Source organism: Triticum aestivum, chromosome 3B (genome assembly GCF_018294505.1).
Source record: "Triticum aestivum cultivar Chinese Spring chromosome 3B, IWGSC CS RefSeq v2.1, whole genome shotgun sequence".
In the NCBI taxonomy this organism is placed as follows: domain Eukaryota; kingdom Viridiplantae; phylum Streptophyta; class Magnoliopsida; order Poales; family Poaceae; genus Triticum; species Triticum aestivum.
This window is the reverse complement of record NC_057801.1, coordinates 47,147,948-47,220,036: the sequence shown is the minus strand read 5'-3', so window position 1 is coordinate 47,220,036 and position 72,089 is coordinate 47,147,948.

Here is a 72,089-nt window from a genome sequence, read left to right as displayed (position 1 = left end):
GGGTTGGGGTGTCAGGGTGTCCTATCGAGGGTCGAGGGGTCGGGGTGTCCTGTCGAGGGGTCCGGGGGGTCGTGTCGAGGGTCGAGGGGTTGGGGTGTCAGGGTGTCCTATCGAGGGTCGAGGGGTCTGGGTGTCGTGTCGAGGGTCGAGGGGTCGGGGTGTCGTGTCGAGGGGTCGGGGTGTCGGGGGTGTCGTGTCGAGGGTCGAGGGGTCGGGGTGTCGTGTCGAGGGGTCGGGGTGTTGGGGGTGTCGTGTTGAGGGTCGAGGGGTCGGGGTGTCAAGGTGTCGTGTTGAGGGTCTAGGGGTCAGGGTGTCAGGGTGTCAAGGTTCAAGGGGTTGGGGTGTCGGTGTGTCGTGTTGAGCGTCGAGGGTTTGGGGTGTCGTGTCGAGGGTCAAGGGTTCGAGAGCTCGAGGATTTTCCATCCCGACCACGACACCCCGACCCCCTGACCCCGACACCCCGACCCCTCGACCCTCGACCACGATACCCTCACCCCTCAACCCTCGACACGACAACCCGACTCCTCAACCCCCGAGAAGACACCCGGATTTTTTTATGTTCATGATGATGATACACACTAATTTTTTTACTATGTTTATGTTGTACTAATTTCATTTACTCTTTCTCATTGCAGGTGTTGACATATGGTGGGCTTGGGTCAAAAGCGCTCCAAGCCTCCTACCTCGGCGCGTGGGCGGGGTGTTGTTATTCCACCCCAAAACCTTCGGAGGGCGCTGGTAGAAAGCATGCACACACCCCCAACACCTTCGGCGGGCGCTTCTTCTTCGGCTGGGAGAGGTCGTGGGGAAGAAGAGGGGTAGAGGTCGAGGGGGCGCTGGCAGAGGTAGGATTGTTGTTGTGCCTTCCTCGCCGCCACCCCCCACTGAGTCTCCGGACCACCGGAGTGCTCCGCCTCAGGTGGACCCGTCTGACCTGGACCCATGTCGGACTCTGGTCCACGAGCCTCGGGACAACGAGCCTCTGGTCGCCGAGCCTCGGGTCCAAGTGTCTTCCTCCCAGGAGACTCGGGTCCCACAGTCTTCCGCCGAGGAGACTAGGGTCCCAGAGTCTTCGTCACACGTGACTCCGGAGACTAGCGACCATGATGATGATCTCGAGGAGACCTTATCTAAGGATAGCTATAACGAGAGCGAGCGGGTTGAGGAGGGCAAGAGGGTCTACCAGTGTGGTAGTACTAAGATACCATCCGTGCCGGTGACCCGCGACCAGAGGTGGTTGATTCAGCCTAACGGGGAGAAATAAGTGCATTAATTTACTCTTTTTAACCTTTTGCCTTCATGTTTGTGCAAATTAATATCTAATGTGTTGGCCTTGTCATACTGCAGGGGTTGGGTACACGCAAATAAGGTCCGCAGGCCCAACCAGGTCCTTGGTATTCTAGTCTGGCACCACTTCCCGGGGTGGGTCACGTTGCCTGGTGAGGGTGAGATTTGATAGCTAGCACTCACCTGGGAGTTGTACCAGGCTGCCCCGGCCCCGCCGGGGAGATGGTCGATGGTGTCGTTTGCGAGACGGTGGCCAACATTGTGAGACAACGGTTTTGGGTAAGTTCTCCTTTACAGAATTAAAAATCAACAATACTTAGTGATTATACTAATGATCGGTGTTGTCTTGTTTGATTGTAGACCTTCTACAGGTGTCTCGAGGAACACGAGGTGCAGGCGGCTATGGTTCTCGAAGCCTAGTCCAAGCGCCTACTTCAGAACACATGGCACGAGGCTCGGGTCTAGGTTGTCCGAGACTATGATGCCTCGACTAACATCAGGAGGCAGAAGAAGAAGTGCCGCCTCAAGTATCTGAGTAAGGAGAAGTACATGACGCTAATTACCTATTCTTAAGGCCTTGTACCAGTTTCCTTGATTTGATTCGTAGGCGTAGTGCTGAAATTTCTCTTTGTCTAACTTAGGTGCCCCCGAGATGGTGTGCGGATAATATGGACTGTTGGGAGAGGTTGGTGGATGAGTGGTGCTCTCCTCAATGGCTAGCCACCCTCGACAAGGCCATGGACAAGCATGCCCAGATGTGAGGTCTGCCGCACCATCAAGGGAGCTCCAACCTGTTTGAGTACGGGGATTACTGGGTATGTGGTTCGATTCATGTAATTTCATTCTTCATGCTAGCTTTAATTTCTAATTTACCTCTGTTCCTCTCTTTCAGGCAAAATACAACAAGAAGGAGGTGCCGCCGCTGTACGACCTCTATGCCATGGCCCATAGTGCCCCGTACAAGAAGGCCAAGGCATTCTCGGAGGATGACCTCAATCATCCAGATAGCTTCACCAACATCTCCTCCCACAACAAGCTTGTGAGGTACAGTGACTGGGGGAAGGAGATGAAAGGGGAGGACTTCAACCCGAGCCAGAGTCCTTTTGATCCTGAGCTCGTGATGCTATCTGGTGATGGGAGGAAACATGGCCACATAGCCATTGGGGATGGGCTCATACGTTGTCCTAGAAGTCTCCCGAAGATCAAGAAGCGGCAGACGAAGTCTCTTCCCAAGATGACGCCTCAACCACGGCCAGTGGATCTCGCTATCGAGGCTAGGGCCCAGGAGCTTGTGGCGGAGGCAACCAGGAAGGCGGATGAGAAGGTGAGGGAAATGGAGGAGAGGACGGCAAATCTATTGGAGGCGGAGAGGAACCGGAACGACGCGAGTCACCAGGCCCAATACGAGATCCTCGTGGTAAGTTTCTCCCGCATACTAGCCAAATCATGAACGCACTATTCGTTTCATTACTAACTCATATGATTGACTCGTGCAAACAAAATGTGCAGTCCGTGTGCGAGAAAACTGGCCAGACCCCTCCGCCAATGCCCCAGATTGCTATAGCAGACATGGTGAGTTTCATTTGAATGGTCATTAGTTACTACTATTCACATTTTAGTTGCATCATGCTTACTAAACATTTCGAATGATCTTTCGTGCAGAACACCTCCCACAAAGGATCGACCGATCCTTCTCCGTCTCAAGGTGGCGCAACCCCGACCAGCCCTTCACCTCCCAGATCATGGTAAGTTTTCGGAAGTGCTTTGCTTAACAAATGATTTGTTAGCTAGAAAATGGCATAACAACCTAGGATAGCTCAATGATGGCCTATAGCTAGCTTAGCTAGTTCATTTATGACATAATTAGCTCACTTATGTACAAAATAGCATAACAACCTAGGATAGCTCAATAATGGCCTATAGCTAGCTTAGCTGCTTCATTTATGACATAATTAGCTCACTTAGGTACAAAATGGCATAACAACCTAGGATAGCTCAATAATGATCTAAAATTAGCTTAGCTACTTCATTTATGCCATAATTAGCTCTCTTAGGTACAAAATGGCATAACAACATAGGATAGCTCAATAATGATCTATAATTTGCTTAGCTACATCATTTATGACATAATTAGCTCACTTAGGTACAAAATGGCATAACAACCTAGTATAGCTCAATAATGATCTATAATTAGCTTAGGTACTTCATTTATGACATAATTAGCTCGCTTAGGTACAAAATGGCATAACAAGGTAAGATAGCTTAATAATTATTTATAATTATCTTAGCTACTTCAATTATGACATAATTAGCTCACTTAGGTACAAAATGGCATAACAACCTTGGATAGCTCAATAATTATCTATAATTAGCTTAGCTACTTCATTTACCTACCTTAGTTAGAAGAAGAAGAAGAAGAAGAAGAAGAAGCTCTTCTTCTTCTTCTTCTAAGAAGAAGCTCTTTTTGAGCTTCTTCTTCTTCTTCTTCTTCTTCTTCTTCTTCTTCTTTTTCTTCTAGCTAGTCTTCTTCTTCTTCTAACTTTCATCTTTCCTAATTTGCAGATTTGCGGGAGATGAGGAAGCTAGCATTGATGGAAACTTATTGTTGAAACTTTTTACTTGTGCTTGTGCTTCCTTTTTATTTATGAAACTTGTTGGATATATTGTTGGTTGGAAACTTGTTGTATATCTCTTGTTGCAAACTTATTGTATATATGGAAATGTTGGAAACTTGTATATATCTCTTGTTGGAAACTTATTGTTTCAAATTATTTTGAAATGTGTGTGTGTGTGTGTGTGTGTATGTGTGTGTGTGTAATTCTGTCAAAATTGAATGAATTTAAGAAAAAACAGGGGCTATATAGACACCTTTGCCGTCTGCTGGCAGACGGCAAAGAGCTTTGCCGTCGGCCAGCGGACGGCAAATCTGCTTTGTGGCAGCTACCTATGCAACCTGGCAATTAGGAGGCTGGCCTATTTGGCAGATTTGCCGTCAGCCAGCAGACGGCAAAGGCCTTTGCATCTTTGCCGTCCGCACGCCGTTAACCACTTAACGGACCTGGACTACCACGTGTGACGTCCAAGCTATTTGTCGTTCGCCAGCGGATGACAAAGCCTTTTTCATCTTTGCCGTCCGCCAGATGGCGGCAAAGAGTCCTTTACCATAGCTTATTCAGCCGGACCTATTGTCGTCTGCTCGCTGACGGCAAAGGTCCTTATCGTCCGCCATGTGTGCCTTTGCCGTCAACCGTGGCGGGCGGCAAAGTTCCTGATTCCTGTAGTGTCCCTTGGGCGGTGCGTCCAGCCTTGTCACGTGGTTGATGATGAATTGCCTGGTGTAGAGTCGACGCCGATGTCGGAGTAGAGGCACGGGGGTCAATGGCGGCAGCGGGCGCCGCAAACCGATTTTAGATCAGAAAACCCAAGAGTAAACACCGATGAAAGCGGCCAGCGAGAGAGAGGAAAACCTTGATCAAAGGATCGGGAACAAATACTCTAGGGCAGCAAGTCAACACGACCGGCGAACGAACCCTAGTTACGGGCTGCACGGCCCCCAGCGGCGGTCATGGAGGCCGACCGCCTCAGGGGCGGCGCGTGGAGTGGAAGCAGCGGGCGCCGGCTAGGGTTTGTATCGGTTAGGCTAATACCATGTTAGAAGGGATAGAGAGGGATTTGTGGAATCGTTTGTTGAGCCTCATGGGCATATATATAGGAGTACAATGATCAATTTGGACTATAAGACATGGCATGACAAATCGTAGTATGTATTATATTTCCTAATGAATCAATATACTAAATAGTACTACTGCTCCACCTATAGCAGCATCAACCCATACACCATGGGTTGTGCGGCCTCGATGGCTATCACCTCCTTAGTTTTCTTCACATGCAGCTCCTCCTCCTCAACCTCAACCATGGGCATGGTATCGCCCTCGTCCTCCTCCTCCGAGCTTGGAAGTCGGCCCTCCGCAACGCGGGCATGTTACTGGAGTCTATGGTACAGACCTCCGCCGTGATTTTGGCATGGTGTTCCAGTGTGCATTACTAGGAAAAAGCCTAGTAGTAGTGTGGGTTATGCAACTACTAGTAGCGCGGGTGCCTGCGCAACTATTACGACGCTTCAGCTAACTAGTTGTAGTAGCGTGGTGCATCCCGCCCTACTAGTATGTGTATTAGTAGTAGCACGGGTTCCACACGCGCTACTACTAACTATATGTAGTGTGTGTCTGTGACCCGTGCTACTACTATTAATTTCAAAAACCAAAAAAAATCTCGATCCCGTGTGTGTTGTCAATGGTTCGATCTAGTGACAACAGGGGTCGCCGAATGTGTGGACGAGTAGCAACAGACCAGATCCGGCGACGGTTGTTGAAGAGGGACTGGATCCAGGGCAGAGCAAGATGACGGTGTGAGCATTCTCTTCGGGACAAGGCAAAGAGCTCCTGGTTGGCCATGTCGACGACCTGCGCAGGCATGGGCATGGGAGGTGAGTAAAACTGGAGGGAGAGGGAGAGGGAAAAAGAAAAACAAGGGAGAGAGGAAGGAGATGGAGGGCGCATCGGGGCTGGTCACGTTGGTGAGGTGCTCCGTAGTGGTGGCATGGAGGCGAGGGAGAAGACGTGCGAGCTCCTAGATGCCAGCGTCGCGAGGAGGCGGCCTCGTTGGGTGCCATGGAGGAGGAGGTGTGCTTGGGCAGGAGCAACATGGGAGAGCCTATGGAGAGAGGGGAAGTTGAGGGAGAGATGAAGGATTCGGCCGAGGATATGGGGACTTCACCTACCTTGTACTTAGTAGTAGCGAGGGGTAAACCGCGCTACTGCTATCAACTTAGTAGTAGCGCGTGTTTATACCCCTTGCTACTACTATGGCTTGTCCCGGGAGGGGGGGGGACGGTAGAGACCATATGGTAGTAGCGAGGGGTATAAACCCGCGCTACTACTATCAACTTAGTAGTAGTGAGGGGTATAAGCCCGCGCTACTAGTAAGTAGCACTAGCGAGGGGTGTAAGCATCTACCTATAAGCTTTTCCCTAGTAGTGGTGAGTTGTTGTACCCCCTGACCAACTTGCAAACCACGGCGACGAAAGTCTGACGCGTACTATGGATCGAACGGTGGGAGGATCGACTCAGAGGTGCAATTTTGGGGGGGTGACCGACCAACTTTAAATAGTTGGGGCATGCATGGGTGATGAAGGTTGAATGCCGGAAGCTGCAGCAAGCCTCTCAGGCACCGCGGCGAAATGGATGCTGGTAGACGGACGGTTGGAAATGTCCGGTGTGAATGCACGGAGAGTTCTAGAGCCGGGTCGTCGGAGAGGGTTGTGTGGAGGGTCGGCGTGTAGGAGTATGACGCCCGGACATCCCGAAGCTCCCCCTGATTTGGAGCTGGTATGTGGGAATTCTGACGCCCGAACCAGTCCGTTCCAATTTGTTGATCCGTGTTGGATGGCTAAAAGTTTCAGGACATCCCAGTCTAGACATTTTCAGTCGGTTTGGTGATCTGTGTTGAAGATGCCCTTATATGTTGATCCAACAAACCCTCCACAACCGAGATGGTACTTTTTTTTTTGAGAAACAACACAACACAGACGGTAGGTTGTCATGCGAATGGGCCACATGGGCTTAAGGAACTTTAGGTAGGAAATAATAAGAGCTAAAAGCCCAATAATTCTAACAGTAATTAATGTCTCATTCTTTTTCCTAGAAAAAATGGAAGGATGAACCTTATGGCATCTACATCCCGAGCTGCATATCTCAGACGGTGTTTCATTGTTACCCATCTAAGATTGGCATCATTTCAGACGAACCCTAGCCAATATATGTATCGTCTGTAATTTCCCATTTTATAACAGTTAAAGTGAGCAACATATCTATATCTTTCCTACAATTGTCACCACATCTTTTTATGGAAATTGTATGCATAAATACTCGATCTTCCTTCGACAGGCAAAGAAACCTAAAAAACATTTGTCCTGCAGTACATTGAGGAAGACGATCACATGAGTACACACGTAGTTAACGATTGAGTCTAGCGAACATACCTCCCAGCCGGCCGCCGGTAGATAACCATGCACGAGCTAGGCGAGAGGAACAAGTGGAGAAAACCACGGCGACCGCCGCCGGTAGATAAACTTGTACAATGCACCATATGGTACACGTGGTCCAACGTCTTTATCGAGGCGACGATTTCATAGCACGCATAGCTCTGGCCCATTCATTTGTCGGCACCTCTGGAGCACAAGTGAGAGGCCTAAATGGAAATTAAATGCCTTTTAGTTTCTTTCCGTAGACGTCGGCTCCGCTCGTAACTTGTGCGTTCTGGCGAAAGTATGTGTCGGCTCTCTTTCTCCCTCCCTTTTATTTCCTGAAACGGCTCCGCTTGTAACTTGTGCGTTCTGGCCAAAGTACGTGTCGGCTCTCTTTCTCCCTCCCTTTTATTTCCTGAAACGGCTCCGCTTGTAACTTGTGCGCTCTGGCCAAAGTATGTGTCGGCTCTCTTTCTCCCTCCCTTTTATTTCCTGAAACACTTGCTTGGAGCATCTACAGCTGGCACCCCAAACCCCTCACACGGACGAGGTCACAAAAACTAGACCCGGATGGGTGCGTCAAAGGGGCCTCAAACGCTCGGGCTGATCGACACCCCTCATATCCAATCCAAATATAGGGTGAATATAGGGGAGCTCGGGCGCGTCCAATACGTCGGACTGACGACCGGGTCCCATATGAAAACACTCTGAAACCCGGTTGTCCGATGCTCGTCTCTTCTGTCGCCGCATGGCGCCGCTCTGGCGGGCCGCATAGTGCCCTAGGAAGGCTATTTAAGCCGACCGTCGGCACCAAAATCCTACCCATCCACATTTCCCTTCTCATGTCCGCCATCGCCGCCAGTTTTCACTCATCGCCAGCCACCAGTAGTAGCCATGACCCCACGCCGCAACGTAAGGAGCTACCTATATCTAACACCGGCGCGTTGGCTGCAACTCCTTAAGTAGATCCGGGCAATGCGCGAAGCCCGGATCGCCACGGGGTTACCTCCGGATTCTGTGGATCCGGAGGAAGACTTGGAAGAGGAAGAGCAGCAACAGCAGCAGGAGGAGGAGGACAAAGACGAAGTGGGAGGAGGACCGGAAAGACCCGGAGCAGCAGGAGGAGGAGGACGTAAGGGACATTGAGGATACAGATCTGCAGGCGAAGCAGTAGACGATCCTTGATTCTCTCCGATCAGAATCAGCGGCAGAGGCTAAACATCGTCATCTGCAGGAGGCAGAGGCGGAGGCGGAGCATGCCGCGCACGTCGACGTGATGCTCGTGTATGATGATTAGAATGAGGAGACAAAGCCCTCCTACACGCCCATCTACCAGACGCTCGACGCAAACGTCGTGGACATCTCCAACGACAAAGCTTAGTTTAAGCTAGCGTGGTGTAGACACTATGTAGGAAATCTTTTGCCTGGTTTGTACGGATATAGGAGATGCAATATGAAGTATGACCGCTAAGTGTCTACAGACGCGTTCGATCGCGTCTGCGGGCGTTTGATGGGAATCCATCTGTAGATGCTCTTAATGTGTTAGAAAATTTACATTTTTGTAGAATCAGTTATAGGTCTTGTGGCTTAGCAGAATCGCTGTACAGTGAAATCTAAAGCGACTTTAGGATTCACTTAAAACCATTTAAAAGTTTTGAGATTATATGCAGACTCTTTTGCAAAAACTGCGAGGCGAACAATCGGGTTTTCTTCAGTTAATTTGTATGTACATAGACTCGTATGCTAATGGAAATTTTCTTGATGGGAATCAACTCCGTGACATACCAATCCTAGTAAGATTAAATTGCTAGCTGGCCTTAAAAAAGCTCAATACCACGTGCTCAAACGCTCGGATAATCATGCATAATATTTCAAGTGGAGTAGTGGTCCAAATCTGGACGAAGGAACGATGACTCGTTCACTTGAATTAATTCTGTTCTTATATATATTCGCGAGGCATGGAAGATGGACGATAAGTTTCCAGCATGTACAACAATTTTATAGTATTGTACATTTAATTTATGGCCGTCTCAAGGGCTCTTTTGAATTTTTATGAGAAGCGAGAATTAAGAACTAACTGCAAGTTAAATTACTCAAGATGCATGCATCTGCATGATAAGCGCTTCACTTTCTTGGATTGACATGCATGAGTATTAGTAGTTTCTTTCGTTCCTGCCAACCATGTTGTACGTAACGCTCGTGTTGAAGTCAAGGGCGTTCACAGTCGCCAGCTTTTGTACTTATAATATTTTCGGAACTTTTTACTCCCTTCGTTTCTAAATATTTGTCTTTTAAAGATTTCAAATGGACTATCACATACGGATGTATATAGACATATTTTAGAGTGTAGATTCACTCATTTTACTTCGTATGTAGTCACTTGTTGAAATCTCTAGAAAGATAAATATTTAGGAACGAAGGGAGTATCATGCATGCATGCACCCAATCAATGGCGGCTACTCAGTGAGAACGTTTTTATCATGTACTCTCCCTCTCTCTCATAATATATAAGATGCTCTAGTGTAAAAAAACATTCTACATTATTGGACTGAGGGAGTATACTATATTCATAAATTTAGCCACAATGTGTGTTAGGGCTTCTCCAACGATATCCAAGCGTGGGCCAGTAGGGACCAGTTCACGGACACTGATGCGGGAGCCGGCCATCCAAAGATATCCCTTAAATGTCCGCTAGTACGGGGAATTTGAAATTCAAATCCGTCTGATCACATAGCGTGCGCCGGATCACATCAGACTCTGACCACAACCAAAAACAGGCAAGTATGCATAGTTTTTACATGGCCGATCGCAAAAGAATACCAGTACGATAGTCTGTGCAAAAAGTTGGATTTCCGGACCTCCCAGATCGGCAATCCAAGCTACCACGCTCAATCTGCCGTCGTTGCCGTCTCGGATGCCTCCTTCTCTACCCTCTCCAACTGATCCTTCTACCGCTTCTACATCTTGAAATGGACGGCTTGCACGATCATCGTTGCATCGTCATCTAAATGTCCGTCTTCAATGTCAACATCTTCATGTCCGTGAAGCAGTTGCGATCTCAACTTTCTTCTCTTCGGGCGTGGCCTTCCTCTTTTCAAGCTTGAGCTTCTTCTCGGTCAAACCTCTATGTCTTTTTTTCCTCCTTGACATCGGAGTGGTTGTCCTCCTTCGACAAGACGTCCTTGAACCTCTCCGTCATCTTGGCCGCCGCCCCTTCTCGCTCTGCCTTATCCTCCTCCTACTTCTTTCCTCGGAATCTTCTTCTAACCTTCTTGGGCTGTTGGATCACCGGTTTTTCCTCTATGCCATGGGCATACATTCCAATTGGGTTTTCCATTGAACTTCAACCAATAATGTGAAGCTCTTCTGTTAAAACTTCAAGAACGCATTGCACGCACGGGAAGGCTAACAAAATAAAACTGCGAAATGACTACAAAATAACCAACACAAGATTGCATATACCGCCAACATGTTACATATCCGGCCAAATGATCCGGACAACAATGCATATCTGTCCAAATGGTGAACACAATTACTTGCTCGGAGGTTTGCGCACCACTTGGCTACCATCCGATGAGTTGGCTCAAGTGGCAACAATACTACGATACAGCCTCATGTATGATGTACCATTGATGGTTGAGAGACTTTGTGCCACGGTTGCGGATGAGCCCATAGTTAACGTTGTAGGGCTCGAAATGCTTTTGTCAAGCCACTTTGCTTCATGCCATGGATCAAATCGATGTTAGTAGCCAACCATGCATCGCACCACAACTCATCCTCCCGCATGTTGAAGATCTCTCCTCTACGCTTCTTCTTTGGATCTCCGTGACATGGATCAGATCGATGCTAGTGGCCAACCAACTCGCCCCCCCCCCCTGCATTTTCAAGCTTTCTCCTCTATCCTTCTTCTTTGGATCGGCGGAAAGTTCATCCGAATCATCGTCCTCACCATCCTCCTCCTGCTACTATTATCCGGTGGCCCAATCCTGCTGTTTTGTGTTTGTGCCCAGCTGGGTGTGGCCCGGCTGCATGCCCGGTTGGTTGTTCATGCTAGTCCGAGTGTACGAGCCGGCCTGGGTGGCTCTTAGTCATCTACATTCCCATCCTCGTAGCAACCTCCTCCCCCGCCTCCGTCACGGATAATCTCAAACAACTCCATGTCCACGCCGCCGTACCTTGGTTCGCCTGCTTTAGGCATACCGACGAATAGCATGCGGACACCCCAACTTCTCCACGCTCGTGTCGGGACAAGCTACGACAATGCACAATCCGAGAATAGCAGTGTAGGACCTTTGAAATCGATGCAATAAGGCACTTGCATGGCGGTGGATGTCGTGGACTACCTACCGATTTGCGTGGCTGCATAGAAGTATGGAGCATTGTAATGCTCCGACTAGGGTGGCGTCTGCATGGTCGGCGATGGCAGTGCCCCCCTCCCACCCTGCATCCCAGACTCCGCCATGCACAACATCCGTTGCCTGCATGTCGCCCGCCACGACCACCACCTCACCTCCACCGGCCTTCTGCTTCTTGAGAGGCATCGCCTTTGCCTTCATTTGGAGATGGCGATATTTTCATGTCTCTGAGTTGATCTTCTGGCCTAGCATGATCGCTGGATCCTCCAGCATCGCCATCTTCGAAAGCTTCTACGGGTCCATGCATCGGCACCGACAAAAAAGGGTGGGAATTGGGTGGAGAGCGGCGGGGTGGAAGAGGAGAGTGGGGGGATTTCGCCACGGAAACAACGTGACCAGTTACGCAAGCGCGGGCTCCGCCTTGTCTCGGGTGGGCCTGGGGTGTCAAAGTTCTACATGGGTTGTGTCCATACTGCCACAAAGCAACCCCGGTTTGTTGGTTGCAATTTGCGTGAACTGATGGTCCGGACTGCTCCGCGGACCAATGGGGGTCCATGCTGAATGACTTGCAGGTTCCGGACAGCTGTGTCCGGACGGATACGGTGGTTTGGGGAGTCGGCATAGAGATGTCCTTAGATTCCATGGAGGCTCCATCTATCCTATCATGTAATGGTTTATCCCACTTAACCTATAGCCACCTTGCGCTAACATGAAAGCATTGGTTGTCGTCTGGGAGTTTATTTGCACATAAGATTTGGTCATCTCTAACAGATACCCTAAGACCGGTTAGAGAAGTGAAACTTTAAGTTTACTCCTCTAACTGGCACCTAGACGAACTCGTATAATGGTTAGAGAAGTAAAAAGATATTTTTACTCCTCTGCACTGCGAGCTTCTATATTTACTTGGCTGCCCGCCCATTGGATGAAAAAAAACCTCTGCCCTTGGCCGCACCCACCCCGACGCCGCGCTGCATCTACTCCGGCGCCTCCCTTCTTGCCTCTGCTGTGTGTTGCACCAGGGCCCCCCTTATCGAAGAAATTTTGCCTCTCGAATATAATTCTACAAAATTGCATAAAACTCCTTTCATCCCACCAAAAAAAAAATAGTTTGCCAAATACAAGGATATATGCATGCGTTGATGTGTTGCGTAGGTATTACTCCGGCATAACCTTTCTAGTTCGTTGTATCATGCGTGTAGGACCATACTACTACTTTTGGTATTCGGGAGAAAAACACCAACAAATATGGTTGGTGCATCATATCATAGCCTAGATAGAGGACCATACAGGCATACTACTTATAGTATTTGCAGAGGAGAATACCCATTGACATTTCAACAGTGGGCCGGGCAAAAGCATGTGCAGGTGTAACGCCAGAGGTGGTTCAGACGGAGCCATCTTTCTTCGCTCAGGTCCAGAGCATACGACAAGAAACATTTGCTGCTGCTGATAAAGGATGAATCCATTTGATCGACGGCCAGAGCGCTCGGCTCGTACAAAGCTGCAGCAAAAGCATTTACCACACTGGTCAGTGAGTGTGCTCCTCGCATGGCGACGCTGCTGAAACGTTCGGACAAAGCATGCATGCATGCATGTCTGCCCACCACCATTGCCATTGGAAGCACCAACATTAAAGCACATATTTGGGCCGGACTTAACGACGCGCCACTCGGCCAGCAGCCTATGAAATGCTATGCTCTCCCGCTCTACGATTCTTTTTGTCGTTTACTTTGGTCTTAGAGCATCTACACCAGCGGTCACCTATGTGCTCCTATACGCCCACGGACATGTCCAGAAGCGTCTGCTGAAGATGACCGGGCAGGCCTTATTTCTAGCACTTCACATCGACATCCCTAAAATGTCGTACACCAAACCAATACAAAACCATCGAAAAGATGTTCAGATCAACATACAATTATAACACTCCGGCATAGATATAAGCCTATCACGTAAGATTCGACATAGCTTATAAGATAATCCGATCTAAAAGGTCATGCCACCAGAGTTACATCACTTAAATACTTAGATACAATTATTACTAACGGATTGGGGCACCGGAATTTCACCACTTCCTCGCGCGCGCTTCCCCTTGGGTTCTCGACGGTTGTCGCCATATCTGCCCCAGATTTGGCTGAATATGAGAGGTGCCAGACAACCTTAGCATTTGGGTGGGTTTGGAGAGCTCGGGTGGGTCGTTTTTTTACCGGTAAGTGACCAGGCCATCCGCTCAGCCATATAGGACGGGTTTGGGGCGTCCGACAGTGGATGATCTTATCCTTCCTCTGGCAGATTCATACCCCTGAACTCCATGTGGCCTTCTCGTTTGTCTACCCAACAATTTCATGACGGAACCTAGTCAAGAGGGAGTGTGGAATAAGATCATGTTGGAACATAGTCAAGAGGGAGGGTGCTCTTGCAATTTCATAAAGAACAATAAAATTGACTCAGTTTAGTCCTGTTCCATTTGAGAATACGTCAATGACATTTCAAACCTACACGATATACACTCCTTTTCTTCACGTGAGGAGCCGGCTCATCGTGGCCATTGATGGCAGCGTCGTAGCGCACACATTGGTAGAGTCAACTGCACGAGCTCGAAGAGCATCAAGATGGGGAGGATGGGGAGGCAAGGTAGTCCGTCGCTCCTCCGGTGGTGTTGGCAATTTCAGTTGGAGGTGGAGTGCAGTCGGAGTGTGGCGGCGAGGTGGTTGGGCGGACTCAATTGCTAACATGTTGTAGAAATAACCTGAAGAACATACTGATCTAGCGCGGACCAAACAATCATAGGAGGCATGACACCGAGATTCACTTAATATTGATTAATCGCCGGGACATGACTACGAACGCTCCTCATTATTGATACCGTTTCTATACTGCACGCCGGATACCTGGACGTCGGCACGTGCCGCCTGTGCTATTATGGTGGGGACAATGGCCTGATGGGAGGATCTGCAATTTTTCCTGGGAAATGACTAGTTTGGGCAGACTTGGATATAAGGAGACGATTGTGTTTTATCTTCTCGACGATTTTTGAAAAGGCGGGGAGATTTGGTGGAGATGCTTTAGCCTAATGAAGCATAAAACAAAAACCATCGAGATGGTGAGGACCGATAGACATTTTGCTGTCTCTCTGCTAGCCACGTGCTAAACACGTGCACCCATTTATGCAGGCATGCAGCTCGCAGTGTTTGTCTGCGAGTGTGGATGCCGGCACCATTATTAGCATGCACCGTTAACTACCAAGCTAGGGTTTACATACAAGTAAGTCCTGATGATCAATGCTAAGCACGCTCCGGCTTCACGTACGCTCGACACGTACGAGGCAGTAGACGCCAAACTAATAAAGACCCTCTGTCAGGCCATCATGCAGGCGACTGGGAGCAACCAAAGGCGTACATACATGTGTGCCTGTGGTCCTTTGGGTGCCATAAACGACGGACGTCTGCCACTGTCACTGCCCAGTGCCCACTGCCATACGCATAGAGATTGTCCACCACCGCGCCCGTACGTATCACCAGGCCCTCTGCTGGTAACTTCGTCGTCTTGTTCTAACTGTAGGGATCAAACTATAGGTTGGCTTGCCACTGTTGGAGTGGACTGAACGATGCGCGGTGCATCATCATGGTAGGGATGGAGTAAGCATAACGGAGAAAACAGCCCGACGCTCAGAACGAAACATCGTTGGCGTTCTTTGAGTTGCTAGGGATGGAAAGCTGTCCTTTAGTCCACCTAGGTGAGCAAAAATATAGGTTAATTTTTTCTTTGGAGTATAAGAGTGGAGGGGATATATTTAGTGGTTGCCGACGTACCTATCGATACACATAGCGAGGCGTCCCGCGTCCGTGACTGCTTCGTCAATCTTTATAATATGTGAATCCAGTTTTTCGTAGTTCCCATGTGACTATGTGAGTATGTATGTACGGTCCGCTGAGTACAAAAAAAGAGAGTATGCATGGCAATGTGCATCAAATCGTAGGTCCATCCAAACCTGATTGGGAGTTTTCCACAATTTTTGCCGCTTTTTAAGTTCCGGAAAAAATATGAGAAAATAATCTTGTATGTATACAATTAATATAAATATGTACATGTAAAATTCAAACTTAAACATCACTGTATGCGATCTGTATAAAAATGGCAAAGTGAACAAGGAACAGTTGTACAGCTCTGTTTACGTTCCAAACTTTATATGCAAATGCTTATATCTATACTCCATCCTGCATGCTTTTTCTCATGTTTTAAAAAAGCTTAAATAGTGTATTGTGCCATGTGAAAACTGACAGGGAATAATCTTCCAGAAAAATACACTTTTTAACTTCCGTAAAAATACAAAAAAAATCATGAGTGTAGAGGATGAATATAAGTATGTCCGTGTAAATTTAAAACTTAAACAAGAATGTATGTGATTGTATAAAAATGACAAATTGACCAATGCTCGGTGCGAGTTAGTGTAACTTGCACTATTCCTTGTTCAATTTGTCATTTTTACAAGTCGTACACGGCCATGTTTAAGTTTCAAATTTTACATGTCCACACCTGTATCTATACCCTATGTGCATTATTGTTTTCGTGTTTTCCTAAAACTTAAAAGTTTATTTCAGTCGTGTACAGGGTTCATATGTCACTGGGTCTAGAAAATATGTTCTAAATTCACATTGTACTCACTACTACTCATAAATAAATTTTGGAATGAGCTATGTCCTGATAATTTTACAAAATTGCAAACATTCCCATTCTTATGATCAACATATAGAAGAAGTAATGGAGTTACTAAATTTGTACAAAACGTTTTGAATATATGATATATCCCTGGGCACAAAAGGCACGCACATAAGCAACTCAACACCACTGTTTTGCCTACAGAAATGGCAACGCTCTTTTAACCACTCTGGGAAGTGGAGACAAGTCACGCCATGTCCTGCTGTCGATCTAAGCACTGAACTGTTTGTCGAAAAGAAAAACACACGAACTTGGGGCGCCAGAGTATGTATGTAAGCACAGAATGCAGCTGCTGAAAAGTCACGATACCTCACCCTTGATGATACATCCTTGAATTGAGATGCATCCAATAATTGAATTGAATTTGCTGATCGGTCAGGAAGAGTCAAGATCTCAATTGTTGCTGCTGGTGGGCAGGCAGGCAGGCGCACAGGCAGCTAGCTGCCAGCATACAGGGACCTTATAATGCCTGGGCATCATGTGTGTCATCAAGAAGCTATAGCAGCTAGCAACGTACAGTGGTCCCCTACCTGCATGCCCTGATGATACAAGTCCTGAGTATTTATGTATGCACGAAGGTGACAAAAGAGATTAACAGTGAAATATTTTTGCAAAAAAAGAGGTGGTAAATACACCGAGAGTCATATAATTAACTTGCACGCGATGGTCAGTTTGGTGCGCAATCTTGCAAAATACGTGTTTCTGGTCATCAAACTTGCTCGGGCGTTCATATACGGTCACATTTCACGTACGCGGACGTATCCATGGCCTATGGGGCATGCCAGTGTGGCCAGGGGCCCGCTGTCAGCCCCTGTCGCATGATAGATTTGCAGAAAAGCCCTTGGCTTTTTTTATTTCTGTATTAAGCCCCTAAAATATATTTTATTTATGTATTAAGCCTGTAAAATAAAATGAAAAAACAAAGGATGGTCGGGTTTCGAACCAACGATGTGCCCCGAGTAGGCTCTGGTGTTCAACCACACCGATGATCACTCAAGTATGTGTAGAATGACTAATTTCTAATATATCATATAAACACAAACAGAAAAATGGAATTTTAAAAAATGGGAGCACCATGGCTCGACCATGTGAAATCGTGGTTAAGGTATACTAAGAGTACCACCAGACTACAACACCACAACATGTCCAAATGGGATAAATATATTTCATGTTGTTATTCCTTCATGTTGTATGTGAGGAAACAAATTATATTCTTGTGTTTGTGACATTCAAAACATGTTTATGTGTTACTCCCTCCGTAAACTAATATATGAGCGTTTAGATCACTACTTTAGTTATCTAAACACTCTTATATTAGTTTATAGAGTGAGTACAAAAAAAGGTATGTGACATTTTAAAAATGGCTTAAACATTATAAAATACAGTTGTGCAATTAAAAAATGATATGTTGCGTTTTAAAAATGTTCATGCATTCCAAAAACAGTTCTTGACAATTTTGAAATGTCCATACAACATAAAAATTGTTCATGTAGTTGAAAAATGTTTCTTACCATCCGAACAAGTTCAACACATATTTGAAAAAAGTTTCAAAACTTGTATTCGAGAAAACGTTAATCATATGTTTAAAAAATATTAAACATATATTTTTAAAATATATGTTTTGACATCTATTTTTTGCAGTATACATCTAAAAACATTTTTATACATGTTTAATATTTTTTAAACATATGATTAACAATTTTCAAATACAAGTTACTGAAACTTTTTTCGAATATGTGGTTAGACATATGATTAACATTTTTTCAACACAAGCTTTCGAAACTTTTTAAAATGTCATGTACCTTTTTTTGCAACACAAAAATATTTTTAAAATGTCACAAACACAAGAATATAATTATTTTTCTTACATAAAACAAGAAGGAATAACAACATGAAAAATGTTTATCCTGTCTGGACATGTTGTGTTGTCATTGCCTGGTGGTAATCATAGTTAATGTTGACCACGAGGTCACATGGTCGAGCCACGGTGCTCAATTTTTTCAGGTTGCATTTCTTTTAAAATTTGTTTTCGGTCCATATTTACATGATAATATAGATAAGTCGTGCAACCTGGACATGAATCATCATCGGCCTAGTTGTCCACCAGAGCCTCCTAGGGGGAATGCCGCGGGTTCGAATCCACACAATCATTTACATTTTCATTTTATTTTAGGGGCTTATAATATACGTAAATAAAGAGGCAAGCGCTTTTCTGCAGATCTAGAATGCAACAACAGCTGATAGCGAGCCCTGACCATGCTGGCATGACACATAGGCCATGGATACGTCTGCGTATGTGAAATGTGACCGTATATGAAAGTCAGTGCAAGTTTGATGACCGAAAACACATATTTTACAAGTTTGTGCACCAAACTGATCATCACGGGCAAGTTTCGTGACTATCAGTGTATTTACCTCAAAAAAGAGATACTAAATTTTGCTTTCAAAGACCATCTGTTGGATAGATGTTAAAAAACGTGTGAAGGATATGTAAGCCCTTAGGGATCTCCAACGCTAACCCTCAAACCGCCCGCATATGTTGGGACCTCGGAAGCCATCCAACATGGGCTTCTATCGGACCACTGAGCGGTCCGGAGCATGTTTTCCCCGTAAACTAGAAACAAACAGGGGGAGGGGGGGTCCTTGCAGAAGTCCACACAAGAGACACGTTGGACTCTTATGCCCATGGCCCACCCAAAATTATGGCGGAGCCCGCCCTTTTGTAGCATCTCCACCCGTTTTCGCGCCAAAATCCCCCACTCCACTAGTAGAAAAAGGACCTAATGTAAGACACATTAGTGCCGGTTCGATTTTGGCCCGGTACTAATGGTACCATTAGTGCCGGTTCGAACGGCTATGCATTAATGCCGGTTCGTTTAGAACCTTTAGTACCGGTTCGTGCCACGAACCGGTATTAAAGGGGTGATGGCAGGCTGGCATCATGCCGGGGCCCCGCGATCACCTTTAGTACCGGTTCGTGGCACAAACCGGTACTAAAGGGATAACCTTTAGTACCGGTTCGTGCTACGAACCGGTAGTAAAGGGGTTTGACCTATAATACCGGTTCGTGGCACAAACCGGTACTAAAGGGCAATTTTCAATCTCTACCCCCCGGTATATCGCCATTTCAGTTTTGAAAAATACAAAAGAAAATGATAAAAAATTCAAAAAATAAAATTCTTCGAGATGTAGTTATATTACTACATCTACTAGTTAGGAAAATTAAAAAACTTAAATTTGGACATGTTTTGCAAAAAGTGTAGGGAAAATGTAAAACGGCTATAACTTTTGCATACGATGTCGAAAAAAAACATATAATATATCAAAAAATTCAGCACGAAAATCCGCATTCGATTTTGACAGCCCATGGCCTGTTTGCAATTTTTTAGAATCCTCAAATTCCAAAAGGAGAAAAAGGTATGCTCAAATTTAAGTTTTTTAATTTTGGTTAAATCTGGTCAAACTATGGTCAAACTACTTATTCAAGAATTATTAATGTTACTACATACTTATTCAAGAATATTAGTGTTACTAAATAATTATTTCAATTTTTTGAATTTTGGTCAAATCTGGTCAAACTATGGTCAAACTGTGGTCAAACTATGGTCAAACTTATTCAAGAAATATTAGTGTTACCAAATAATTACTGTTTTTTAGAATAATAGTTTCAAACTCAAACGGTGAAAGGTGTGACCTAATGCTCAAGCTAAACTGCTGAGGGCTAATAGGATTTACAGCTTACATTTGTCAGGAAAACAACAAGTGCAGACTTGGAAAGTAGGGGGAATAGAACTCCAAAGTTAAGCGTGCTTAGGTTGGGGGAGTGAGAGGATGGGTGACCGGTCGGGAAGTTAGACGATTTGGAATGAGTGATCCACACTTGAGTAGTTAAGAGGGGCGATTAGAGACTAAATCATCAAATAATTCAAAAAATTGAAAATCGAAAAAAAATCAATTTTTTTTCAAAATTTTCAAAAAAAATACCTTTAGTACCGGTTGGTAACACCAACCGGTATTAAAGGTTCCCCATACCACGGCGCGAGCTCACGCCACGTGGTGGGCCTTTAGTGGCGGTTCGTGCCGAACCGGTACTAAAGGGGGGGGGGCTTTAGTCTCCACTCTTTAGTGCCGGTTGCAGAACCGGTATTAAAGGCCCTTATGAACCGGTATTAAAGCTCCGTTTTCTACTAGTGCTCTCTTCTTCCATCCCGCCTCTCTCCACCCAATTCCCGCCCTTTTCTCTCACTTCTTTGCTACCGCCGCCGATGCATGGAATCTGACGATGATCTAACAGAGATGAACCTGGTGGAGGTGCAGGGGGATCAACCTTCACCCTTGCCCGGAAGATAAACTCGCCGATGCGGGTGGATATGCATAGTTTTGTTGATCACTAGCCGGATATTCATAGTTTTGTTGATCACTAGCCAGATCTGCATAGTTTTGTTGATAATATTTTATTTGTAGTCTTCTCATGCGTGTACAGTGTCCAACAAGTTGGAGAAGAAAAACTTCACCATCATGCTTTGCTGGTTGAAGTTGAATGGGCAACCGAGGGGAAACCTATTCATAGCCAAGACCGCCACCGAAGCCACCGAGGAAGAAACTGGTGACCCAACCGAGCCGATAAAAGAACCACCCAAGAAGGTTAAAGAGGGCTTCAAGGAAAGAAGTGGGAGGAGGAAAGGGCGAAGCGAGAAGATGCGGATGTCAAGATTACGGAGAGGTTCGAGGACATCTTGTCCAAGAAGGAGGAGGCATACATCAAGCGCTCAGACACCAACGAGGAAAAAAAGATGGATAAGTTCAAACTACTGATGGAGGTGACAAAGAAAATGTTCGCACTCAAAGTGAAGAGGACCTTGATTGGAGAGAAGAAAGTCCTGCTCGAGGAAAAGAAGGTGATGCTTGAAGAAAAGAAGGTGAAGATCACAAACGATGCGAAGACGCCAAGATGTTGTCCTTGAAGTTGGAGTCTTTGGATGCTGGCGGAAGAATGATCGTGCACAATGTCTACTACAGGATATTGCAGCGGCAGAAAGATGAGCTGAAGGCGGCGAACAAGGAGGAGGACGATGAAGTGTAGAAGGAGGCAGAGGAGAAGGTTGCATATGCGGCGGCGACGATACCTTGGGCTTGGAGGAAGCTCGGATTGTGTGTCCAGCAGGGCTAAAAATCTCAAATTTTGCATGGACTGCTAGACTGATATTCTTTGGTGATCGTGCATGTAAAAACTTAAGCATACTTGCCTATTTTTGGTTGTGATCGGGCATGTGATCCAGCGCTAGCGTGATCTGGATTTATGGATCAGACTTTTGTTTGAATTTTAAACTGAGCTTTACTGGCGGGCATATATAGGATATCATTGGATGGCCGGCTCCCACATCCCTGTCTGTGGAAGATGCGGGAGCAAATCTGTTGGTCGGCGTTGGATATGCCCTTATGAAAGATCAGTAACACGTGTCGAATTGACTGTAGCTCGGATGGTTAGGTTTCTTGTCATGGAACCACTCTACACGGGTTAAGTCCTGGACTTGGTACATGTGCTTGTGTTTTTCTAAATTTATTTTAGGCTTTTTAGCGATGTCCATTCAGTGAGGGATGATGCGATGTTCCTGCCGAATATGAGGCGTCTATGATAATTTAGTCAATAACAAAATTTACAAGATCAATCTCTCTGATGCCCTCATAGGAGCAGGGTGCGCATATTTGTGTTCCTTGGGGATGGGGTGTGAGTGTTTGCCGTCACTCTTTGTTTCTAGGGAAAAAACCACTAAGGGCATCTTCAAAGGAGATTCTCAAAACTCCACTACATGACCTGATTGTGGTATCCGGATCATTTGTGTCAACTTTTGATATCCAATTAGGACCTCCATCGGACCGCAAAATGCTTCGGGCGTCATTTCTGAAATCCAAGACAAACATGGGGGTTCTTTGTGGGAGTCCCGACATGCACTAGACCAACACAAAGGCTCCATGTGGTGCTCCTCTATTTTCTCTCTCTTCACATGCATGCCCCTCCTCTGCCCCCTCCCAATCGGAGACCACACCACAATATTCTACCATATGCATGGTCCCTACCTATTTTTTCTCCGGCCAAGCCGTTTACTTAGTGAATAGCATTGGATGGTGATGACCCATAAGTATAGGGGATCGCAGCACTCTTTGAGGGTAGTATTTCAACCAAATTTATTGTTTCGACACAAAGGAAGCCAAAGAATATTAATAAACCTTAGTATTTAAGTTATCAATTCAACCATACCTGAGAAGTTACTTCGTTGAAGAAATTTATTACTAGCACATTAATATTATATAAGTGGAAATAGTAGTAGTAGTAGCAGTAATAGTAGCAGTATTGTAGCGAGTTTAATAGCAGCATTAATAATAACTTGAGCAAAGACAATATTATAAAATTCATTATGTAGGCGAGTGTAGGCATGGAGTAGCGATGGATATTTCTATGAAATTCATTATGTAATAGTCACAACCTATGGCGATCCACAATAACTCCAATTCAACAATTATGTGTATGCATGTATTTCGTATATAGTCATATGTGCTTGCGGTAAGAACCTGTATGGCATCTTTTGTCCTACCCTCCCGTGGAAAGGGGGTCCTAATGGAAACTAAGGGTAATTAATTAAGGCGCTCATTTTAACAGAGAAACGGAACAAAGCACTAGCGAATAGTGAATACATGAACTCCTCAGATTACAGTCATCCCCAGAGAGTGTACCAATTATTGCCACTTTGGGGTCTATGGATCAGAACAATAACAGGTGCATATAACTTGCAGATAGGATCAAGAACTTAAATAATGAAAACATAATAGGTTCAAATATGATATCATGGCATGCCGTCCCTAGTGACAATCATTAAGCATAGCAAACTGATAACAATATCAATCTTAGAACATAATACTGGCACTACTTGGGAAAACCCAAGCAGTAGCTACTAGTAGAAAACAGGGCTTTCGTTCGGCCAGAAAAGAACATTAATCCCGGTTACATTACGAACCGGGACTAATGTGAGCATTAGTCTCGGTTCGAGCAGCGAGGGCATAGTACATGCATTACTCCCGGTTCAAATGCGACCTTTAGTCCCGGTTGGTGCCACGAACCGGTACTAAAGGGTGACCTTTAGTACCGGTTCGTGCCACGAACCGGTACTAATGGGGTTGAGACCTTTAGTACCGGTTCGTGCCACGAACCGGTACTAATGGTCCCATTTTCAAACTCTACCCCCCCATGTATCGCCATTTCAGTTTTTGAAAAATGCAAAAGAAAATGATAAAAAATTCAAAAAATAAAATTCTTTGAGATGTAGTTATATTAGTACATCTACTAGTTAGGAAAATTTAAAAACTTAAATTTGGACATGTTTTGCAAAAAGTGCAGGGAAAATGTAAAATGGCTATAACTTTTGCATACGATGTCAAAAAAATGTATAATATATCAAAAAATTCAGCACGAAAATCCGCATCCGATTTTGACTGCCTACGGCCTGTTTCAAAAATTTTAGAATCCTCAGATTCCAAAAGGAAAAAAAGTTATGCTCAAATTTCTGTTATTTTTTGAATTTTTGTTAAATCTGGTCAAACTATGGTCAAACTACTTATTCAAGAAGTATTAGTATTCCTAATTAATTATTCAAGAATATTAGTGTTACTAAATAATTATTTTAGTTTTTTTGAATTTTGGTCAAATCTGGTCAAACTGTGGTCAAACTATGGTCAAACAATGGTCAAACTACTTATTCAAGAAATATTAGTGTTACTAAATAATTATTTTTGTTTTTTTAAATTTTGGTCAAATCTGGTCAAATTGTCATCAAACTGTGGTCAAATTGTGGTCAAACTACTTATTCAAAAAATATTAGTGTTACTAAATAATTATTGTTTTTTAGGACAATAGTTTCAAACTCAAACAGTGAAATGTGTGACTTCATGTTCCAACTAATTTCCTAAGGGTTAATAGGATTGACATCTTACAATTGTTAGGAAAACAACAAGTGCAGACTTGGAAATGAGGGAGAATAGAACCTGAAAGTTAAGCGTGCTCAGGCTGGAGTAGTGAGAGGATGGGTGACCGTCCGGGAAGTTAGATGATTTGGAATGATGAGGGGTGATTAGATATTAGAGGTTAAAATAATTCAGAAATTTGAAATTCAAAAAATAATAATTAAAAAAAAACAAAAAAAAATTCAAAATAAATAAATAAAAAGAATCGTAAAATTTCCTTTAGTACCGGTTGGTGTTACCAACCGGGACTAAAGGTGGACTAGGACTAAAGGGAGAGGCTTTATAACGAACCGGGACTATAGGCCCTTATGAACTGGGACAATAGGCCCTTTTTCTACTACTGAGCGTGGGGTTTCTGCCTAGCAGTAGCACGGGGCCCCATGCTACTGCTAGGGCGCTATAGCTAACTTTTAGCAGGGGCGTGTCTTTATACTAGCGCTACTGATAAATACTAGCATCGTGCACAATAACCCCGCGCTACTACTATTCATCCATATTTTATTTCTTTTGTTTATACTGTATTTATACATCATTATACAAGTTTTAATACACTAGCAATTTAGAGTTATCATTATGATCATGATGAGTTATTATATCAGTGGGTAGAAGAAATGTAGATTAGATTCAAGTGGATCGATCCAAAGTGACCAAGTTTGGATTAGTATAATACTAATCCAAACTCATCATCATGATCATCATAACAACTCATCATCATCACAAGTCCTATTCATCATCATCACAGGCATATAACAGCTCATCATTCTAGCACAGAACTCATCATCACCATCATAGTCATAACCAACACTAGCTAATTGTTATTAGCACATGATGAGTACTAGCAAGGATGCTACTCTCTCTAAGATAAAATAGAATAAAACATTAAAACCCCTCAATCTTCATTATGGAGAATAGAGATCCACATGTCTCCAATTTGTGGGCTACACACCATGTTGCCTCCAAGTAGTTCCTTGCGATCATTCATAACTTTTCCTCCTTTGCTTGTGAAGTCTTCATCTCTTTGAGAAATTGTGTATGCACTGCGGTGAACCGTGGGCAGACTTGTCTGTAAGATAATAATATCCATGTCACCTTTCACATGCACTAGATTAGGCACACAACCATTCGGGAGTTTCTATTGAAGAACATAATAATAACATAGTTACTAATCTAGTTTAGCTTAAGAAGAATGTATGCAAAAGATGCTAATGACATAATAGTAAGAATCTTGCCATGCTATTTCCATCGATGTTATTGTAGTTCAACACGTGATCTAGCGGCACGTATTGACCATAATCTGGAGGAATTTCATAATTGTTCTTGAAATTCTCAACATCATTAATAAATGAGACGTGATGATTTTTTTCCTGACAAGTTAGTTCAGAGCCATAACTGTAGTAGCTTTTGTATACTACCTTCTGTACATTTCTTGAAGAATGGAAATAATTGTCAATGGAAATAAGTTGTAAACTATTTTTAAATAAACAATATAAGTTAGTTAACACATTTATTTGAGAAACTCACATAGAGGTAGAACTGGAAGCATATCCACATGCACCCAAATCTCGGTATTATCTTCAATATCATCTTCAGGAAGAATATTGAAGGTTATTTGCATAGCCTCCTCAAATCCATAGGCCTTGCATAGACACCTCCAATTTGAGAACCCAAAATGTGAGTGATTAACTGCATTGTAGAACTTAACCCCAAAAGCGTAACTATGTTGAGTCCTAAGGTGAGCTATATTCATCTCCGAATTGTCACTCTCTTGGAAACCAAGCTTCTCCAAGACAAACAGTCTTGCATGGCAGGGGATGCACTAGTTGAATTAGAAAAAACGGAAATTATAGGTTGAAGCAAAGAAGCATAAGTCATGCTTAATTACACGTTCATGCAAAGAAGCACAAGTCAATACTTGTTGTCATTACATACCATAAAAACATCGAAGGTCTCGTACAGCTTGATGGTGAAGTACCAACCATTTTCAAGATGATGCATGTCGCACATACCGTGGTCATTGCCACAATAATCGCCCTCAGGGATCCTGTGATCGTCAGACCTAACTTGGTAGATGGCTACTTCTTAGGATTTAGGCCTAACAATATCAGGGTAACCCAAGCAGTACCCATTCAAAAATCGAAGCTAATCAGGGTAAAATTCATAACTATAGCTCGAATTAGCTTTGTTTGCGGCAGTTGCCTCCTGGTGAGCGGCTTCACTTCTACAAGTTCCTTCCTTCATTGTCCTATGTGTCCTGACCTCCTCTAGATGTAAATAATATCTCTATTTATCCTGAAAGTTTAATTATGAAGGGGTATGCAAAGAAATAGGGATTACATTACACATATCAAAGACTAACCTATACTAATATTCCTAAGCCCCTCGTGCAACAAATTTATGACACTGTATAGCCTCATAATCTAGAAAAATAGCAGGCAACTCAGGATCACTCTCTCTAATAGGTACGCCAAGATGAGCAGCTACACGAGTGGCATAAACCCTTCCATAAAAATCACCATCCAAAGCATTTCTACTGAAACGTCATGTAATTATTGCCCCCAACTTAAAAGTTTTATCACCTAGCATGGCACATTAAGGATGCTTAAATTAGGGGCACAAGTGGTACCAAGGTCATGTTTATCATTCAAGCACCTTCACATGAATAATGCAAAGTATTGAATAGAAGGAAAATGCATGCTTCCAACTCAACTCTGAGTTACTCCTCTAGTTTCTCCATAACAAATGCTCCTAAGAAATTCCTCACAATCAGCCTTATGGGGCCCCTCACAAGTTCCCCGAAAATGGATTTTGCATATAATGCAAAAATCACGACGAGTCATACAATAGGATCTATTATAAAGGTTGAAAACAACACGAGGTGTGGTGCGATGAGGTACAAACATGAAATGTTGCACGAAAGTATCAGTGAGATGATGGTATTGGGCAACACTTAGCTGTGCTAAAATTGGTTAACCCGGCATTCTCTATAATTATGTGAAACTCTTCCTTGATGCCCACAATGACCATGAACGTCTCACATGGCCGTTGACAAGCTTTCACGTTGGCTTCTCGCAGAGAACCTTCTTAGTAATTGTGATAGGTGTTGGGATTCCCCCGAAGAGGAAGGGTGACGTAGTATAGTAGTATATAGTATTTACCTCAATTAACAACCAAGTTTCATCGAACCAATAGGAGACTCACGCAAACAAATGTGAGCATTACCTGCACACACACACAAAACAAATACTTGCACCCAACGTGGGCAGGAGGGTTGTCAATCCCCTTGAACTCATTAATTGCAAGGATTAATTTAGGTAATGGTAGATAGATAGATTGCAAAGGAAAATAAAATGTAAATAATGTGGCAAGGTAATTTATGGTTTTAGTAAATAGAAGTTGAATGGACCCAGGGGCCATATCTTTCACTAGAGGCATCTCTCCCATGAACAAAGCAAAGGTGGATATGATTATTATTGGGAAATTGATAGAGAAGTGCATATTTATGACGTCAATCATGACATGATCATTATATAGGTATTACCTCCGTGACAAGTCGACCAAAACAATTTTGCATTTACTACTATTACTCCACCCCTCGACCACTATCCAGCATGCATCTTAAGGTACTAAGTTCATAACAAACATAGTAATGCTTGGAGCAAGATGACATAATGTAGACAAAGTAAAATCAACTAATATGTTTGAAGCCCGTCATTTTACCCTTGGTAGAAAAAATACAATATGTGCTTCACTACTCCTCTTGTCATAGAGTGAGGACACCGCAAGATTGAATCTACCAGAAAGCACCTCTCCCACTGAAGATAAATCAATCTAATTGACCAAACTATACGGATAGATCGGAGAGAAATGAAAATCTATAAAAATCACACATAATAAAGTGAAGAAAAGACCCAATTACTTTCAATGAATAATCTGATCATAAACCTACAATACATCGGATCCCAACAAACACACTTCAAAAGGATTACATCGAATCGATCTCTGAAGAGAACATTGTATTGAAGATCAGAGAGAGAGAGAGAGAGGGGGGGATATATATATATATATATAGAGAGAGAGAGAGATAGAGAGAAAGAGAGAGAGAGAGAGAGAGAGGGAGAGAGAGGGAGAGAGATACTCGTATGGACTCATAGGTCATGTGGGACATACTCATGCATAATCATGGAGGCAACAATGTTGATCTATAAGGCATTTGTGGTGGATTCTCCCTCTGCATTGTATAGGAAAATGCCTCCAACCGGGATCCTTGAAGAATAGAGGCTTGCAGCAGCGTAAGAATTTTTTTTGGGTGTTGAATAAACATCATAGAAAACAAAAAAACCGCCCTACGATCACTAGGGAAGAATATGAAGATGCATATAGGGTTTGTATTGACGGTTTTTACCAACTCTAGACTGTAGTGGAAGTAGACAAGTCGGTATAGATCGTACTTGGAGTCCCTTGAACCATTGATGATGCTCCATGAAACGCCCACGAATGATACATCAAATGGAAGCCCGAAAGCACGACCTCTCTCTTGGTTGCAAGTGTACGGTCTTCACCATCCGACAATGCTATGCCGTCCAGAGATAATCATCGCTGGACAATTAGAGGGTGCAGATTAGAATCACACTGGTCTTCTAATTCTGAGTACTAGAGGAACTAGGTATTGCTCTAATTAGTCAACTAGGACCAACTTGAACTAGATGAACTAGAGGAGGCTCCAAAACTTGCGTGTCCCAAGGTGCAAAATTTTCTAGTATATATAGGTTAGAGGGGAAAGGAGGGGCTCCCACAAAGGAGGGAAATACCTCCTTGGGGTGCTGGCCAAGGGGGAGGTGTTGGACTCCCCCCCCCAAGGAAAGGGGGTGCCACCTCTAGTTGGGCTAAGGTGGCCCAAGTTAACTTCCACCACTAGGCCTTTTAAGATCCATTGATATTAAATGAAATAAAAAGCCCTCTAACAATTACTAGAGCCAGTTATACATAATTTAACATCACCGGAAACATTTTTCCACCTATATATTGTTTATTGGTAATACCTAGTATAGCCCGATAAACTCTGAAACCCTTCCGGTGACCCTAAAACGCTTCCAGTTCGTCTCGAAACTATTCCAAATATTAATGAAATAATTCCACAAATAATTCCTTGATACTCTCGTACTACTAACACTCAGAAGATTGTGATTACCTTAACCTCATGAACCCGTAGGTTCGGTAAAGCATAGACATGAATGAAACCCCTTCGTGCAATGACCGATAGCAGAACCATGGACGTCCATTTCGATCCCTATATTACACGAATTACGTTTGAATGAACCTTTCGTACTATTTGATGTTGCCTTTGCTTCGCATTAGATTAGAAAACCCGAGGTGTGCTGGTATCCTCCCGAGTCATCCACATGCTCGCTATACCATTCTTGTTACCGGTTTTGTTCTTCTTTCTCGTTGAAGTGTTTCGGTATCCCAGTGACATAGTCACTTGTACGTCTCCAACCTATCTAAATTTTCTGTTTGTTCCATGCTATTATATTATCAATCTTGGATGTTTTATATGCATGTTTAAGCTGTTTTATTTTAATTTTTTGGGACTAACCTATTAACCTAGTGCCCAGTGCCAGTTGCTATTTTCCTTGTTTTTGGCTTTACAGAAAATGAATACCAAACATAGTCCAAATGGAATGAAACTTCTTGAATATTTTTCTTGGCCATAAGACACCCTGGAAGCTTCGAGAGGAGGCCAGAGGGGCCACGATGCAACGACAAGCTCGGGGGCACCCCCCAAGCTTATGGACCCATCATGGCACCCCTAACCCTAATTCTGCTTCTATAAATTCTCAAATATTCCCCGAATACCAGAGAGCCAGCAAAAATACTTTTTCTGCCGCCGCAAGTTTCTGACTTCGATAGATCCCATCTGGAGACCTTTTTCAGTACTCTGCCAGAGGGGGATTCGATCAGGAAGGGCTTCTACATCAACCTTGTTTCCCTTCCAATGACGTGTGAGTAGTTGACCACAGACATATGGGTCTATAGCTAGTAGCTATATGGCTTCTTCTCTCCCTTTGATCTTCAGTACAATGTTCTCCTCGATGTTCTTGGAGATCTATTCGATGTAATCTTCTTTTGCGGTGTGTTTGTTGAGATCCAATGAATTATGGGTTTATGATCAGATTATCTATGAATATTATTTGAGTCTTCTCTTAACTCTTTTATGCATGATTGTTATAGCTTTGTATTTCTCTCTGATCTATTGATTTGGTTTGGCCAACTAGATTGATTTTTCTTGTAATGGGTGAGGTGCTTTGTAATGGGTTCAATCTTGCGGTGTTCAATCCTAGTGACAGAAAGGGACTTGACACATATTTCTATTGTTTCCATTAAGGATAAAAAGATGGGGTTTATTCATATTGATTGGATCTATCCCTCTACATCATGCCATCTTGCTTAAGGTGTTACTCTGTTCTTGTTAACTTAATACAGTAGATGCATGTTGGATAGCGGTCAAGGTGTGGAGTAATAGTAGTAGATGCAGGCAAGAGTCAGTCCACTTGTCTCGGATGAAATGCCTATGTACATGATCATTGCCTTGGATATCATCATAACTATGCGCTTTTCTATTAACTGCTCAACAGTAATTTGTTTACCCAATGTATGCTTTCTTTCAAGAGAGAAGCCTCTAGTGAAAACTATGGCCCTAGGGTCTATCTTTTATCATCTTGCTTTTGATCCGTAAAATAAAAAATACAAAAATACCTTGCGACACTTTATTTACTTTTATTTTATTTTGCATTATCTTTTACATCTACCACCATCAGATCTGATCCTTGAAAGTAATCGTGAAGGGATTGACAACCCCTTTATCGCACTGGGTGCAAATATTTGTTTGTTTGTGCATGTGCAATTATTGGAGACTTGTGTGTGATGACCCACAAGTATAGGGGATCTATCATAGTCCTTTTGATAAGTAAGAGTGTCGAACCCAACGAGGAGCAAAAGGAAATGACAAGCGGTTTTCAGTAAGGCATTCTCTGCAAGCACTGAAATTATAGGTAACAGATAGTTTTGTGATAAGGTAATTCATAACGGGTAACAAGTAACAAAAGTAACTAAGGTGCAGTAAGGTGCAGTAACAAAAGTAACAAACTCTTATATAAAGCAAAGTGCTCCCGAGGACACATGGGAATTTCTGTCAGCTAGTTTTCATCATGCTCATATGATTCGCGTTCGTTACTTTGATAACTTGATATGTGGGTGGACCAGTGCTTGGGTGCCGTCCTTCCTTGGAAAAGCCTCCCACTTATGATTAACCCATCTCGCAAGCATCCGCAACTATGAAAGAAGAATTAAGGTAAACCTAACCGTAGCATGAAATATATGGATCTAGATCAGCCCCTTACGAAGCAACGCATAAACTAGGGTTTAAGCTTCTATCACTCTAGCAACCCATCATCTACTTATTACTTCCCAATGCTTTCCCCTAGGCCCAAATCATGGTGAAGTGTCATGTAGTCGACGTTCACATAACACCACTAGAGGAGAGACAACATACATCTCATCAAAATATCGAACGAATACCAAATTCACATGATTACTTATAACATGACTTCTCCCATTTCCCTCGGAACAAACACAAATACTCATAAATCATATTAATGTTCATAATCAGAGGGGTATTGAATAACATTAAGGATCTGAACATATGATCTTCCACCAAATAAACCAACTAGCATCAACTACAAGGAGTAATCAACACTACTAACAACCCATAGGTACAAATCTGAGGTTTTGAGACAAAGATTGGATACAAGAAATGAACTAGGATTTGAGAGGAGATGGTGCTGGAGAAGATGTTGATGGAGATTGACCCCCTCTCGATGAGAGGATCGATGGTGATGACGATGGCAGTGATTTCCCCCTCGCGGAGGGATGTTTCCTCGGCAGAACAGCTCCGCCGGAGCCCTAGATTGGTCCTGTCCAGGTTCCACCTCAAGACGATGGCGCTTCGTCCCGAAAGCTTCCTTATTATTTTTTCCAGAGAAAAAGACAGCATATAGCAGAAGATGGACATCGGGGACCTGTCACGGGGCCCACGAGGCAGGTGGCACGCCCAGGGGGTAGGGCACGCCCTCCACCCTCGGGGATGACTGGTGGGCCCCCTCTTGTGCTTTCTTCGCCCTATATTTTTAATATATTCCAAAACTAACTTCCATGGAGTTTTAGGACTTTTGGAGTTGTGCCGAATAGTTCTCTAATATTTGCTCCTTTTCCAGTCCAGAATTCCAGCTGCCGGCATTCTCCCTCTTCATGTAAACCTTAGAAAATAAGAGAGAAAAGGCATAAGTATTGTTATATAATGTGTAGTAACAACCCATAATGCAATAAATATTGATATAAAAGCATGGTGCAAAATGGACGTATCAACTCCCCCAAGCTTAGACCTTGCTTGTCCTCAAGCGAAAGATGATATCGAAAAATATGTCCATATTTTGTATATAGGGGTGTCGTTAAAATAAAATACGGACATGAGGGCATCATGATTATATTTAGAACAACAACTTATATTTTCATATTATTTCTTATGCTTAAGTAACAATCTATACACAACGTAAAGTATGAATCAAAAACTTCATTGAAAACTAACAAACTATGGTCTCGGTCATTGAAGCAATTGCAATTTATCATAACATCGGAAAGAGTCAATATAAGAGCTTTTCAGCAAGTCCACATACTCAACTATCATTTAGTCTTTCACAATTACTAACACTCACGCGATACTTATGGGTAGAAAGTTTCAATCGGACACAGAGAAAGATAGGGGCTTATAGTTTCGCCTCCAAACTTTTTACCTCAAAGGTAATGTCAACAACAATACTTTATGAAAACCTACATCCAAGTGGATATATGTATCGGGATCTTTCCAACAAATAGTGCTTGCCAAAGGATTAAATATAAAAAGGAAAGGTGAAGATCACCATGACTCTTGTATAAGGGTAGAAGGTAAAAATAAAAGATAGGCCTTTCGCAGAGGGAAGCAGAGGTTGTCATGCGCTTTTATGGTTTGATGCACAAAATCTTAATGCAAAACAATGTCAGTTTATATTGCCACTTGTGATAGGGACCTTTATTATGCAGCCCGTCGCTTTTATTTCTTCCATATCACAAGCTCATATAAATCTTATTTTCTTCACACTAATAAATCACACATATTAGAGAGCTATTTTTATTGCTTGCACCGATGACAACTTACTTGAAGGATCTACTCAATCCAGAGGTAGGTATGGTGGACTCTCATGGCAAAACTGGGTTTAGGGATGTTTGGAAGCACAAGTAGTATCTGTACTTGGTGCAAAGAATTTGGCTAGAATGAGGGGGAAAGGCAATCTCAACATGTTGGATGATCCATGACAATATAGCTTTTCGGAGATAAGAAAACATAACCCATTATGTTGTCTTCCTTGTCCAACATCAACTTTTTAGCATGTCATATTTTAATGAGTGCTCACGATCACAAAAGATGTCCAAGATAGTATATTTATATGTGAAAACCTCTCTTTCTTTATTACTTCTTATTAATTGCAACGATGACCAAAACTATGTTTGTCAACTCTCAACAACTCTTATTAATCACACTTTATATGTGAAGTCATTACTTTCCATAAGATCAATATGATCTTCTTCTTTATTTTTATTCTTTATTTAATTCCATCCATATCATAGCAATATAGCAAAGCCCACAACTCAAAACTACTCTTTATTATGTATAGCTCACGGACTCGAGTACATAGATAAAGATCAAAACAAAACTCAAAGCTAGATCATACTCAAACTTTATTCTACTAGATCAAGATTTAACCAAAAGGATCAAACTGCGAAAAATGATAAAGATACAAGTGTGATGGTGAGATGATATTGGGGCACCTCCCCCCAAGCTTGGTAGTTGCCAAGGGGAGTGCCCATACCCATGTATTTATGTCTCTTTCTTCGGAGGTGGTGATGTGATATTCTTGGTGATGATGCCCTTCAAGATATGATTCTTGTCCTCGAGCTTATTAACTTGCTGCTTAAGATCCATTATTTCCTTACGGAGTTTACCTGTGACGATTAAAGCTCCATTCACCCATGGATCTTTCATATCTTTGGGAGAAAAGGCAACACTCTCTTTCATATTTTCATAAGAAAGAATCTAGCAATGGGAGGGATTACCGAATTTGGAATTTGTAAGCTCTGAAGTTACTCCATCATGAATCTGGCTTGGAGACGAGAGGTAACTTCTTGATCCTCCTCCATGGCATCTACCCTTTTCAAGTCAGCCTCCATCTCTTCCTCCATCGATGGCACAAAGTAATCAGATCCGCTGTTGGTTCTTGGCCCCAGTGTCGGATGAGATACCCGACTCTCCCCAACTGACTCTTGGGAGGACATCTTGCTATAAATCTGTGGCAGAGACAACTCAAAATAAAAACAGAGGGTTTCGTCGTGGTACCGTGGTCGGAAGATTATATAATGTATTTTTACCGACCAAAAGAAGTATTTTGCAAGAAAACGGAGTACAAATGGCACAAGAGGTGGCCACGAGGTAGGGGGGCACGCCCTCCACCCTCGTGGATGCCTTGTGTTTCTTTCGGACTAATTTTAATTTTCCTAATTTTTAAAATATTCCAAAACAGGGAAAATTGCTATTTTAACTGTTTTGGAGTCGGTTTACTTACCATACCTCATACCTATTACTTTTGGATTCTGAAACATTCTAGAAAGTGTCCCTTATGTACTCCTCTGGGGTTACGGTGTTAATAACATTGGTTTCAACATTTACGGGATTACCTGAGATATAATGTTTGACTCTTTGACCGTTCACCACCTTCGGATTTGTGCCTTTGGTATTGTTGATTTTTATGGCATCGAAACGATAGACCTCCTCGATAATGTAAGGACCTTCCCATTTAGAGAGAAGTTTTCTTGCAAAAAATCTTAAACGAGAGTTGTATAGCAAAACATAATCACCTACATTAAACTCACGCTTTTGTATCCTTTTTTCATGCCATCTTTTAACTTTTTCTTTAAACAACTTGACATTCTCATAGGCTTGGGTTCTCCATTCATCGAGTGAGCTGATTTCAAATAATCTCTTCTCACCGACAAGTTTGAAATCTTAACTGAGCTCTTTAATAGCCCAATATGCCTTATGTTCTAGTTCGAGAGGTATGTGACATGCTTTTCCATAAACCATTTTATACGGAGACATACCCATAGGATTTTTATAAGCAGTTCTATAAGCCCGTGATGCATCGTCAAGTTTCTTGGACCAATTATTTCTAGATCTATTAACAGTCTTTTGCAAAACCAATTTAATCTCTCTATTACTCAATTCTACTTGACCGCTAGATTGCGTATGGTATGGACATGCAATTCTATGATTAACATCATACTTAGCAAGCATTTTACAAAAGGCACCATGAATAAAATGTGAACCACCATCAGTCATTAAATATCTAGGGACTCCAAACCTCGGGAAAATAACTTCTTTAAGCATCTTAAATAGAAGTGCTATGATCAGCACTACTAGTTGGACTAGCTTCTACCCACTTAGTAACATAATCAACATCAATTAAAATATGTGTATATCCATTGGAGGAAGGAAATGGTCGCATATAATCGAAGCTCCAAACATCAAATGGTTCAATAACAAGTGAATAGTTCATAGGCATTTCCTAACGTCTACTAATATTACCAATTCTTTGACATTCATCACAAGACAAGACAAACTTACGGGCATATTTGAAGAGAGTAGGCCAATAAAAATCAGATTGCAATACCTTATGTGCAGTTCTATCTCCAGCGCGGTGTCCTCCGTAAGCCTCAGAGTGACACTTGCGTAGAATCTATTCCTGTTCATGCTCAGGTACACAACGTCTAATAACACCATCTACTCCTTATTTATAAAGGTGTGGGTCATCCCAAAAGTAATGTCTTAAATCATAGAAAAACTTTTTATTTTGCTGGTATGTGAAACTAGGTGGTATAAATTTAGCAACAATTTAATTAGCATAATCAGCATAGCATGGAGCAGTACGAGAAGCATTTACGACAGCTAATTGTTCATCAGGAAATATATCATCAATAGGTAGTGGGTCATCAAGAACATTTTCTAAGCTAGACAAGTTGTCTACAATGGGGTTCTAAACTCCCATTCTATCAATAATATGCAAATCAAATTCTTGTAGCAAGAGAACCCATCTAATAAGTCTAGGTTTAGCATCTTTCTTTTCCATAACATATTTAATAGTAGCACGATCAGTGCAAACACTTACTTCAGAATCAACAATATAAGGTCTGAACTTATCACAAGCAAATACAACTGCTAAAAATTGTTTTTCAGTAGTAGCATAATTTCTCTGGGCACTGTCTAGAGTTTTACTAGCATATTGGATAACATTTAATTTCTTATCAACTCTTTGCCCTAGAACAGCACCAACAACATAATCACTAGCATCACACATAATTTCAACGGGTAAATTCTACTCAGGTGGCTGAACAATAGGTGTAGAAATCAAGGCCTTTTTAAGTATTTCAAGTGCTTCTACACAATCATCATCAAAAACAAAAGGAACATCTTTTTGCAAGAGATTAGTCAGAGGCCTAGAGATTTTAGAGAAGTATTTAATAAACCTCCTATAGAAACTAGCATGACCAAGGAAACTTCTTATACCTTTGATATCTTTAGGACACGACATCTTTTCAATAGCATCTACTTTAGCTTTATAACCTTCAATACCTCTTTCAGAAATTTTATGCCCCAAGACAATACCTTCATTAACCATAAGTGGCACTTCTCCCAGTTCAAGACAAGATTAGTTTCTTCACATCTCTACAAAACTCGATCAAGGTTGCTTAAGCAATCATCAAAATAAGTTCCGTAAATGGCGAAATCATCCATGAAAACCTCAACAATCTTTTCATAGAAGTCAAAGAATATAGCAGTCATACATCTTTGAAAGGTAGCACATGCATTGCATAAACCAAAAGGCATACGTCTATAAGCAAAGGTACCGAAAGGGCAAGTAAAAGTGGTCTTTTCTTGATCCTCTTTTGACACGGGTATTTGAGAGAAACCAGAATAACCATCTAGAAAGCAAAAATGTGTATGTTTGCATAGTATTTCTAGCATTTGATCAATAAAAGGTAGAGGGTAATGATCTTTTCTAGTAGCTTTATTTAATTTGCGGAAATCAATTACCATTCTATAACCTGTAACAATTCTTTGCGGGATCAATTCATCCTTCTCATTAGGAACAACGATAAACCTCCCTTTTTAGGGACACAATGAACGGGACTTACCCACTGACTATCAGCGACAACATAAATTGTACTTGCCTCCAGAGGCTTTAGTATTTCATTTCTTACCATTTCTTTCATCTTAGGATTTAACCGTCATTGGTGATCAACAACTGGTTTAGCATCTTTCTCCAATTTTATTTTGTGTTGGCATAGAGTGGGACTAATGCCCTTAAGATCATCAAGAGTATATCCAATAGCAGCATGGTGCTTCTTCAGAGTTTTCAATAATTTCTCTTCTTCATACTCTGAAAGGTTAGCACTAATAATAACAGGATATATCTTCTTTTCATCAAGATAAGCATATTTAAGGGTATTAGGTAATTGTTTATGCTCAAACACGGGATAACCCTTGGGTGGAGGAGGATCCCCTAGGATTTCAACAGGCAAGTTGTGTTTCAAAATAGGTCCTTGCTTAAACAATACTTCATCTATTTCCCTCTTTCATTCATAAACGTATCATTTTCATGGTCGAGCAAATATTGTTCTAAGGGATCATTAGGAGGCATGGTAATAGAAGCAAGACCAATAATTTCATCTTTACTAGGCAATTCTTTATCATGGTGTTGTCTATGAAATTTAGCAAAATTAAAATCAGGAGACATATCCCCTAAACCAACAGTAACAATATCCTTTTCACATTCTATCTTAGCATTAACAGTATTCAAGAAGGGTCTACCAAATATAATGGGACAAAAGTCATCTTGTGGGGAACTAAGAACAAGAAAATCAGTAGGATATTTAATTTTCCCACACAAAACTTCAACATCTCTAATAATCCCAATTGGTGAAATAGTGTGTATATTGGCAAGCTTAATAGTAACATCGATATCTTCTATCTCAGCAAGTGCAATATCATGCATAATTTCTTTGTATAAGGAATGAGGTATTGCACTCACACTAGCACCCATATCACATAGACCATGATAGCAATGATCTCCTATTTTAACAGAAACAACAGACATGCCAACAACTCGTCTATGGTTATTTTTAGTATCGGGTTTAGCAATTCTAGCAGCTTCATCACATAAATAAGTAACATGCCCCTCAATATTATTGACCAAGAGATATTTAACCATAGGAATACTAGGTTCAACTTTAATTTTCTCAGGGGGTGTAGGTGTTCTAGCATTACTCTTACGAACCACAATTGAAGCTTTAGCATGATCCTTTATTCTAACAGGGAAATGCAGTTTCCCAAATAGGCGGTAGGAACAATAGGATCAACATGCGTCCTAATGATAGTTTTTTCTTCAACTTCAATAGGTTCTACTACCTTTACTTCAATGGGAGGATGATATTTAAACCACTTCTCCTTAGGGAGATCAACATGAGTAGCAAATGATTCACAGAAAGAAGCTACTATCTCAGAGTCAAGTCCATATTTAGTGCTAAATTCACGAAATGCATCGGTATCCACAAAAGATTTAACACAATCAAACTTAGGGGTTATACCTGACTCCTTACCTTCATTGAGTTCCCAATCTTCAAAGTTGCATTTAATTATTTCCAATAAATCCCATTTTAATTCAATAGACTTCATCATAAAAGAACCAATACAAGAAGTATTGAGCATGGAGCGATCATTATGAGAAAGCCGAGAAAAAAAAGTTTGGAATAATAATTTCTCTTGAGAGCTCATGATTGGGGCATGAATATAACATTGACTTAAGCCTCCCCCAAGCTTGAGCGATACTTTCTCCTTCTCGAGGACAAAAATTATATATATAATTACGATCACGATGAACGAGATGTATAGGATAAAAATTCTGATGAAATTCCAATTTCAATCGGTTGTAGTTCCATGATCCAATACCATCACATAGCCTATACCATGTCAATGCCTTTCCCTTCAAAGATAAAGGGAAGACCTTCTTCTTGACAATGTCCTCGGGCATACCTACAAGCTTAAATAATCAACAAACTTCATCCACATAGATTAGGTGCATATCGAGATGTAATGTTCCATCTCCTTTATAGGATTAGCTAGCAGTTTCTCTATCATACCCGAACAAATTTCAAAGTAAATATTTTCAGTAGGTTCAGTAGGTTGAGGAGCAACTATTTGCACTTCTGGTCGGGGTGAAGATACCCCGAAGAAGCCCCTCAAAGGATTATTTTCCATAGTAACAAGTGACAGTAAATTTCAGCACACTATATAAATGTTTCCTTACCAAATTCCATTTACCAAAGGCACTTCACTCCCCGGCAACGATGCTAGAAAAGAGTCTTGATGACCCACAAGTATGGGGGATCTATCGTAGTCCTTTCAATAAGCAAGAGTGTCGAACCCAACAAGGAGCAGAAGGAAATGACAAGCGGTTTTCAGTAAGGCATTCTCTGCAAGCATTGAAATTATCGGTAATGGATAGTTTTGTGATAAGGTAATTTATAATGGGTAACAAGTAACAAAAGTAACTAAGGTGCAGAAAGGTGTCCCAATCCTTTTTGTAGCAAAGAACAAGCCTGGACAAACTCTTATATAAAGCAAAGAGCTCCCGAGGACACATGGGAATTTTTGTCAAGCTAGTTTTCATCATGCTCATATGCTTCGCGTTTGTTACTTTGATAATTTGATATGTGGGTGGACCGGTGCTTGGATGTTGTCCTTCCTTGGAAAAGCCTCCCACTTATGATTAACCCCTCTTGCAAGCATCCGCAACTATGAAATAAGAATTAAGGTAAACCTAACCATAGCATGAAACATATGGATCCAGATCAGCCCCTTACGAAGCAATGCATAAACTAGGGTTTAAGCTTCTGTCACTCTAGCAACCCATCATCTACTTATTACTTCGCATGCCTTCCCCTAGGCAAAAATCATGGTGAAGTGTCATGTAGTCAACGTTCACATAACACCACTAGAGGAGAGACAACATACATCTCATCAAAATATCAAACTAATACCAAATTACCAATATTATTTATAACAAGACTTCTCCCATGTCCTCAGGAACAAACGTAACTACTCGAAAAGCATATTCATGTTCATAATCAGAGGGGTATTGAATAGCATTAAGGATCTGAACATATGATCTTCAATCGAACAAACCAACTAGCATCAACTACAAGGAGTAATCAACTCTACTAGCAGACACAGGTACCAATCTGAGGTTTTGAGGCAAAGATCGGATACAAGAGATGAACTAGGGTTTTAGAGGAGATGGTGCTGGTGAAGATGTTGATGGAGATTTACCCCCTCTTGATGACGATGGCAGTGATTTCCCCCTCCCGGAGGATGTTTCCCCGGCAGAACAGCTCTGCCGGAGCCCTAGATTGGTCCTGCCCAGGTTCCGCCTCGAGAGGGCGGCACTTCGTCCCAAAAGCTTCCTTATGATTTTTTCCAGGGTAAAAGACACCATATAGCAGACGATGGACGTCAGGGGCCTTCCAGGGGGCCCACAAGGCAGGGGCCGCGCCTAGGGGGGTAGGGCGCTCCCTCTACCATCATGGATGACTGGTGGGCCCCATTGGTGCTTTCTTTGCCCAATATTTTTAATATATTCCAAAACTAACTTCTGTGGAGTTTCAAGACTTTTGGAGTTGTGCAGAATAGGTCTCTAATATTTTCTCCTTTTCTAGTCCAGAATTCCAGCTACCGGCATTCTCCCCCTTCGTGTAAACCTTATAAAATAAGAGAGAGAAGGCACAAGTATTGTAATAAATGTGTAGTAACACTCCGTAATGCAATAAATATTGATACAAAAGCGTGATGCAAAATGGACGTATAAGTGTGTTCCTCCTACTGGATTGATACCTTTGTTCTCAACTGAGGGAATACTTATCTCGACTTTGCTGCATCATCCTTTCCTCTTCAAGGTAAAAACCAAAACATGCTCAAGAAGTAGCAGGAAGAATTTCTGGCACCATTGCCGGGGAGGATCTACATCAAGCCTACCAAGTACCTATCATAAACTCTCATCTCTTGTATTTAATTTATTTACCATTTGCCTCTCGTTTTCCTCTCCCCCACTTCTAAAACGTTTTTAGAAAATACAAAAATATTTTCCATTTTTCTTTTTGTTTGCCTTTATGTCTTACTTGGTTTCTTTGCTTGTTCGCTTGCCATAATTGTAAGTTTATTCCAAATCAGAAAGTAAAAGTGTAGGATCAAAAGTAAGTCTAGAGGGGGGGGGGGTGATTAGACTACTTGATAAAATAGAAATCTATCCTTTTCCCGATTTTTGTTGTAGGCAGATTTTAGCAATTAGCACAAGTCAAGCAATCTACCAACACATGCAATTCTATAAGAGTATAGCAGCAGAATGTAAAACATTGCATATGAAGGTAAAGGGAAGGGTTTGGATAGTGCAAACGCAATGCAGACATGAAGATTTTTGGCGTGGTACAGATAGGTGGTGCCATCGTACGTCCACATTCATGGAGACTTCAACCCACGAAGGGTAACGACTATGCGAGTACACAGAGGGCTCCATTCGTGAAGGGTCCACAAAGAAGCGACCTTGTTTATCCCACCATGGCCATCGCCCATGAAGTACTTGCCTCACCCTGGTAGATCTTCATGAAGTAGGCGATCTCCTTGCCCTTACAAACTTCTTGGTTCAACTCCACAACATGTCAGAGCATCCCAAGTGACACCTAACCAATCTAGGAGACACCACTCTCCAAAAAGTGTGTTGATGATGAACTCCTTGCTCCTGTGCTTCAAATGATAGTCTCCCCAACACTCAATTCTTTCTCACATATTTGGATATGCATGGTGGAAGAAGAATTGGAGTGGGAAGCAACTTGGGGAAGGCTAGAAATCAAGAGTCAAATGGTTGGAATGGAATCTCTTGATCTCAACACATGAGTAGGTGGTTCTCTCTCAGAAAATGAATGATGGAAGTGTAGGCACGTTCTGATGTCTCTCTCCACGAACGAAGAGGGGTGGAGGGGTATGTATATCCTCCACACAAAATCCAACCATTACACACATTTGACCAATCTCAGTGGGACCGAATAGTGAAACTCGATGAGTCCGATTAGTTTTAAAATGTGAATAGTAGGAATCTCGGTGGGACCGATTGGAACAACTCGATGGGAATGATGTGCTAGGCCTTAGGGTAAACTTCATCTCGGTGGCGCCGATTGCATCAAGTCGATGAGACCAAAGTGAAACAATAAGCACTTAGAGAATCTGTCAAGCAAACTCGGTGAGACCGATTGCATCATTTTGGCGAGACCAAAATGATTACAACAAGACATAGGGAGTTTGCAAGGCCATCTCGGTGAGACCGAGATCCATATCGGTGTGACCGAATCGTTAGGGTTTTAGGCAGTGGCTGTGTCAATTGAACTCGATGGTGCCGGATAGAAAGAATCAGTGGGGCCGAGTTTGGAAATTAGGGTTTGGACATATTTTGATGGAGAAGGTGGTTAAGGTTTTTGGAGCAATATCACTAAGCATTTGAGCAAGTAGACCATTAAGCAACACCTCATCTCCTTTTAATTGTATTGGATTTCCTATGGACTCAATATGATTTTGGATCACTAAAATATAAAATGAAGAGTCTTGAGCTTTTGCCCATCTTTGTCCTTAGCATTTTGAGGGGTCCACATCTCTAGTCCATGCCATGCCAACCATTGAACATCCTGAAATAATTATCTCAAATGGATATTAGTTCAATGAGCTATATGTTGTTATGAATTACCAAAACCACCCAGGGATTAGTTGCACTTTCAATCTCCCCCCTTTTGGTAATTGATGACAACATATAGATCAAACCTTCGACAAATGATTAACTAAATGAAATAAATCGTCGCTTTGAGAAGTGTGTGATAAGCAAGAGCTCCCCCTAAATTTGCGCATTAATTATAATTTGCCTTTGAATGCAAATGCACAATCGATTAGGATCATGGGTCACTCTTCCATGTCACATACATCTTGGTGGAGCGCACAAAATGACAAGAGTGAAATAACATGCACGCGCCACCAAAACGTAAGTGAATGATCATACATAAATGATTGAGAAGATAAGCATGAAGCACACATTAAGCATAATATGATCAATCACACAACCAAACATAGTATCTCACGAGCATAAAATAAATAAGTAGCACGGATCAACCACATAGGTAGCAAAAACTCGAAGAAAAACTAAGGGGCAAAAGGCAAGGCACACACACACTCTCTCTCTCTCTCAGCCTATGATCTATTCAAGAAGGGAAAACTCGAATAAAAACCTAGGGGCAAAAGGCAAGGCACTCTCTCTCTCTCTCTCGAAGCCTATGATACATATAATTTTCTCCCCCTTTGGCAACAAGTTACCAAAAATCTTGAAAAGGTATAGGCTAATCGTCTCTCTAAGCACGATCCTCTGGTGCTCTTGAAGAGGTCTTCAGGATGGTTTCTCCTATGCGCATAGATGGCATTGAGATAGCTGCGTCTGCAAATGTCTCTGCTGAAGTCTCCTAAACATGTGGTGCAGACACTGGAGGTGGCACTAGAGCAGTAGTGGCAGGTGCAGAAAGAGCGGCCCTCGCATCTGGAACTGGCACATCTAACAATCTCGGTGCCGTTGGCACAATCTGAAACCTGTCAGTAGTCATATGCTTAGCTCCATCCTCAGCATCATCTCGAAGCTTCTCCACAACAGACTGAATCTCTGTGACTTTGTCATCTAATTTGTATATCTTGTCATCCACAATCCGCTCTAAGCTCTCCTGGTTCTTTGCTAAGTTGGCTAGACTTCGCTCAATCCTCAGTGTTGCTTCTAGCAGATATGTCATCTGTTCTTGCTTGGATTTGAGATTTTCTACTCGGGCATTTGGTGCAGTGGCTTCCTTTGCTGCCTTTGCTTCTGCTGCTGCTTGAGCCTTATGTTGTGACTCAACTGATGTAGGGTGTGGAGGGTCCATCATCTCTACATTGTCCTCGAACTCTGGCTGAAGAGGAAGGTGCTCACGGTCGAGTAGATATGAGCCTATACCAACCTTGGAGTTGATACTGACTGTGTGGGCCATATCCACATGACCTCTTCTGGTCAGTAGTAGTCCCCTTGACTATTTCAACAATTAATCTCATAACTTTCAATTTCTACGGTGGGGAATCAAACAACTGAAGCAAGTTAATGGAATGACCATGGATCGTCCTCTCATCTCCAGACTTAGGCAACAAAGTCTATCTCAGAATGGTGTTTGTGGTGCCCAAAGCTGCTTGCAAATGATATATTGAGCCAAATTTGTGTCCCTCAAGATCCTTTGAAGGAATCTCTTTGTACATATTTGCCATTGTGTTGTGGTCCATCTTGGGCTTCTCATAAACATCAACATCATTTTATGCTTCCTTATTAGGGGCTTTAATGAGAGTTTTCCACTCAGAGATAGATGACGGGTATCTGGTGCCCTCAATCATCCATACAATTCTGCCATCTGGATAGAAGTGTGATGTGGAGTAGAATTGCATAACCATCTCATCATTCCATTTTCAAAGCTTTTATCCAACAAAAGCATCAACACCAGCACTCTTGAAATTCTCATGAACGTGGGGGGAAGTAGTCTTCATTTTCATCAATATACTCCCAGTCCACCCACTTCATGTTGCAAACAATGGGCTTCTTCTCAAGCAGCACTGTCTCATAGAAATCTTGTTTTTTGTGTGTATGTAATCGATAATCACAAATCGTCCTTCTCCTAGCTGAATATGGATCAACTTTCCTTCATTCTCTCAGACCGTTGTCCTTCCCGAGCTTCATATTCTTTGCAACAGGGTGTGCGTTATCATGATCTGGAATCTTGGGCTTCAACTTTCTGAGCACTAGTGGCTCATCATCTTCTTAAACTTCTGGCACTGGGGCCTTGTTTTTCTTAGCTGCAGAATTGTTCCTAGTTGACCACTTGGGTGCAGACACTTTGGGTGCTGACTTGGGCTTGGAGAGAGCAGCAGCTGACTTCATGGCATCTCCCATGAGCTTCTGAGTTTTGGCTGGAGGTGCTTCAGCCTGCTCTTCCTCCGCCTCTTTTGAAGAAGTGTGCCTTTCAAACTCAGCCATAGGATCTTCAAGTTTTCACCACCTACCTCTTTTCCTCTCTTTCTTCTTGGTAGGTTCCTCTAGAGCTGAAGTATTTCGAGGTTTTGACATTGGAACTCTTCTAGCTGGAGCCTTCTTCTTAGCACCAGGCTTGGTAGCAGCTACAAAGCCATACTCCTTCCTTAGAACAGCTTTCTTCTTCGAAGTGGCTTCATCTGCAACAAAATCCTCATCCTCATTGTCTAAGGTTTTCTTCTTCTTTGTTCTAGTGGCAGCCTTTGGCAAGTTACTTGGTGTGCTTTTGCTGCCCTCATAATAACTTTCATTGTGACTGGATCCTCACTAAGATCAACATTCTTCTCTAACCTGTTCTGACTATCACTGGCATCTGAAATCTGACATCTTGCAAAGCTGACCCTGTGAATAGATGCGTATAGATAGAATGGATGAGCATCACAAAAAGCAGATAGTTTTCCAAAATTTCGAATCCAAACTTTAGTTTTAGTTTTCCGCAGAAAGCATTTTGGAGCTACCGATATGATCATCTCATCGACAACAAAGCACACACAGAGCCTAAATACACAATTTCGGTAAGACCGAGTTATTGTTCAGTGGCTCTGAGACTAGGGTTTCACTGAGATTTTACTTTGGTCTCACCGATCAGTATGTTTCGGTGGCACCGAGTTGTGCTTGTGCAATGGCCTAAGAAAATTGGTGGGACCAACAATTTCATTTTGGTCAGTCCGAGAGGAGTTTGGTGGAAAACTAACCCTAATTTTTTTCTTCAAATCTATTCTAACGAACTTGTTTGGTGAAAGGATCAATCTCAGATGTGGCAAGAAACTAGGCATTATCCTTGTGCATTTAATACGAAGGGGTTAGCACAAGGAGATCAAATCATACCCTAACTTAGTGACGATCCTCTACGGCGGTAACGGTGGTGTTGATTTTTGTTAATGGCGATGGAGACCTGCGACGGAGATGCATAAGCGAAGTCGGGGATAATCCAGAGACCAAGGGGTGGTAGCAATGGGGCGCGGGATCGAAACATTTGAAGATTTTTTCAAATGTACTAGTCCGCTGAATATATACCCATGTGCTGTCGGTGGCACCGAATGGAACAAATTGGTGGCACCATATTGCGAGACTGTGTGCAGTTACAGCAACTCGGTGGGACCGAGTCAGTCTAATCGGTAGCACCGAGATTTAAAACCTAGATCAGTCTAATGCTTTCGGTGGGACCTAGTTTGAGTGAATTGGTCTGACCGAAATGTAATAGAAGGTTTTCGCAGGCATCCCTTGACGAATCAGTGGCTTCGAGTGCTCCTCACCCGGAGGGTCCGAAACAAGCTTGTTCAATATTTGTGATATAGCATGAATATAGTTTGAGACAAGAAGATCATATATAGCTAGAGAAAGTTCTTAGACATTATTGTACATCCATTTGGCCAATAAAAACCAAGATAATCAAAACAACAAATGGATGTCCTCAAATGGAGAAAATATGTAACCAACATGCTCACACAATAAGATAGCAAATAAAATATCACCACTAGGGAAAACCTTATACACAGAACTTTAGCAGTAGCGCTCGTTAAAAGGAGGCGCTGCTGCTACATAGCAGCAGCGCATGTGCGTGAACCGCGCTACAGATATGGGTGTAGCATTAGCGCTTCTGCTGCGAAAAGTGCTACTATTAAAATTCCCACTACTACCGCTAAGGCTATTGTAGAAGCGCATTTTCCGCGAAAAGCGCTGCTGCTAATGGAAAGAAAATAAAATGAAAAACAAACAGAAAAGTAAATGAAAATGAAAGGAATAGAAAAAGGAGAAAGGAAAAAAACTAAAATGTAAATAAAAATAAAAGAAAAAGAAAAATAAAGGGGAAAGGCATAGCAGTAGTGTCTGTTCATAACAGGCGCTATAGATAATATAGCAGCAACACGTTTTTTAGATCCCCGCTATAGAAAGGGAAAATGAAATAAGAAAAGAAAAGGAAAATAAATTGCTATAGCAGTAGCACGTTTTGTGAAAATCACTATAGCTAACATAGCTATAGCGCATTTCTCCTACCAGTGCTACCACTACGTTTGACTTAACAACCACTGTTCCCCCCCTGGCCACCACTTCTCCCCCAAATCCCTCGCCCCATTTCGCTGGCATCTCCTCACTTCGGCGCCGTCTCTTGCCGATGTCGACACCCCCAGATCCACCAGAGTCGCGTCGTCGACGCCACCGGAGCCGCGCGGCCTCATCAACACCACCAGAGCCGCCCTCGCCTCCACCGAAGCCACCCTCAATGCCCCTGCCTCCCTCGCCGTCACCATAGACGCCCATGCCCCCCTCGCCACCACTATATCCCTCACCACCACAGGAGCCATCCTCTGTAAGCCCCCACCCCTCCTCTCTCTCTCATGCATAGCACAAACATTGGACAGAGACATAGCTAGCAAGGTTAACTAGTTTAATTACGTTAATTATCTAGGTTAGTGCAAAAATTTAGTTAGGGCTTTCACAGAGAACTAGTTAGGTTAACTAGTTTAATTAGGTTAATTATCTAGGTTAGTGCAAAAATTTTGTTAGGGCTTTGAAAGAGAACTAGCTAGGTTAACTAGTTTAATTAGGTTAATTATCTAGGTAAACTAGGTAAACTAGCTAGGTTAACTAACTAGGTTAACTAGCTAGGTTAATTAGGTTTGTTAGGTTAACAAGCTAGGTTAACTAGGTTGGCTAGGTTATTGAATTTTTTTACTTTAGAGCATTAGGTCAGAAGGGTTAGAGAAAATGGAGTTCCTTTGCAATTTATTTGGGTTCTGTCCTAGGCAGAGAAAGGGTTAGGGAAAATAATGTGTGTGTGTGTGTGTGTGTGTGTGTGTGTGTGTGAGGAATAGCTAGAACAGAATTTGGGTTCTGTCCTAGGCAGAGAAGTGTTTAGTGAGGTCATTTTGCAAAGGTTTTTGATTTTTGAAAAGACCACTATTTTTCAAGGAAAAGAATTTAGGCAAGTTTTATTTTAAAGATGATCCCTTCTAGACTTTTAACTTTAAACAAAAAAAAGCATTTAGCTAAACATAAAGAAAAGTAGCTATGACATTTGGCTAAAACAAAAAACAAGATTGATGTTTATATGATATATGTCATTGATGTTCATTTGCATATTCCATTATTGTTGATTATATCTTTTCATTGAAATGGTCATGTTATATGCAAATTCCTCAATAGTGTTTGCTCATGTTATGTGCAACATTGAAGTGATTCGATTGTGCCTAAGTGGCCTTTTGTTGTTTCCAGGGAATGAAGACAAGTGGCCTATGTTTTGCCAGAATGTTCATTCATTTCCGTTCTGGCAAATTTCAGGTGCTCGATTTGTCCACTTTTTAGTAAAGGTCATACCGAAATTTTCCGTGAATTTTGGCATGACTTGTGCTACAAACTATGACATATCTAGTGCCCCAGATTTGTCGCACTGGGAAGGAATCGACGCTCCTACAAAACTTAGGCATTTTTATGTCATTATTCATTTTATTAGGTTTAGAATTAATTGACTAGATTTAATCATAGGAAATAGGGCTAGCAACGATGAAGGACGGGATTCTGGTGAATGCGACATCTACGAGGCGGCAGACGCTTTTTCGAACCTTCTCAACGGTCAACAGTTGTTGCAAGGCCCACCTGTCACATCCGAGACCGACACCGAGACTGGCACCGAGACATGCATTGAGACTGAGACCGGCGCCAAGACTGGCGTTGAGACCCAGACCGGCACTGAGACCGGCACTGGGAGTGACAAAGCCGGTATACAACCGAAACCGAAGAGGATATGTCAACACCCAAACCAGCTCCTCACTACTAGACTAGTGGTCACGGAGGTGGACGATGGCAATTTGGAGCCAAAACAGCCTGTGGACGCGCGCTCATGCTATGGCAATCAAATAGGCTGCATCATACGGGCAACTGCCGCCATCAACGATGAGAAACTCATGAAGATACCAAATATGAAGCATTCCCTCCTAACTAAGATGCACCATATATTGTTATTCCCGGGTCGGGATGAAATCAAATATACTGATCAAAAGACCCGACAATGAAGAAGATAAACAAACACGCCATGAGCAAGTTTAGCGACGCGTTGGCCACCTGGAAAGTAAGGGTGAAACATCGGATCATCATCAAAAAGGAACCCTACTCCGAGATTGTAAAGGATCTGACAATTATGGAAGAGCAGTTTGAGATATTCAAGGCGGCTTACATTGCCGAAGCGGCCAAAGAAAAGTCAAAGTACATGAAGGGGCTTCAAGAGAGGAACATTGGGTGCCACCACCTCGAAAGCCATGGTTACGCGGGGAAGAGGTCCATATGGGCCAAGGAGGATGCGGAACACAAAATTCTTGGCATCCTAGACCCCTTGGCGGAGTTCACTGTCTCGCAGGAGCGTGACGTCCTTAGGGCCCGGTACCGTTGGGACCCAATGAACAAGATTTTTGAGACGAGCGTGGTCATGATGGAGTTCATGAGACTGCTGGTAATTTTAGCTTCTGATCAATACGACTACATGTTTAGTCATATTTGTAAACGATCCTTGTTCCTTTTGCAGAGAGAGCAGCATAGGATTGCGGTCGAAAGCGACTCGCTGACTGAGGCGTTGGAGAGGCCCAAGTGGGATACCCCATTCAACCGTGCCTTGAACATATTGTAAAGACTCCCGGTGGACACTTGACCGTCATATGGACATGCGCACGGCGTTGGAGACGGCGCCGCGTGGAAGAAGTACTACCATGATACCACGGAGGAGAGAAAGGAAAGACTGAGGTTAAATGAAGAAAACATCGACAAGAAGATTGAGATTGCGGTTGAGAAGAAGTTTGAAACATCGTATGGTGTCTTGGTTCCGGCTATTGTCAATTGGAGCAAGCAAAATCCAAATAAAGAGGCAGCAAACTTTCCCCTTTACAACCTCTTCGGGAGCAGCTCGACTAGCGTTGCACAAGCACTTGCTGCCGCACCTCCTCCTGCACTGGCCTCCACACCTACTCCTGCACTATCTCCCGCACCAGCTCTTGCACCGGCTCCCGCACCTGCTCATAACATCCCATCCTCCATCTCGTACGTGCTCGACGATGCTTCATCTCTGGCTGAGCTTGACGCCCTCACGGTACCTGTCACACCTGCCCTCTTCAAGAAATGTATAATCTCCCGTCTCCATTGCCTTTCGGATGTCTCGAGTCGCAGAAGTGTCTTTGCAGGCTGACGTAACCCCGTGCAGCTTACTATACACCATCAGGGGCCAGAAGGTGGATGTTAGGAAGGCGATGATAATGTAGTCGAAGGAAGAATTGATCCACAAGAGACCAATCCCCCCTGATGTCTTCAAGGTTTCCGTGGCCAGTGTCATACCGGGCCACGAGAATTTGGCTCCTCTAGTACTAGGGGGAGATGAGGACGAGACCCCACAGCGGCTTGGCGATTGCAAGACGTGGGTCCTGTTGTGAAAGAGTCTGCTCCGTCCGGAGGCAGCCGGGAGCACACCCGCAACCACGCAGCCTCCGGAAGGTATGAACATCAGCACCCCACCTACCCAATTAGCACGACCTTACATGCCGAGTGGTAGTGAACGGGGTGAGGAAGAGGCTCCATTAGGCCCTGATGATGTCGCCGCCGTTGAAGAAGCAATGCAAGATATCGATGCCATGGATGAGGATGAGGATGATGATGACACTCTATAGTATCTCAATACTGGCACCTATGACAGCGGAGGATTGATGGGTTAGCGGTATGAGTACTCAGGGTTTGAGCGTCATGAGTCGGTGCCTGAGTTGCCGGAGGATGAACGTATTATAGACAATCTTCTAGTAGGAATTAAGCATAGAAAGAGATCGAGGAAAGGCAAGAAAGCTCCTGATATCTTCCAGCTACCTCAGCAGCCTCGGGTTCAAGACCGTATACCTATCCCCAGTGCAGCAAAATATCATATCCCCGGTGATCCGATCCTGCCTAAAAAAGCGGTAGAGGCCATGTACGGTGATCTAAGGAGACTTCATGACTATGTGTTGCAGAGAGAGAAAAGCCTAGTCGCCTCAGAAAATCCAGGATACCCACTCTACGTGGTTAACGTCCCGCGGCAAAGGTTGTACGTTGACACATTCCCCGCGGAGAAGTTCTTCCTTCGATTTAATTACATCGTCGACATGTTTCACTTAACAAAGCTGGATTTTACGTTTGTCCGCCTTTTTGCCTTATACATGAAGTACATCATTGGAATTGAGCAGATACCTCATATCTGTGTCACTGACCCGTACTTCATGCATGAGGCCTTCTTGGTAGTCTTCCCAGAACACCGTGGATACACAAGGGACTACATCGTCGATTTCATAGGTCGCCAATAAGGACAAGGAGACGATTCTCATGCCTTATCATCCCATGTAAGTTATCCATGCAGATATCATTCCTTCAATTTCAATCATTCATTTGCATGGTGGAGGCTAATTTGAGGTGTACTTATTTTGCGCAGCGGCGGGCGCGCCATCCTCGTCATCCTTTACCACCAATTCTCCCATGCTATTTACTTGGACTCGTCGAAGAACCTGAAGAAAAAGGATTACACCCACATCAGGTCTGTTCTCGATGGTGCTATCTTCAAGTACGACGTACGGGGTGGAGAGATCAAGACCAGGAGGACAAGGAACCACGCGCCCGCGTTCGGCCATAAGACCGACTTCTGCTGCATTAGACGGGATCAAGGTACTCTTAGTGATGGATTCTATGTCCTCCACCACATGATGGAGTACAGACGGGATCAACAGAACCTTCGCATGTCACCTACATCCGGCGATGCCCATATTCTGCAATGGGCAAAGAACTTAGGAGATATCAAGGATCATCGACTTTGAGCTGAGTTCTATCACATCCAGCATGAACTTTCCCAAATCATCATGAAGGAGGTCGTCAAAAAAACAAGGATGTTCTACGAAGAAGGGCAAATGTCGCGGGAAGACGTCCGAACACGCGTCTCCGCTCAGCATCTCGACATGAAGCCTTTCACTAAGCTCGGGGACTATCTCCCTGAATTGGGTGCATGGCACGACATGTTGGAGTGATTGACGATATATGGCAATGTGTCCGTTTAGTCCATACTTTCTCTATGATGAAACTATGAGTTATGCATGAAAAAACTTTATTTGTGATGTAATTAAACTGTCCTCCTCAACTAGCGAAGATCACTCTAGTTAGGGCATTTTGGGTACGATGAATTTTGTTATTTATGCTTATGATATATATGTTGCTTTTGTTTTTGCCAAGTCTATCTCTTTCTGTTGCTCCACTATATATGTTGCATATCATCGACTCATATGACAATGCGGGTGCATAGATCATCGATGGCAAAGAAGTGCTACGCCAGGAGTATACAACGAGTGGCCAGAGTGCCAGGCCCGGGTGTACTGGTTTCCGAGCAACATCCACTAGTTAGTTTAGGTTCACTCTAGTGCGAGAGAGGGATACGAACCGATCCCTCAAGAAGTACTCATCGTTTAAGCACAAGTGGGGTTGCCAGTTTTACATAAAGCATTAGTGTGTTCACACCATTAGAGTTGTTTTGACTCAATTTCTTAGAGCAAAGCTCCCCCTAGATGTGATATCCCCCCCTTAAGAGGGATGAACATAACCTTGGGTTTTTTCGATGATGACTTCATGTAGATAGTGAAGATGTGTATGCTCAATGTTGATGCAGATCATTTGGAGCAATCCTTTGGAGTGTTGCAATTCAATACCTACATGGGTTAGTCCTGCAAGGAACATACAAGGATATCCATAGACATAGAGTGAATTGCACAAATGATGATGTCCATGAAAGCATTTGGTTACCTTGTCCCTTGTCTTACCAACAAGAGGGTTTGTGACTCCCTGAACTAGTGCATGATATGGAAGTTGTTTGCACGAGTCCTTGCCAATATGAATATGAGTGAAGTATGTTGGCGGAGTCACCCTCAAGAACTCTCTAATACTTCTTCTTTGCGATCCACATGAACTTGATAGGAATCCTTGGAATCATAGTTGAACTTGACGAAGTAGAGCTTGACGTAGTCTTGGGAACCCACTTGACCATGGCCTTAGGATCTTCTTCAAATGAGTCAATCTCTTCTGGAAGCTTGTCCTTGCCTTTTATCTTGTGGTCTTCTGGTGGAAGATAATCTGGAGCTTGTGTTCCCTCAAAAGAAGTGGGGTCATACTTCTCTTGTTGAGGAACAAACTTCATCTTGGAGTATTGATCTTCTTCCCATTCAACTCCAGTGGCATTGAAATTTCGTTCAAAACCAACACCTTGATTCTTCTAGTGCCTTCTTTGCTTGCGTACAATTTCCTATAATTGCTTACACTCGGCATGGCTCTTGTAAACATCTTTCTTTATAATTCCCTTCAATAAGCTAGTTTCTTGCTCAAGTGTAACTTGTCTAAGAGGATCATTAGTGGAATCAAGAGAACTACTAGAAGCCACAATATTGGATTTAGCGTGGTTATTGTTACTACTAGAAGAAGAATCTTTCTTACTCTTGTTGCTAGATTTTACCTGTGGCATATAAGTAGACAGGAGGAGACGTTTGGCAATGTAAGAAGAACTCTTCTTTCGAAGATCATCATTGATATCTTTTAGAAACCCATGCTCTTGCTCTAAATTTAGCTTCTCTAAGCGTAGCTTCTCATGAGTTCTTAGGAGCTATCTATGATCCTCTGGAGTTGTTTCATGATCTAACTTAAGAGTATTTAGTTCTTCAATTAGACGCTCAATCCCATTCTTATCTTTGTCATTCGTTTCATCTTGATTAGCATGATTACTAGCAAGTTCATCGTAGTCTTCATCACTAATTTTGTCAACAAGTAAATCATCATCACCTAGTAACACTATTGGAATCAGCTTCTTTGTCGTCTGCCATGGCGGACGGCAAAGGCATGGACGGCGGATGGCAAAGGCCTTTGCTGTCCGCCAGCGGACAGCAAAATGTCCGGTCGAACGAGTGCCAGCAAAGGCCTTCTTTGCCGTCTGCTTCATAGAAGCGGACGGCAAAGGATTGTGCCATCTGCCATTGTAGCCAAGCAGACGGCAAAGGTTTTGGATGGCAGTGGGGTGGGCTGAGAGCCGTTAGGGGTTAACGGCGTGTTCTTTGCCGTCTGCCAGCAGACGGCAAAGAGCTCAGCTGCGTGTTGTGCTAGGTGTTACGTCTACAACGTATCTATAATTTTTGATTGCTCCATGCTACCTTATCTATTGTTTTGTACTATAATGGGCTTTATTTTCCACTTTTATATTACTTTTGGGACTAACCTATTAACCGGAGGCCCAGCCCAGAATTGCTATTTTTTGCCTTGTTCAGTATTCCGAAGAAACAGAATATCAAACGGAGTCCAAACGGAATGAAACCTTCGGGATCGTGATTTTCCAACCGAACGTGACCCAGGAGACTTGGACCCTACTCCAAGAAGCGCCAGAGGTGGTCACGAGGGTGGAGGGCGCGCCCCCCTGAGCGTGCCCCCCTACCTCGTGGGCCCCTCGGAGCTCCACCGACGTACTCCTTCCTCCTATATATACCTACGTATCCCCGAATGATCAGAACAGGAGCCAAAAACCTAATTCCACCGCCGCAACTTTCTGTATCCGCGAGATCCCATTTTGGGGCCTGTTCCAGAGCTCCGCCGGAGGGGGCACCTACCACGGAGGGCTTCTACATCATCACCATAGCACCTCCGATGAAGTGTGAGCAGTTTACTTCAGACCTTCGGGTCCATAGCTAGTAGCTAGATGGCTTCTTCTCTCTTTTTGGATCTCAATACAATGTTCTCCACCTCTCTCGTGGAGATCTATTCGATGTAATCTTCTTTTTGCGCTGTGTTTGTTAAGACCGATGAATTGTGGGTTTATGATCCAGCTTATCTATGAATAATATTTGAATCTTCTCTGAATTCTTTTATGTATGATTGAGTTATCTTTGCAAGTCTCTTCGAATTATCCGTTTGGTTTGGCCAACTAAATTGGTAGTTCTTGCAATGGGAGAAGTGCATGGCTTTGGGTTCAATCTTGCGGTGTCCTTACCAAGTGACAGAAGGGGCAGCAAGGCACGTATTGTATTGTTGCCATCGAGGATAACAAGATGGGGTATTTATCATATTGCATGAATTTATTCCTCTACATCATGTCATCTTGCTTAACGCGTTACTCTGTTTTTAACTTAATACTCTAGATGCATGCTGGATAGCGGTCGATGAGTGGAGTAATAGTAGTAGATGCAGAATTGTTTTGGTCTACTTGTCTCAGATGTGATGCCTATATACATGATCATACCTAGATAACCTCATAACTATGCTCAATTCTATCAATTGCCCAACAGTAATTTGTTCACCCACCGTAGAATATCTATGCTCTTGAGAGAAGCCACTAGTGAAACCTATGGCCCCCGGGTCTATTCTCATCATATCAATCTGCATCACTTTATTTACTTGCTTTGCTTTTACTTTTTTACTTTGCATCTTTATACCAAAAATACCAAAAATATTATCTCTATCAGATCTCTCTCTCGTAAGTGACCGTGAAGGGATTGACAACCCCTAATCGCGTTGGTTGCGAGTAGCTATCGTATTGTGCAGGTACGAGGGACTTGCGCGTGACCTCCTACTGGATTGATACCTTGGTTCTCAAAAACTGAGGGAAATACTTACGCTACTGTGCTGCATCATCCTCTGCTCTTCGGGGAAAACCAACGCAAGCTCGAGGCGTAGCAAGAAGGATTTCTGGCGCCGTTGCCGGGGAGGCTTACGCAAAAGTCAACATACCAAGTACCCATCACAATCCCTATCTCTCGCATTACATCATTTGCCATTTGCCTCTCATTTTCCTCTCCCCCACTTAACCCTTGCCGTTTTATTCGCCCTCTCTTTCCCAATCTCCTCCTCTTTTTCCCGTTTGCTTTTTTCCGTTTGCCTTTTCTCGTTGCCTTTCTGTTTGTCGTGTGCTAGTTTACTTATTTGTCGCGATGGCTCTACCTAGATTTGGTGACCTTCACATTAAAAGGCTAAAGGAGATCGAAAGCAATGTCAGAAAGTTTATGGTTTTGCAATTTTAGCACAATAATTTCTTTAGAAACGAGCTTAAGGAACAAAAAAATTTATGAGTTATATGAATAAAGAACTCGATGATATGTCTAAAGAATTTGATGGTATAAGGGCCCAAATTGCTCGTCTTGAAAAGATGACCGGTTAAATTTCGGATATGCAAGCTACCTTAGTCAATAAGATGGCCGCTAAACCAAATTCTTATGAAAATCAAGATGAACATCTGAAAGTTATTGATGTGTCCCCCATTAAATCTTTGTTTTGCAATACGAATCTTGATGAATCTGAAGATTATCTTCCTTTACCTAGAAGGCGTTCTAAGAATTCGGAGTTTCTAGATCTTGATGATGAAATTGATGAAAGTGGGATTGAAATAAATAAAAATCGTGATGTTGCTAAACCCACTATTTTGGATCTCAAGGAATTTAATTATGAAAATTGCTCTTTGATTGGTTGTATTTCCTTGTTGCAATCCGTGCTAACTTCTCCTCATACTTATAGTCAAAATAAGGCCTTTACAGAACACATTGTTGATGCCTTGATGAAATCTTATGAAGAAAAGATTGAGTTGAAAGTTTCTATCCCTAGGAAACTCCATAATGAGTGGGAACCTACTATCAAAATTAAAATTAAAAATTATGAGATTCATGCTTTGTGTGATTTGGGTGCTAGTGTCTCTACTATCCCCAAAACTTTGTGTGATTTGCTAGATTTCCGTGATTTTGATGATTGCTCTCTAAACTTGCATCTTGCGGATTCTACTATAAAAAAGCCTATGGGAAGAATTAATGATGTTCTTATTGTTGCAAATAGGAATTATGTGACCGTAGATTTTATCGTTCTTGATATAGATTGCAATCCTTCATGTACTATTATTCTTGGTAGACCTTTCCTTAGAACGATTGGTGCAATTATTGATATGAAGGAAGGGAATATTAGATTCCAATTTGCCTTAAAGAAGGTTATGGAACACTTCCCTAGAAAGAAAATAAAATTACCATATGAATCTATCATGAGAGCCAATTATGGATTGCCTACCAAAGATGGCAATACCTAGATCTATCCTTGCTTTTATGCCTAGCTAGGGGCGTTAAACGATAGCTCTTGTTGGGAGGCAACCCAATTTTATTTTGTGTTTTTTGTTTTTGCTTCTGTTTAGGAATAAATAATCCATCTAGATTCTGTTTGGATGTGGTTTTATCTTTTAATTAGTGTTTGTGCCAAGTTAAACCTATTAGATCTTCTTGGAAGATAGTTATTTGATCTTGCTGTAATTTCCAGAACCTTTGCCCTCAGTGCCCGAATTGTTGAAAATCACAAAAACGTGATTTTGCGTTGATTATTTCTGCTGATGTTCAATAAACAAATTTCCCAGGTCTTCTAATTTGGTAGAATTGTTTGGGTTCCAGAAGTTTGCGTTAGTTACAGATTACTACAGACTGTTCTGTTTTTGACAGATTCTGTTTTGCGTGTGTTGTTTGCTTATTATGATGAATCTATGGCTAGTAAAATAGTTTATGATCCATAGATAAGTTGGAATACAGTAGGTTTAACACGAATATAAATAAAGAATGAGTTCATTACAGTACCTTGAAGTAGTATTTTGTTTTCTTTCTCTAACGGAGCTCACGAGATTTCTATTGAGTTTTGTGTTGTGAAGTTTTCAAGTTTTGGGTGAATTCTTTTGATGGATTATGGAACAAGGAGTGGAAAAAGCCTAAGCCTGGGGATGCCCATGGCACCCTCAAGATAATCCAAGGACACCAAAAAGTCAAATCTTGGGGATGCCCCGGAAGGCATCCCTTCTTTCGTCCACTTCCATCGGTAATTTACTTGGAGCTATATTTTTATTCACCAACATGATATGTGTTTTGCTTGGAGCGTCTTGTCTTATTTGCGTCTTTTCTTGTTAGTTTACCACAATCATCCTTGATGTACACACCTTTTGAGAGAGCCATACATGAATTGAAATTAGTTAGAATAATCTATGTGCTTCACTTATATCTTTTGAGCTTGATAGTTTGCTCATAGTGCTTCACTTATATCTTTTGAGCGTGATAATTTTTGCTCTAGTGCTTCACTTAGATCTTTTAGAGCACGGTGGTGGATTTGTTTTAAAGAAACTTCTTCACTCATGCTTCACTTAGATTAATTTGAGAGTCGTTAATAGCATGGTAATTTGCTTAATGTTAATATACCTGGTATTCAAGATATGTGAATCTTCCTTTTGAGTGCGTTGAATACTAAGATAAGTTTGATGCTTGATAATTGTTTTTAGATATGAAGGTGATAATATTAGAGTCATGCTAGTTAAGTAGTTGTGAATTTAAAGAATATTTGTGTTTAAGTTTGTGATTCCCGTAGCATGCACGTATGGTGAACCGTTATGTGATGAACTCGGAGCATGATTTATTTATTGATTGTCTTCCTTATGAGTGGCGGTCGGGGACGAGCGATGGTCTTTTCCTACCAATCTATCCCCCTTGGAGCATGCGCGTAATACTTTTCTTTGATAACTTCTAGATTTTTGCAATAAGTATATGAGTTCTTTATGACTAATGTTGAGTCCATGGATTACACGCACTTTTTCCCATCCTTCCACCATTGCTAGCCTCTCTAATACCGCACACTTTTCGCCGGTATCATACACCCACCATATACCTTCCTCAAAACAGCCATCATACCTACCTATCATGGCATATCCATAGCCATTCCGAGATATATTGCCATGCAACTTTCCATAGTTTCGTTTATTATGAAACGCTCCATCATTGTCATATTGCCAGCATGATCATGTAGTTGACATTGTATTTGTGGCAAATGCCACCTTTCATAATTCTTTCATACATGTCAGTCATGTATCATTGCATATCCCGGTACACCGCCGGAGGCATTCATATAGAGTCATATTTTGTTCTAAGTATCGAGTTGTAATTGTTGAGTTGTAAGAAAAATAAAAGTGTGATAATCATCATTATTAGAGCATTGTCCCAAGTGAGGAAAGGATGATGGAGTCTATGATTCCCCCACAAGTCGGGATGAGACTCTGGACGAAAAAAAGAGGCCACAAAAATAAGAGAAAAGGCCCAAATAAAAAAATGAGAGAAAAAGAGAGAAGGGACAATGCTACTATCCTCTTACCACACTTGTGCTTCAAAGTAGCACCATTATCTTCATGATAGAGAGTCTCTCATTTCGTCACTTATACTAGTGGGAATTTTTTCATTATAGAACTTGGCTTGTCTATTCCAATGACGGGCTTCCTCAAAATGCCCTAGGTATTCGTGAGCAAGCGAGTTGGATGCACACCCACTTAGTTTCTTTTGTTGAGCTTTCATATACTTATAGCTCTAGTGCATCCGTTGCATGGCAATCCCTACTCACTCACATTGATATCTATTGATGGGCATCTCCATAGCCCGTTGATACGCCTAGTTGATGTGAGACTATCTTCCCTCTTTTTGTCTTCTCCACAACAATCGTTCTATTCCACATATAGTGCTATATCCATGGCTCACGCTCATGTATTGCGTGAAGATTGAAAAAGTTTTGAAAATGTTAAAGTATGAAACAATTGCTTGGCTTGTCATCGGGGTTGTGCATGATTTAAATACTTTGTGTGGGGAAGATGGAGCATAGCCAGACTATATGATTTTGTAGGGATAACTTTCTTTGGCCATGTTATTTTGAGAAGACATAATTGCTTTGTTAGTATGCTTGAAATATTACTATTTTTATGTCAATATGAACTTTTGTCTTGAATCTGCCGGATCTGAATATTCATACCATGATTAAGAAGAATTACATTGAAGTTGTGCCAAAGTATCACTCCGCATCAAAAATTCTCTTTTTATCATTTACCTACTCGAGGACGAGTAGGAATTAAGCTTGGGGATGCCTGATACATCTCCAACGTATCTATAATTTTTGATTGCTCCATGCTACTTTATCTATTGTTTTGGACTATAATGGGCTTTATTTTCCACTTTTATATTACTTTTGGGACTAACCTATTAACCGGAGGCCCAACCCAGAATTGTTGTTTTTTGCCTTTTTCAGTATTCCAAAGAAACAGAATATCAAACGGAGTCCAAACGGAATGAAACCTTCGGGATCGTGATTTTCCAACCGAACGTGACCTAGGAGACTTGGACCCTACTCCAAGAAGTGCCAGAGGCGGTCACGAGGGTGGAGGGCGCGCCCCCCTGGGCACGCCCCCCTACCTCGTGGGCCCATCGGAGCTCCACCGACATACTCCTTCCTCCTATATATACCTATGTATCCCCGAACGATTAGAACAGGAGCCGAAAACCTAATTCCACTATCGCAACTTTCTGTATCCACGAGATCCCGTCTTGGGGCCTGTTTCGGAGCTCCGCCGGAGGGGGCATCTACCTAGGAGGGCTTCTACATCATAACCATAGCCGCTTCGATGAAGTGTGAGTAGTTTACTTCAGACCTTTGGGTCCATAGCTAGTAGCTAGATGGCTTCTTCTCTCCTTTTGGATTCGAATACAATGTTCTCCCCCTCTCTCGTGGAGATCTATTCGATGTAATCTTCTTTTTGCGGTGTGTTTGTTGAGACCGATGAATTGTGGGTTTATGATCCAGCTTATCTATGAATAATATTTGAATCTTCTCTGAATTCTTTTATGTATGATTGAGTTATCTTTGCAAGTCTCTTCGAATTATCTGTTTGGTTTGGCCACACTAGTAGAAAAGGGTCAAATGTGAGACACATTAGTCAAGGTTTGTAACAGAACTGGCACTAATGTGTCCATTAGTGCCGGTTCCAATGGCTAGGTGGGAGGAGCTCTTTAGTACCGGTTCGTGGCGAACCTTTAGCACCGGTTCATGCCATGAACCGGTACTAAAGAAAGTGGTGGCAGAATGTTGTCAGAGTGGGACCCTTCCAGCACCTTTAGTACCGGTTCGTCGCACGAACCGGTACTAAAGGTCGTCCTATATAAACCCTTCATCCACCCGCACTCTGTTCTTTCCCCTTTCCCCTCTCCCTCTCCTCTGTTCTTCCCTTCTTCCTCTCAAGTTCATCACAAAATTTGCCCCAAATTTGTCAAGATTTGCAGGCCCTCATCCATTCAAATGATCACCAAGGTTAGCAACTTTGTCCTTTCATCTCTCATTGCTTGATTAGCTCTTGCATTGGTTTATATAGTGATTAATTGTGGGTTTTAGTAATTTGGGAGGAATTATATGTGGTAGTATTTGATTTATATGCAATTTGAGGTCAAAATAACACTTAGTTTGCATATGTAGGTGTGGTTTACTTAGTGCCTTCTAAATCCCCGTCGTAACCACCGTCGATCGCCCGCACCATCCTGTCGCCGGCTCCACCTTGTGGTGAGCCTCTTGTTCATGAAATTTTATATAAAAAATTGATGTTTGTGTGATTTGGATATATAGTTACTCGTATAATAATTATCTAACCCGTACGTTGTTTGTTATACATAGTGCCATGGTTTTGATATCCGTCCCCGTCGGCCCTCGTCCTTGTTATGATTCAGATGTGGTATATTCTCTTTTAAAACTATTTGTTGCATTTCGTGTTTATGACAAATTATGCCCATCAAGTTGACATAGATATTTTTATCTAGGAGGTATGTGAACCGGAAATTCCAACCGACAGTATTGTCGAGAGGTCAAATTTAGTTGAAAGAGAAAATGAGTACTTGAAAGAAAAATTGAAAAGAATTGAGGGGGAGAAGATGGAATTGGAGTTGCATTTTGCCGATGTCGTCGATGATCACAAGATCAAGATGGAGAAAATGCGCTTGAAGATTAGAAAGATTAGAAAATATGCCATCGATAGTGAGGCTTGGTATCATTATGCTGTTGGATCAATTGTTACCTTAGTTGCAATCCTGATCGCATTTGTTGTTGCATTTAAATGCTTTAGCTAGAGAGTTATTTGTTTGTTGCATTTAAGTGTTGTATGAACATTATGTATGAACTTGTATTAATTTGGTCTATTCGGTGTTGTGTAATGAAGATGAGCCGGCAATGGATGTACGATGACCAATGCTCTCCCCAGTTCGTTGAGGGCGTGCATACTTTTCTGCTTGCGGCTGAGGCAAACAAGCGGGCGGATGGTTTTATGCCTTGTCCATGTGCTGGCTGTAAGAATGGTCGCAATTACTCTACAACAAGAACCATTCACGTCCACCTGTTTGAGTCCGGTTTCATGCCCCACTATAATGTTTGGACCAAGCACGGAGAAAGAGGGGTTATGATGGAAGACAATGAAGAAGAAGAGGACGACGACAGCTATCCTGGCCATGGGTTCCCTGAATACGATGATATAACAATGGGGGAAGAAGCTGAGCCGGTAATGCGGGAAGAAGCTGAGCCGGCAATGCGGGAAGAAGCTGAAGAAGAGGCATCAGATGAGCCCGTTGATGATCTAGGTCGGGCCATTGCCGATGCAAAGAGAAACTGCGCAAGTGATTTGGAGAAGAAGAAGTTGCAGCACATGTTAGAGGATCACAAGAAATTGTTGTACCCGAATTGCATAAGTGACAAGAAAAAGCTAGGCACCACACTGGAATTGCTGCAATGGAAGGCAGAGAATGGTGTATTTAACAAGGGATTTGGAAAGTTGCTGGTAATGATAAAGGATATGCTTCCAAAGGACAACGAATTGCCCGAGAGTACGTACGAAGCAAAGAAGGGTGTTTGCTGTCTAGGTTTAGAGGTGCAGAAGATACATGCATGCCCTAATGATTGCATCCTCTACCGCGATGAGTACGAGGATTTGAACGCTTGACCGGTATGTGGTGCATTGCGCTATAAGATCAACCGCGATGAGCATGGTGATGTCGAGGGCGAGCACCCCAAGAAGAAGATTCCTGCCAAGGTGATGTGGTATTCTCCTATAATACCATGGTTGAAACGTTTGTTCCAAAACAAAGAGCATGCCAAGGCGATGCGATGGCACAGAGAAGACCGTAAGAAAGACGGAAAGTTGAGAGTACCCGCTGACGGGTCGCAGTGGAGAAAAATCGAAAGAAAGTACGGGAAGGAGTTTGCAGATGACGCAAGGAGCATATGGTTTGGTCTAAGAGCAGATGGCATTAATCCTTTTGGGGAGCAGAGCAGCAACCATAGCACCTGGCCTGTGACTCTATGTTTGTATAACCTTCCTCCTTGGTTGTGCATGAAGCGGAAGTTCATTATGATGCCAGTGCTCATCCAAGGCCCTAAGCAACCCGGCAACGAGATTGATGTGTACCTAAGGCCATTAGTTGAAGAACTCTTACAACTGTGGAATGGAACAGGTGTACGTGCGTGGGATGAGCACATGGGGGAAGAATTTGACCTAAAGGCGTTGCTGTTCATGACCATCAATGATTGGCCTGCTCTCAGTAACCTTTCAGGACAGAGAAACAAGGGATACCGCGGATGAACGCACTATTTGGATGATACCAAAACTATATACATGAATAGTTGTAAGAAGAATGTGTACCTGGGACATCGTCGATTTCTTCCGAGCAGGCATCCCTTAAGAAAGAAAGGCAAGCATTTCAAAGGTGAGGCGGATCACCGGACGAAGCCTCGCCACCGTACTGGTGCTGATGTACATGATATGGTCAAGGATTTGAAGGTGATATTTGGAAAGGGTCCTGGCGGACAACCTGTTCCGAAGGACGCTGACGGCCGCGCACCCACGTGGAAGAAGAAATCTATATTTTGGGACCTGCCATATTGGAAAGATCTAGAGGTCTGCTCCACAATCGACGTGATGCACGTGACGAAGAATCTTTGCGTGACCCTGCTTGGCTTCTTGGGCGTGTATGGGAAGACAAAAGATACACCTGAGGCACGGGAGGACCAGCAATGTATGCACGAAGAAGACGGCATACATCGGGGTCATGCAAGCTACACTCTTACCAAAGAAGAGAAGGAAATCTTCTTTGAATGCCTGCTCAGTATTAAGGTACCGTCTGGCTTCTCGTCGAATATAAAAGGAATAATAAACATGGCAGAGAAAAAGTTCCAGTACCTAAAGTCTCATGACTGCCACGTGATTATGACGCAACTACTTCCGGTTGCATTGAGGGGGCTTCTACCGGAAAACGTTCGATTAGCCATTGTGAAGCTATGTGCATTTCTCAATGCAATCTCTCAGAAGGTAATCGATCCAGAAATCATACCAAGGTTACAGAATGATTTGGTGCAATGTCTTGTCAGTTTCGAGTTGTTGTTCCCACCATCCTTCTTCAACATCATGACACACGTCCTAGTTCACATATGCGAAGAGATTAACGTTTTGGGTCCTGTATTTCTACACAATATGTTCCCCTTTGAGAGGTTCATGGGAGTCTTAAAGAAATATGTTCATAACCGTGCTAGGCCAGAAGGAAGCATCTCCAAGGGCCATCAAAATGAGGAGGTCATTGAGTTTTGTATTGACTTTATTCCTGACCTTAAGCCGATTCGTGTTCCTGAATCGCGGCATAAGGGCAGACTGGATGGAAAAGGCACACTAGGAGGGGAACAAATAATATGTATGGACGGACATTCTCTCACTGAAGCACACTACACAGTTCTACAGAATTCCGCCTTGGTGGCTCCGTATATGGATGAACACAAGAATTTGCTACGCTCCAAACACCCGGAGCGCTCTGATGACTGGATTACACGTGAACAAACCAGGAGTTTCGCCAGCTGGTTGCAGACACGTACCATGCATGACACCTCTATTGAAGATGACATGTACTTGCTGTCCCAGTTACCATCTTCAAATATAATGACTTTCAAAGGGTACGAGATAAATGGTAATACATTTTACACAATCACCCAAGATAAGAAGAGCACCAACCAAAACAGTGGTGTCCGCTTTGATGCAGAAATCAAGACGGGAAAGGAAACATATTATGGTTATATACAGGACATATGGGAACTTGACTATCAACATGGTTTGAAGGTCCCTTTGTTTCGGTGCAAATGGGTCAATATGACACGAGGCAGGGTAACGAAAGACCCGCAGTACGGAATGACAACAGTGGATCTCAACAATCTTGCATATGCAGACGAACCATTCGTCCTAGCCAATGATGTGGCACAGGTTTTCTATGTGAAGGACATGTCTACCAAGCCAAGAAAAAGAAAGGATAAGGAAGCGAATGCATCGTACGATGAGCCAAAGCGGCACATAGTTCTTTCTGGGAAGAGAAACATCGTGGGAGTGGATGACAAGACAGATAAGTCAGAAGATTATGAAAAGTTTGATGAAATTGCTCCATTCACAGTGAATATTGACCCGAGCATCCCGTTAAATGAGGAAGATTTTCCATGGTTACGGTGCAAAGGGACACACGCGAAGAAAATTTTTGACACCCAAAGATCTGGGATGTGATCGGCTTCACTATCATCACTTTCTTCTGTGTTTCACACCCATAGGGGAATCTGTGTAATAGTTAGGGTAGTTATGTGTTTTGGCATTTGAAACACGAAGAAATTTTATGTGCAAACAAATTCTTTCATGCCTTTACTGATTTTTAAAGTTAAGTTATTCACAAACTAGTGATTCACACGAATTTCAAATAATTCAAAATTTAAACTATTCAAATTTGAAAACTACGGGCACTAACAGAAAGTTTGTAATTTTTTGTACCTAAAGAAAAAATATTCACAAAGAAACTCTAAATACACAAAAAAAACACAAAAATAAAAAAAGCAAAAAATAAAATAAAAAAAAGCACGCCTACTAGGCCAGAGCGGCCTGCATACGACTAGAAACCCAACCTGTTGTTGGGCCAGGATGCGGGCCCGCAAAGGCCAAGTGGGCCCACAGGACAGCAAAGAACACGTAGGCATAGTAGGCCTGCTTTGGAGAGGAGCTCGAGAGAGCGACCGCAAGGGGGTTTATAAACCAGTGTGGTCGCCCCTCGGCTAGCGAGGTGGGACTAAACTCGCCGCACCGCACCTGCGCCAGCGCACCCCCTTTAGTACCGGGTCGTGGCGAAGGGTCAAATGTGAAGCACAATAGTGCCGGTTGGAATTTCAGCCGGCACTAATGTGTACACTAGTGCCAGTTCGTGACGGCGATTAATAGCATCGGTTCGTGGCGAACCTTTAGTATCGGTTCATGCCATGAACCGATACTAAAGAGGCTGTGTCAGCCTCCGGTCAGGCTATGGCCCCACCATCACCATTTAGTGCCAGTTCGTACCACGAACCGGTACTAATGAGGTTGTGTCAGGTAAGGCTGGGGCCCCACATGCACCTTTAGTACCGGTTCATGGATGAACCAGACGTAAGCTGTTTTTTAGTCCCACCTCGCGAAGTGAGAGGGACTAGGAGCGGTTTATAAGCCCTGAGTGCATAGACGATAAAGAAGAGGCTCAATGCTCACGTTGCTTAGATTCAAGCCTTCAGGAATACGGTAGACTGCACGGAGCTATGCGCAGTGCAGTTTACACTATTCCGAAAGGCTTGAAGCAAATTAACGAGCATTGCACCTCTTTTTTATTTTTAATAACTTATTACAACTCCGGACTTCTTCTGTTATGGCAAAAACTAATTCCACGTCGACATTTCTTTTTTTTGAAGTTATAACTCCAGACCTTGACCATCAAGTTTTGCAAAAAAGAAAAAATAGCAGAAAATAAGAAAAACTATAGCTGAAAAGAAAAAAACTATATAAAAAACTACTCAGAAATAAATAGAAGAAAATAAATAAAGCATAAAAGAAAAAATTACTCAAAAAATCACTACAAAATGAACTCTGAAAATGTTGAATTTTGGCAAACTAGATGAAAAAATACACACAAATAAATAGAAGAAAATAAATATAACAGAAAAGAAAAAACTATACAAAAAACTACGCAAAAACAAATAGAAGAAAATAAAGCAGAAAAGAAAAAAACTATAAAAAAAATTGGGACGCTGCCCTGTGGGCCTGATAGGCCACAGGTGTGTAATTGCAGGCCTTAAAGGCCCAGCAGACTCACAGGGCAGCGCGCAGAGTTTAGGCCCACAAGCCTGCTATATAGAGGAGTTCGAAGTGGTAGCCGCGGCTGGGTTTATAAACCAGTGCGGCTGCACTTCGCGCGGCGAGGTGGGACTAAACTTTGGGGTGGCAGCACGAGGCCTTTAGTACCGGTTGGAGCCACCAACCGGTACTAAAACCACCCTTTAGTACCGGTTGGTGGCTCCAACCGGTACTAAAGGCCTCGTCTTCCCGCCTCTTCGCCTGGCCAAAGTTGGCCTTTAGTACCGGTTGGTGGCTCCAACCGGTACTAAAGGCCTCTCCTATATATACAACACTTACGAAAATTTTATTCTCCCTCTGTTTCTTCCTCTGTTTCCCCATTGAAGCACCGCCCGCGCGCCCCGATCGATCGACGCCGTCGCCGTCGCCGCCCCCGTCCCCGTCGCCGCCCCCGTCTCTGTCACCGCCCCGGTCCCGTCCCCATCGCGCCGTCCCCGCGTCGCCACCCCTGCATCACGCCCCGGCCCGTCACCACCCCCGGCCGTCGCCTCGCCGTCGCCGTCGCCCCGCTGTGAGCTCTCCCCCTCTAACCCCTCTCCCTCGCCCCCGGCGGCCACCATGGGCGCCGCCCCTTCCCAAGCCCATACACACACACAAGCATGATGAACACACACACACACACGTACATATGTATGAATTAATGCATGTATATATTAGTATATACGTATTTTGTATGTTTAATTAGTTTAGATTATTTAGATTATTATTTTTTCACTATTAGATATGTATGAATGCATGTTAGATAGATATAATTAGTGTTTAATTAGTATGGAATTTTTTTATATAATGTTGTTTTTCAGTTTTTTAATGGATGTATAGAAGTTGTGTTTTCTGTTTTTAGTGTTAGATGCTTAATTAGTATGAAATAGTATATAGATTTTTGACATATGCAATGATAGCATAACTAGTGTTATATAGAAATGTTAGAAATTTCAGTTATCAAAATCCAATCATTAAAAAAATGTTACTTTTTGCGGGCATATAGCTAGTATTTGTTCTCAACGATGCCCGGCCCGCATCCTCGCCGTCGACCCGTCCGCGACGATGTCCGGCTGACCCATGTCCGGGACTGGGCTCCGCCGGGCTGGCACTAGGAGGTGCTACCTGGAGGGGCGCGCCGCTTTATGAGGAACCCGGCCCCGGGTCCCGTCGTCGACCCTGATCTTGTTTGGTGGCATTCGTGTGGGCTAGTTTCGGTGCGGAGGGACCCGGCCCCGCCGGAGGTGGTACATCACCGTGTCAGGGAGGAGGACGAGCACGTCCATCGCTACATGGTTGCATTAGAGGGCGGCAGGTTCTCCAATACCTGGCAGTTTCTTCAGGGATCTCACTTCAGCTATGATCCTGCGATCTTTAATTAGCTACCTAGCCAGTGATGTACTATTCAATATTATATATTATTCAAGACGATCTATTCGAGTTTATATCTATTATTCTAGACGATGTATTCGAGATTATATCTATTATTCGAGACAATGTAATTTGAATACTAAATTGTTTTATATTTCTTTTGGATTAGTTAAATAAAAGGTATGGCAGACAATACCGACAGAGAGGGAGAACAGACCATGTTCGATATGATAGGTGGGCCAGATGATGACCAGAATGAAGAAGATTATGACGGCTCCAAATTTCTAAATAACACCGGAGAGGGTGATATGATATTTGATCGCGACGACCGAATTGATGAAGTCATGAACTACGATTATGACGATGACGAAGAACATGTTGATCCTGAAACAACAAAGACCGGCGAGGTATATTTATATAAGCAGGCATCTGGTGATCATCACATGTTTTAAATGACTTGAAGATATATTAACGAATCGATCTTTGTTCTTTCAGCCATCCGGATCAAGCAAATCTTCAGGCAAAAGGACCAAATGAGGCCCGAACAAAAAGTTGAAGGAGGGCGTAAAGTACAATATCGAGGCAGTCAGACCTAATGGCGAACCATTAGCGCCTAAGAAGATTGCGGACAAGTTCGCTCTTCAGTGCGGAGTTCTTGTGAAGGACCAACTCCCGATCAAACTTCAAGAATGAAGAGAGCTAGCAAAGCCACGTCCAGATGTTACTTTTGTCGACAAGAATCAAAAAGATCTGCTTTGGGATACTCTCATGGAACATTTCACCCTACCAGATCATTTCACAAAAGCAGATGTGCAGAAATTCAAGGACGCTGCTCTTAGGAAGATGGCGGTTGCATTCAAGAACCACAAGAATCGTGAATGGGACAAGTACGTCAAGGGAGGAAGGAAGACTCCAGAATTCGAGGGAACACTAGAGAACCAACGTGCTCATTGGGACGATTTCGTGAAATTCAAGGATTCGGAATTAGCTAAGGAACGGTCGAGAATAAACAAGAAGAATGCCGAAAAAAAGGATAAGTTCCATAAGCTGGGGCCAGGTGGCTATGCGGTGGCAATGCCTAAGTGGGATAAGTCTGAGAAAGAGATGGAGGATGCAGGTGTCACTCCGGTTACTAAGAGCTGGCCCCCCAGGTGCAAGACTTGGTTCTATGCGCATGGGGGGGGGGAGTTGGACCCGAAGACAGGCAATGTTTCGACGAAGGCAAGTCTGAAGGGAGCCGACGATGCGATACTTGTTGCAATAGAAGAGGCACGATCGAGGGTGTTCCAGCCCAACAGAGAGAACGACGAGCTTAGGCGTGCCCTGGGAAATCCTGAACACCCGGGAAGAACACGAGGCAAGGGCGCTATTCCGTGGTATGAGGTGTTTTCAGACTGGAATACCGACTACAGAACCCGTGCGAGAAAGAAGATTGCGGATGAGAAGAAGAGGAAGATGGAGGAGGAGCAGAGGAAGCGGGACTGTGAACGCCTTCAAGGCCTAGAAGCAAGTCAAGCAGAATTGGCAGTAAAATTCCAGCGGCAGCAGGAGCAGATCGACTCACTTACCCAGCAAAGGGGGTCTCAGCAGCTACAGCAGCTAGCAGATGATCCAGCATTGGATAGCACCGCCCCATCCATGCCGAGAAGCAGCGTGGGTTCCGCCCCGGACAACGCAATGCTGGGTACATACCCCGTGGATGACATCACGGAGAACACTAACTGCGAGCTACACGTCAAAATGAAGAACATATCCATGAAGGTGGCGGACGCCGTTGCTTTTACAAATCCCCCCGAGGCAACCTTCCATTGCAACCCGATTCCAGCGGGCTATGCTCGTGTCTTGGTTGATGAGGTGGTGGACCCACCATATTCGGAGCTACAGCTTGACATTCCTGGAGGTGACGACGAGCGCTTTCTCGGAGAGGCCAAACATCATATCATCCTATGGAAAAAGGATTGCATCATCTTTCGAAGGCCACCGACACCGTGTCAGCCGACTCCTCGTCGAAGTACGCCACCGAGTCAGCAGACTCCCGCTCCTGCAAATCCACCAAGTCCGGCAAAGTGTCAGGCCACTCCTCCTCCTCCAAGTCCACCACAGCGTCAGACGTCCACTCCTCCTCCAAGTCCGGCACAACCTCAGGCCACTCCTCCAAGTCCGGCACAGCTTCAGGCCACTCCTCCTCGTCCAACTCAGCCCCGTCAGCCGCCTCCGCCGCCTCAGCAATCGCAGAAGAGACACCCCACAGCTATGGTGCGTAGCGATACGAGTCGAGGTAGTACAGGAAGTACAGGCGGAGCAAGCGATATAAATATGGTCCAAGCCTCACGCCTCTTCCGCAGAGGCCTTATGACAAGTCCGAGGAGGAAAATGCAGCCATATCGAAGGCCGAGGTGGAAGCCCATTTTGCACCGAAACCTCCACCGCCGCCAAGGGAGAAAGTGCCCGAGGAAACGATTGACCACTTCATTCGTATGGCTCAACCACCAGCTCCCAAGCCTGTTGACACAGACTATGAGCGCCACATCAGGATGTTAAATCGAGCACGTCTACGTAAGGAGGCGAGCTCGGGATCGAGCAAACAACAAGCAGCTGTCAAAAAATGCGGGAAAACCATTCCCTAGCTGGGAGAACAGGCGGCACAATCGATCCCCTCGCTTGTTGTGCCAACAACACGTGACAGTACGCGTGCCCAATATTATTGTGGGCAAACAGTTTACGTTCCTGAGGTGGCCAATGTGGTAATAACCAAGGACCATATAATGCAGGCTGAAGTTCTCAACATCACTGTTGGACAACTCCTCGAGATCGAGCCCATGCCTGTGCTTAGAGAGGATGAAATAAAACGGAAATATGTCCGGGGCCAACCTTTGGTCGAGCCAGACAAGGTCAAGAACCTCCCAACGAGAATGTATGAATTG